General features: G+C 45.7%; 1 protein-coding gene across 1 annotated transcript; it reads left to right on the forward strand.

The window, feature by feature from the left end:
* The first annotated feature begins 2,003 nt into the window (after positions 1 to 2,003).
* Positions 2,004 to 34,669, forward strand: slco4a1 (solute carrier organic anion transporter family, member 4A1). Its single transcript, XM_062542079.1, has 12 exons — positions 2,004 to 2,435; positions 5,928 to 6,303; positions 10,036 to 10,126; positions 11,057 to 11,178; positions 11,881 to 11,992; positions 15,456 to 15,610; positions 17,917 to 18,181; positions 19,993 to 20,152; positions 22,121 to 22,296; positions 24,286 to 24,350; positions 24,514 to 24,662; positions 34,475 to 34,669. Exons 1-12 carry the CDS (start codon positions 2,004 to 2,006, stop codon positions 34,667 to 34,669), a joined length of 2,298 nt encoding a protein of 765 aa, XP_062398063.1.
* Positions 34,670 to 72,089: the final 37,420 nt, after the last annotated feature.

Raw genomic sequence — 72,089 nt, forward strand, 5'->3', positions numbered from 1 at the left:
TCTATGGCAGCAGTGGGATTGATTGCTACTGTGGCACTTGCAGTGGGGTTCTTGAAGAAGCTTGCCAACGACTTTTCAGCCTTTTTGGTGGGTGGGGGTGAAACTGCTTCCACTCTGATGCACTCTACAGAATGTTAGAAAATAGTAAAATTTAAGAAGAAGAAGAAGAAGAAACAGAATTAGTTGATATTATAATACAGTATCATCTATCAATCTATTAATGCAAGGAACGTCTGTCTGTGTGTCACTCTGTGTGCCATGCATAACTCTCGAACCGCTCATCCGACTGACCTAAAATTTGACACATGTTTTGCTAATGGCATGCGTGAGTGCAGTGCTGAGTTTGGTCATTTATGGACAAAAAATTACAAAGATGTCGTTAAATTAAGCAAAATACAATTCTACCGCAATCCCACAATTCCCCCGCTCGCCACACTCTAGCCACTCACAAATTCTCACTCTGGCTTAGTCTACTGCAGCATAGGGGAAAACAAGCCCATTTCGCTGACAAACTCACATGTTGCCATTCATGGAAATTACGATGTCTCACGTAAACAATGGACCGTTTCAGGATTGTTCATGTTGGATAAACATGCTGAGTCCGACACAAATGCACCCATGTTGGTAAGCAGGCTGTTAAAGTCACGTAACGTTGCATAGGCTACTCATCAACAACCGCGGTTGCCTAGCGCTTCTGTTGCCTGATCAGGTTGCTGAACTACAATGCCGACACACGTCGGTAGCATTCTGTTAGAATTTGCATTTAAAACAGACTCTATCTGACATGGCCATAACATTCATTCAAACATCACTTCCGAGTCCATAGCACTGGCATATGGCCATGGTCATGCGGTTAACTTAAGGCTATTATTTCCCAAGAACAGCAAAAACGCACGGGTGTCTAATATTGCCATTAGCTGCAACTCAAACGCCTTTCCCCTTTGCCAAGACAGTCAAAAGCTCTACTAACTGCACGGGTCTGATTCTACACCAGTCTGATGTTGGGGACGTCGTTAAGCTCTTGTAATAATATTATTTACCAATATTTAATATTATTTACCTATATTAAATTATATTGACCAATATTTAATATTATTTAGAAAACGTTTGTCTAGGAGCGCTTCGTGGACTCAGAAAAAGTTAGTTTGCTCTTTGGAAGGGAAAAAATTCAATTGGAAAAACCAGAGGAACTCCAAGGCACTCTCATGTAACAAAAGTTAAGAAGCCTTTATTGTAGCGGCTCCGTCACATTAAACCTTTAAAAAACTCCAACGCGTTTCGGCCAAGTAGCCTTCATCAGGGAGTCCCCCCCCCCCCCCGAAAACTCTGTACTCATACCACAAACTGATGTTGCTATTCTCCTCTCTTTCTGTACAGAATGAAGATTTCCAGCACTTTAAGAAAGTCCCTTCCTCTCCATGTCTCAGTATAAAGTGGATGATGTAAACTGGATAACAAACTGGCAAAACAAGTCCAAAAGGACCCCATGGTGTAAACGAGTCCAAAAGGACCCCATGGTGTAAACGAGAGCAATTGAGTCCAAAAGGACCCCATGGTGTAAACGAGTCCAAAAGGACCCCATGGTGTAAACGAGAGCAATTGAGTCCAAAAGGACCCCATGGTGTTAACGAGAGTCCAAAAGGACCCCATGGTGTAAACCAGAGTCCAAAAGGACCCCATGGTGTAAACGAGAGCAATTGAGTCCAAAAGGACCCCATGGTGTTAACGAGAGTCCAAAAGGACCCCATGGTGTTAACGAGAGTCCAAAAGGACCCCATGGTGTAAACGAGAGTCCAAAAGGACCCCATGGTGTAAACCAGAGCAATTGATTTGCAGCTCTCGGACTTCCCCATTGTGCTGGTGGCACGGAGAAACATAAAGACCCAAGCGCCCAACAAGAGCAGCCCAACGAGACGACTGCAGCAGCCCAACGAGACGACGCCAGCAGCCCAACGAGACGACGGCAGCAGCCTCAGCCCTCCTGCGCGGCCCTGCTGAGGGCCATGCCCAACCTGCTCAACGCTGACGCATCCTTCAGCTCCAAACAGGAGCTTCTGGACTTCCACAATGGCCCCCTCGGCCCGGCGCTGGACACGCCCAGCCCGGTGGAGTCTCAGGCGGACGACAGTCCCTCGGCCTCCAGCCCCTCGGCCTCCAGCCTGGGCAGCCCGGCGGGAGACGACCTCCAGGGGGGGGGTGGCGGGGACGCGCTAGGGGACGGGGGGGCGCAGGGGTTAAAGTTCGTCCCCTCGGACGCGGAGAACCTGTGCGGCTGGGGGGCGCTGACGCCGCGCTCCATCCAGACATTCAACACGCCGCGCTGGGTGCTCTTCTTCCTGTGCGTGGCCTCCTTCCTGCAGGGCATGATCGTCAACGGCTTCATCAACACCGTCATCACCTCCATCGAGCGCCGCTTCGACCTGCGCAGCTACCAGGTACAGGAGTCGTCTCGATAGGAACACAGGAGGAGTAGACGTCTGATAGGATTAGGAACACAGGAGGAGTAGACGTCTGATAGGAACACAGGAGGAGTAGACGTCTGATAGGAACACAGGAGGAGTAGACGTCTGATAGGAACACAGGAGGAGTAGACGTCTGATAGGATTAGGAACACAGGAGGAGTAGACGTCTGATAGGAACACAGGAGGAGTAGACGTCTGATAGGAACACAGGAGGAGTAGACGTCTGATAGGAACACAGGAGGAGTCATCTTGATAGGAACACAGGAGGAGTAGACGTCTGATAGGAACACAGGAGGAGTAGACGTCTGATAGGAACACAGGAGGAGTCATCTTGATAGGAACACAGGAGGAGTAGACGTCTGATAGGAACACAGGAGGAGTAGACGTCTGATAGGATTAGGAACACAGGAGGAGTAGACGTCTGATAGGAACACAGGAGGTGTAGACGTCTGATAGGAACACAGGAGGAGTAGACGTCTGATAGGAACACAGGAGGAGTAGACGTCTGATAGGAACACAGGAGGAGTAGACGTCTGATAGGAACACAGGAGGAGTAGACGTCTGATAGGATTAGGATCACAGGAGGAGTAGACGTCTGATAGGATTAGGATCACAGGAGGAGTCATCTTGATAGGAACACAGGAGGAGTAGACGTCTGATAGGAACACAGGAGGAGTAGACGTCTGATAGGAACACAGGAGGAGTAGACGTCTGATTGGATTAGGAACACAGGAGGAGTAGACGTCTGATAGGAACACAGGAGGAGTAGATGTCTGATTGGATTAGGAACACAGGAGGAGTAGACGTCTGATAGGAACACAGGAGGAGTAGACGTCTGATAGGAACACAGGAGGAGTAGACGTCTGATTGGATTAAGAACACAGGAGGAGTAGACGTCTGATAGGAACACAGGAGGAGTAGACGTCTGATAGGAACACAGGAGGAGTAGACGTCTGATAGGAACACAGGAGGAGTAGACGTCTGATTGGATCACAGGAGGAGTAGACGTCTGATAGGATTAGGAACACAGGAGGAGTAGATGTCTGATAGGAACACAGGAGGAGTAGACGTCTGATAGGAACACAGGAGGAGTAGACGTCTGATAGGAACACAGGAGGAGTAGATATGATAGGAACACAGGAGGAGTAGACGTCTGATAGGATCACAGGAGGAGTAGACGTCTGATAGGAACACAGGAGGTGTAGACGTCTGATAGGAACACAGGAGGAGTAGACGTCTGATAGGAACACAGGAGGAGTAGATATGATAGGAACACAGGAGGAGTAGACGTCTGATAGGATCACAGGAGGAGTCATCTTGATAGGAACACAGGAGGAGTAGACGTCTGATAGGAACACAGGAGGAGTAGACGTCTGATAGGAACACAGGAGGAGTCGTCTTGATAGAAACACTGGAGGAGTAGACGTCTGATAGGAACACAGGAGGAGTAGACGTCTGATAGGATCACAGGAGGAGTAGACGTCTGATAGGATCACAGGAGGAGTAGACGTCTGATAGGATTAGGAACACAGGAGGAGTAGACGTCTGATAGGAACACAGGAGGAGTAGACGTCTGATAGGAACACAGGAGGAGTAGACGTCTGATAGGATCACAGGAGGAGTAGACGTCTGATAGGATCACAGGAGGAGTAGATATGATAGGAACACAGGAGGAGTAGACGTCTGATAGGAACACAGGAGGAGTAGATATGATAGGAACACAGGAGGAGTAGACGTCTGATAGGAACACAGGAGGAGTAGATATGATAGGAACACAGGAGGAGTAGACGTCTGATAGGATTAGGAACACAGGAGGAGTAGATGTCTGATAGGAACACAGGAGGAGTAGACGTCTGATAGGAACACAGGAGGAGTAGACGTCTGATAGGAACACAGGAGGAGTAGATATGATAGGAACACAGGAGGAGTAGACGTCTGATAGGATCACAGGAGGAGTAGACGTCTGATAGGAACACAGGAGGTGTAGACGTCTGATAGGAACACAGGAGGAGTAGACGTCTGATAGGAACACAGGAGGAGTAGACGTCTGATAGGAACACAGGAGGAGTAGACGTCTGATAGGATCACAGGAGGAGTAGACGTCTGATAGGATTAAGATCACAGGAGGAGTAGACGTCTGATAGGAACACAGGAGGAGTCGTCTTGATAGAAACACAGGAGGAGTAGACGTCTGATAGGATCACAGGAGGAGTAGACGTCTGATAGGATCACAGGAGGAGTAGACGTCTGATAGGAACACAGGAGGAGTAGACGTCTGATAGGATCACAGGAGGAGTAGACGTCTGATAGGATCACAGGAGGAGTAGACGTCTGATAGGAACACAGGAGGAGTAGACGTCTGATAGGATTAGGATCACAGGAGGAGTCATCTTGATAGGAACACAGGAGGAGTAGACGTCTGATAGGAACACAGGAGTCGTCTTGATAGGATCACAGGAGGAGTAGACGTCTGATAGGATCACAGGAGGAGTAGACGTCTAATAGGAACACAGGAGGAGTATGATATACAGTTTAGTGTTCTAAACGTATATACTGTTTAGTGTTCTGTAGACATACACAGCTTAGTGTTCTAAACGTATGTACACAGTTTAACGTTCTGTAGACGTATACACAGTTTAGCGTTCTGTAGACGTATACACAGTTTAGCGTTCTGAAGACATCCCTCTATTACTACTACTCATGACAAACATGGATGTAAATGGGGTTGCCCATGCAAATGTGTGTCCTCCTTTCTCAGACTGGTCTCATTGCCAGCTACTATGACATTGCCTATACTCACAACATGTGTGTGTAGCAAACCATGTAGCGTAGTCAGTGTGGTAATGCCAACATAGTAAACCATGTAGCGTAGTCAGTGTGGTAATGCTAACGTGTAATAAACCATGTGGCGTCGTCTGTGTGGTAATGCTAACGTGTAGTAAACCATGTGGCGTAGTCTGTGTGGTAATGCTAACGTGTAGTAAACCATGTAGCGTGTAATAAACCATGTGGCGTAGTCTGTGTGGTAATGCTAACGTGTAGTAAACCATGTGGCGTAGTCTGTGTGGTAATGCTAACGTGTAGTAAACCATGTAGCGTGTAATAAACCATGTGGCGTAGTCTGTGTGGTAATGCTAACGTGTAGTAAACCATGTGGCGTAGTCTGTGTGGTAATGCTAACGTAGTAAACCATGTAGCGTAGTCAGTGTGGTAATGCTAACGTGTAGTAAACCATGTGGCGTAGTCTGTGTGGTAATGCTAACGTAGTAAACCATGTAGCGTAGTCAGTGTGGTAATGCTAACGTGTCGTAAACCATATAGCGTAGTCTGTGTGGTAATGCTAACGTGTAGTAAACCATGTAGCGTGTAGTAAACCATGTGGCGTAGTCTGTGTGGTAATGCTAACGTAGTAAACCATGTAGCGTAGTCAGTGTGGTAATGCTAACGTGTCTCCTTCCCTCTCAGGCGGGCCTCATCGCCAGCTCCTACGACATCGCGGCCTGCGTGTGCCTCGCCTTCGTCAGCTACTTCGGGGGCACGGGGCACAAGCCGCGCTGGCTGGGTTGGGGCGTGCTGGTGATGGCGCTGGGCTCTCTGGTGTTCGCGCTGCCGCACTTCACCACGCCGCCGTACCAGGTGAGCGTACCGGAGCGCACGGGCCTCTGCTCCAGCAACGCCACGGACGCCTGCCGGGACAGCTCGGGCAGCGGCCTCTCCGGCTACCGCTACGTCTTCATGCTCGGACAGTTCCTGCACGGCGTGGGCGCCACGCCGCTCTACACGCTGGGGGTCACCTACCTGGACGAGAACGTCAAGTCCAGCTACGCACCTGTCTACATAGGTGAGCACTGTTGCTAAGCTACGCACCTGAATGTCTAACACTCTGTAAAGCACCATGAGACATGTGTAATGTATTGGCGCTCTATAAGCGACATTAAATTGAATTGAATTGACTGTAGACATTAAGGGTGTCACAAAATTACATATCAGTCTCGAACTTTGAACTCAAAGGTAGAATCGACGATGTAGCCACACTCATAGTGTCACATCCAGCACGAATGCCAAGACGTAAAACACAAACACATACACACACACACACACACACACGTGTTGAACTGTTGTGTCAAGAGACCTCAACTTAGCAAGTGACAAGATTACCTAGTTACAGTCCAAAATGATACATATTCCATGAACACTAACCTTGGGTCTCTTCGGAGTGTGCACAACCAATCAAATGATCATTCTGTGTTGTTTCATTTAACTTTTTTACATGTATGTTTAATGTTTGTTCTGTTTACATTTTCGCGGTTGGAATTTACTTTTTCAAAATAAAAAGAGCTTTCAAAATAAAAGCCTCCCGAAACAGAATAGGAAAAGGCCAAAAAAAAGCATTAACTGACATTACATAAGAAATGCCTTAATACTAATATTAAAAATAAAAGATCGAAAATCTCATCGAATCGTGACTTTAAAATTGTAAATTAAATCGAATCGAGGATTTTGAGAATCTTGACAGCTCTAGTCTACATAGGTGAGCAGTATCACATAGAATACATCCACATGCGTACACCACGTGGAACATGTTGCATGTCTATCAGGTATGAAGATCAATCATTACCAGGCTGCATTGGTGCCTTCAACAGCAGAAGAAGCCTAGACAGCACGTGCATGCCTAGAATGAACCCCCTTACACTGAGCTAGAAAACCGCCCCCATCTCAGCCCTAATACTGACACTGGGTGGTGGAGGAAGGCACCACTCATCTCAGCCCTAATAGTGACACTGGGTGGTGGAGGAAGGCACCACCCATCTCAGCCCTAATAGTGACACTGGGTGGTGGAGGAAGGCACCACTCATCTCAGCCCTAATAGTGACACTGGGTGGTGGAGGAAGGCACCACTCATCTCAGCCCTAATAGTGACACTGGGTGGTGGAGGAAGGCACCACTCATCTCAGCCCTAATAGTGACACTGGGTGGTGGAGGAAGGCACCACTCATCTCAGCCCTAATAGTGACTCTGGGTGGTGGAGGAAGGCACCACTCATCTCAGCCCTAATAGTGACACTGGGTGGTGGAGGAAGGCACCACTCATCTCAGCCCTAATAGTGACTCTGGGTGGTGGAGGAAGGCACCACTCATCTCAGCCCTAATAGTGACTCTGGGTGGTGGAGGAAGGCACCACTCATCTCAGCCCTAATACTGACTCTGGGTGGTGGAGGAAGGCACCACTCATCTCAGCCCTAATAGTGACACTGGGTGGTGGAGGAAGGCACCACTCATCTCAGCCCTAATACTGACTCTGGGTGGTGGAGGAAGGCACCACTCATCTCAGCCCTAATAGTGACACTGGGTGGTGGAGGAAGGCACCACTCATCTCAGCCCTAATAGTGACACTGGGTGGTGGAGGAAGGCACCACTCATCTCAGCCCTAATAGTGACTCTGGGTGGTGGAGGAAGGCACCACTCATCTCAGCCCTAATAGTGACACTGGGTGGTGGAGGAAGGCACCACTCATCTCAGCCCTAATAGTGACACTGGGTGGTGGAGGAAGGCACCACTCATCTCAGCCCTAATAGTGACACTGGGTGGTGGAGGAAGGCACCACTCATCTCAGCCCTAATAGTGACACTGGGTGGTGGAGGAAGGCACCACTCATCTCAGCCCTAATAGTGACTCTGGGTGGTGGAGGAAGGCACCACTCATCTCAGCCCTAATAGTGACACTGGGTGGTGGAGGAAGGCACCACTCATCTCAGCCCTAATAGGGACACTGGGTGGTGGAGGAAGGCACCACTCATCTCAGCCCTAATAGTGACACTGGGTGGTGGAGGAAGGCTGGATGGTTCTGCTTGAGTCCATTACATGTGTCTTCTAGCATCACTCAGAGATTAGAGATGCCTCCTCTGATATCTCATCTCACAAACAAAGAGCTCTTAGCCCACTTTTCATCAGGTTAAAGGGCTTTTAGCCAATGTAAACACTTGTATACAGTCCTCTCATGTGATGTAGGTGACTTCAGGAAATGCCCCGTAGAAGCAAACAGATGAGAGGGCCTGTGATGAGTGACAGCTCTTTACTCATCCTGCTGCACCAAGTGCTTGCCCAAGAGTTGTGTGTGACTGCACTATTAGGAGTATCTGTGTGCGTGTGTGTGTGGGTTTTGTGATGAGTCACGGTTTGACCACACAGTTTACAGTTTCCTCTTAATGTGTTGAGGTTATACTTAGCCTGTCAGCTAGCTGTGTAATTATGGCCTTAAAAAAACAGAACTGATTCAGCGGAAAGAATGATGTGTGTGTGAGTTGGAGGAGAGATTTCATCATTTTACTTTTGTTACGACTGTGTGTGTTCCCTGTTTTTGTTCTCAGTGCTTCTTGTCCATGTTGCCGTTCTCTCTCCCTCTGCTCAGGAGCACGGCATGCAACAGCCCTGATCAGCAGCAGCTGGCCTGTTCTTTAACTGTCACCAGTTTGTACTGTTCTATCGTAACGACACCAATTATCGCCCCTTTCCTTCGAAAATTCTAAAACAATGGTGTTTTTTAATGCCTCAAAATAACATTTGATAAATAAACCTTACATGTTTCAGTAGTCATAGGTGTGTAGATGTGAACAAAATCTGGTTTGGTTCTTACCGGGCCTTTTACCTCCTGAAATATCCGATTTTGTTTACCACACTAGGAGTTTAGCGCTGGCCTGGTGTTTGGCCTATTTTCGCCCTTTCACTCCGTATATCAACGGCTACTCCAAGAATTCTCGTCGCTAATCAAAATTCCACTGGAGCTCCAAGCGGTTTTGTATACGTAGCCTCTGTTTACAGCTCCTTGAGTCACGGTAAAATGTAATTTTTGTACATAGCTAATTTAGATACGCTTACAGGTGCTTACAGTGCTCCTCCTCACTATCCAGGATCTTTTCTGTCTTTTTCCAATCAATTTTCTCCTGATTTCTCCTGAAGTTGTGAGCCAGCTCATGTTTGTCCCTCTCGGGCTTCCGTAGCCCTTCGTCCTCATGTGTTTGTCCTCATGCGTGAGGACCAGCGGCCCCACCCCAGACATCAATAGAGCCCCATGAATGGCCTCCGCGGCCTGGAGATCAAAGGCGTCAGGGACAATCAGAGGCGGTCAGCCCATGGGCTGCGTGAGTCTTGTCCAATGAGCTGGAGTGTTATTGATCGCATGATAGTCTTGTCCAATGAGCTGGAGTGTTATTGATCGCATGATCAGAACAACAACGGCAACAAAGGAGTTTATCTGCTCCGGTGTGGAGCTTTTGGCCGCAGGAGTAGGATATCCCTTGTTGGCACACTAGTGGGATCTCTCCACTTTTCAACCTCTCTTCTCATCTCTCTCTCTCTCTCTTCTCATTGCTCTCTTTCTCTCTCTTCATCTCTCTCTCTACTGTACACTCTTCTCTCTCCATCTCTCCCTGTCTCTCTCTCACTCTCCTCATTACTCTCTCTCTCTTCATGTCTCTCTCATCTCTCCCTCTTAATCTTTTAATCTCTCTCTCCCTCTCTTCATCTCTCTCTCTCCCTTCCTCTCTCTTAATCTCTCTCTCTCTCTCTGGTTCCCAGGCATCTTCTACACAGCAGCCATTGTCGGGCCTGCGGCTGGTTACCTGCTGGGAGGGTTCTTCCTCAACATCTACACAGAGACGGATCAAACGTGAGTGATGTTGGGCTGCTTCCTGTTTACTCTGGGCCCACGCCAGATGTGGCCACTGGGGCCACCAGGGTCTGGACCTGTTTACAGCGTGGCCACTTATGGCTTATGGCCACCAGGGTCTGGACCTGTTTACAGCGTGGCCACTTATGGGGCCACCAGGGTCTGGACCTGTTTACAGCGTGGCCACTTATGGCCACCAGGGTCTGGACCTGTTTACAGCGTGGCCACTTATGGCCACCAGGGTCTGGACCTGTTTACAGCGTGGCCACTTATGGCTTATGGCCACCAGGGTCTGGACCTGTTTACAGCGTGGCCACTTATGGCCACCAGGGTCTGGACCTGTTTACAGCGTGGCCACTTATGGCCACCAGGGTCTGGACCTGTTTACAGCGTGGCCACTTATGGCCACCAGGGTCTGGACCTGTTTACAGCATGGCCACTTATGGTCACTAATGCTTGAAATGTTTCTCACTGTTGTTCATATTCTTTCTCCTCACATGTTTTGTTTGCTTTGGGCGGAAGTGTCTACCAAAGACAAAAAAGAAACAAAAAACAGAACTGGACAACAGTGTGGGTGCAGTGAGAGAACTGGACTACATTGTGGGTGTAGAGAGGTCATGAACTGGACGTAAATGTTGGTGTAGTGAGAGGTCATGTCTGGGTCTTTTATGTCATGACCTGTAGATGAACTCTAGGGGAAGTTCTTGAAAAGATGCTCTCTTCCTGTGGAAGGACAGAAGGTCCATCACCTCCCTCTAGTGGTCATCCATGAGAGATCTCTCCGCTGATATCAGGAATACAGCCTCCTCTAGTGGTCATCCATGAGAGATCTCTCCGCTGATATCAGGAATGCAGCCATAATTCTACTGTCACACACAGGATGCCTCCTCTCTCTCTCTGATCTTCCGGTTCTCCTGCTCTGTCCCCTAGAACCGAGCTGACTCCGGAGAACCCCCTGTGGGTGGGGGCGTGGTGGATCGGCTTCCTGGCGGGGGGGGCAGCTGCTCTGGTCATTGCCCTGCCCATCCTCGGCTACCCCCGACAACTCCCAGGTACCGCCCTCTGACATCACATCCTGTTGCTGTCTGGTCCAGTCTTTTGTGTGTTAGTGTGGTGTGTCTGTAATGACCTGTGTGTGTGTGTGGAGTGTGTTAGTGTGGCGTGTCTGTAATGACCTGTGTGGAGTGTAGAGTGTGTGTGTGGAGTGTGTTAGTGTGGCACGTCTGTAATGACCTGTGTGGAGTGTGTGTGTGTGTGTGGAGTGTGTTAGTGTGGCACGTCTGTGTGTGTGATTATCTTTCTCTGTCTCAGCACTACACGGCCATGTGTGTGTGTGTGTGTGTGTGTGTGTGTGTGTGTGTGTGTGATTATCTTCCTCCGTTGTGCAGGCTCTCAGCGCTACACGGCCATGTGTGTGTGTGTGTGTGTGTGTGTGTGTGTGATTCTCTTTCTCTGCTGTGCAGGCTCTCAGCGCTACACGGCCATGTGTGTGTGTGTGTGTGTGTGTGTGTGTGTGTGTGTGATTCTCTTTCTCTGCTGTGCAGGCTCTCAGCGCTACGTGGCCATGTGTGTGTGTGTGTGTGTGTGTGTGTGTGTGTGTGTGTGTGTGTGTGTGTGTGTGTGTGTGTGATTCTCTTCCTCTGCTGTGCAGGCTCTCAGCGCTACGTGGCCATGTGTGTGTGTGTGTGTGTGTGTGTGTGTGTGTGTGTGTGTGTGTGTGTGTGTGTGTGTGATTCTCTTTCTCTGCTGTGCAGGCTCTCAGCGCTACGTGGCCATGCGGGTATCTGAAGCACACCAGCTGAAAGATGGCAGCCAGGCGAGAGCAGCTGACCCTCAGTTTGGGAAGACAGTGAAGGACATGCCCAGGTACCCTCCACTGGCGCCACACACACTTCACACACACACTTCACACACACACACACTTCACACACACACACTCCACACACACACACTTCACACACACACACTTCACACACACACTCCACACACACACTCCACACACACACACACTCCACACACACACTTCACACACACACACTCCACACACACACTTCACACACACACTCCACACACACACTTCACACACACACTCCACACACACACACTTCATACACACACACACTGCACACACACACACACACACACACACACACACACACACACACACACACACACACACACACACACACACACACACTTCACACACACTCCACACACACACACTTCACACACACACTCCACACACACACACCACACACACTTCACACACACACTCCACACACACACACACACACACACTCCACACCTGCCCAGGTGCCCCCCACACACCCTCCCTCAGCACCCCTCTGCCCTGGGCAGCGCTCCTCATTTGGAGGCAACAGGTGCCAGTGCTTCATTTGCACATCTGACTGCATTAGTGTTGAAGAGAGATTTGCACATCTGACTGCATTAGTGTTGAAGAGAGATTTGCACATCTGACTGCAGTGCTTCATTTGCACATCTGACTGCATTAGTGTTGAAGAGAGATTTGCACATCTGACTGCATTAGTGTTGAAGAGAGATTTGCACATCTGACTGCAGTGCTTCATTTGCACATCTGACTGCAGTAGTGTTGAAGAGAGATTTGCACATCTGACTGCATTAGTGTTGAAGACATTAGTAGAGACGTTAGTGTTCAGCTTTCAGTAGGAGACATAAGTAGAGACACAAGTGTTCAGCCCTCAGTAGGAGACATTAGTAGATACACTAGTGTTCAGCCCTCAGTAGGAGACATTAGTAGAGACGTCAGTGTTCAGCTCTCAGTAGGAGACATTAGTAGAGACGTTAGTGTTCAGCTCTCAGTAGGAGACATTAGTAGAGACGTCAGTGTTCAGCTCTCAGTAGGAGACATTAGTAGAGACGCAAGTGTTCATCTCTCAGTAGGAGACATTAGTAGAGACGCAAGTGTTCAGCTCTCAGTAGGAGACATTAGTAGAGACGCTAGTGTTCATCTCTCAGTAGGAGACATTAGTAGAGACGTCAGTGTTCAGCCCTCAGTAGGAGACATTAGTAGAGACACAAGTGTTCAGCTCTCAGTAGGAGACATTAGTAGAGACGCAAGTGTTCAGCTCTCAGTAGGAGACATTAGTAGAGACGCAAGTGTTCAGCTCTCAGTAGGAGACATTAGTAGAGACGCAAGTATTCAGCCCTCAGTAGGAGACATTAGTAGAGACGTTAGTGTTCAGCCCTCAGTAAGAGACATTAGTGGAGACACAAGTGTTCAGCTCTCAGTAGGAGACATTAGTAGAGACGCTAGTGTTCAGCCCTCAGTAGGAGACATTAGGAGCACACAGGAGGACAATGATAGATTTTTACATGACAGTGAAACCATTATAAGATCCTTGCTAAATCTGTGCAACCTAAAACATATAAAACATTGTAACCTGTAAGTAGGGTTGAGTATCGTTTGGGTTTTATCCAATACCGGTGCCAAATCGATACTTTTAAAACTGTGCCGGTGCCAAAACGGTGCCTGAACCGGTACTTTTTTTTTTTTACAATGAAATGGACTAGCATGAATACTTAGGCTATATGCACGGAAGGCTGTTCAAGTACCTCTTTTGTTTCCGGCATTAGCTGTGTTGTATCTGCATCTTATAGACTATTTAGCTCCTTATATGTTCACTCCAATAACATATGTTACCCCAATAATATCAATTTCATCACACACAAAATATGAATTTGAACTGTTATACTCAATTTACTATCAATATCTCATTGCTTCTATGCATAATATATTTAAATGTTAAAACAGCTTGCCATGGGTGCACAAACAATGGTAAGCTCTGCTTTCATGTTGGCTTGCTATAAGGTAGGCTATGTTAAAATGGCTTGCCATAGAACTGCCAGGTCAAATGCATTTCTAAGTAATCTAATGTAACGTTGAGGGACTCTGCTTTCAAGTTCGTTCAGAGTGTTCCCAAATGCTTCAAGAAATATTTCTTCCCTCATAACACGGAATAGTTTTAAACATGTTACATATGCTGATGCTGAAGTGTTTTGATTCCCAGCGCAGGCATTTTTAAAAAAGCAACTAGTAGCCAATGCGCTAACATAGGCTACCCCTGTATGAGCAGCTTGATTAGCGATACCTACGCCGGAGATGGTTAGCCTATTTGACAGCTCAGGGATATCAACGCATAGGTATGTTTGTAACCTGCATATTTATGGTTTAGCAAGCTAACATTTAGCGTGATCTTCATATTCATTGTGATACTATATTGGCCTCATGCATATGAAAAAATAAATGTAATGTAACTATGTTGTAAGTAAGGAACACTCGTGAAACAACGTTTTCACATTACAATTCGCTGATGACATTTAAAATAGATCCCAGTTAGCGCATTAGCAAGGTTATTGAGTAAAGTAGGCTATACTGTTGATGTTGTTTCATAGCCTTTTGTGTACTGCAAGATTTTGACAAGAGCTACTTGACATGGGCTCACGTGAGCTCTAATCTACAGTAGGCTATGTGTTGCATCCCTCTGCTTTAAGCATCTAGTGTTTATGTTGGCTAGCTGTATCTGGATGTGTTGCTATCAGAGCAAGAAGTTAGATGTGGCGCATGATGTGCAGTGATGCATCGTATTTAAAAAAAAAAAAAAAAAAGAAAAAACGCCATTTAAATGAAGCACCGAAATGAGGCACCGAAATTCACGTTGTTATTCGGTATGGTTACTATCGTTTGCGTTGGCACCGGTTCCTTACTAGAACCGTGTTTCGGTGCCCAACCCTACCTGTAAGGACTATATATGACGTTGTATGAGGAAAACGAGAAAGGGGACGCTTTCAAGAGTAAATCATACTAGTTTTATATATAAAACACATTGCTGGCATATACTGTGAGTTTTTTCTATATCTTTTCCATATGGGCGGTTATGGCAGCATTAGTAGGCTACCTAGTGTAATACTGAACACGGATATGAATGCCATGGCAACATTAGCAGGCTAGCTACTCAAATACTGAACACGGATATGAATGCCAAGGCAACATTAGCAGGCTACTGTAGATAGTTTAATACTGAACACGGTTTGCTGTTTTTGTGGAGCTTCAGTAAAACTCTAAGGAAAGATACTGGGCGTCATTGTGATGAGATATGATGAGAAAGTACAATGTATGTGTGTCTGTCTGTGTGTGTGTGTGTGTGTGTGTGTGTGTGCACGCTAGCACGCGTGTGCCCACTAGTGTGTGTCCAAACCCTCTGTTGTTGTCATGTATTCTATTACTCTTCTATTCAAACTCTTCTCTTCACGTTCTCTTCTCTTCCCTTCTCTTCTCATGTTCTCTCAGGTCTGTTCTTCTTCTCCTGAAGAACTCTACCTTCATCTTTCTGTGTCTGGCGGGGGCTACTGAGGCCACTCTCATAGCCGGCATGTCCACCTTTGGGCCCAAGTTCCTGGAGTCCCAGTTCAACTTGAGTGCATCAGAGGCAGCCACCTGGTTTGGTGAGCACAAGCACAAACACAAACACACACAAACACACACACAAGCACAAGCACAAGCACAAGCACAAGCACAAACACAAACACAAACACAAACACAAACAAACACACACAAACACAAACACAACCACACACAAACACAAACACACACAAACACAAACACAAGCACAAACACAACCACACACAAACACAAACAAACACAAACACAAGCACAAACACAAACACAAACACACACAAACACAAACACACACACGAGCACAAACACAACCACAAACACACAAACACAAACACACACAAACACAAAAACAAACACAAACACAAACACAAGCACAAACACAAACACACACAAACACAAACACAAACAAACACAAACACAAACAAACACAAACAAACACACACACAAGCACAAGCACAAACACAAACATACACACAAATACAAACAAACACAAACACAAGCACAAGCACACAAACACACACAAACAAACACAAGCACAAACACACACAAGCACAAACACACACGAGCACAAGCACAAGCACAAACACAAACACAAACACACAAAAACAAACACACAAGCACAAATACAAACACAAGCACAAACAAACACAAGCACAAAGACAAACACACACAAACACAAACACACACAAGCACAAACACAAGCACAAACACACACAAACACAAACACACACACACAAACACACACACAAATACAAACACACACAAACACAAGCACACACGCTCGTATCTGAGATGGTCATGACAGGAGCACACACACACACACACACACACACACACACTCGTATCTGAGATGCACAAACACACACACAAATACAAACACAAACACACACATACAAACAAATACAAACACAAGCACAAACACAAACACACAAGCACAAACACTCGTATCTGAGATGGTCTTGACGGGAGCACACACACACACACGCTCGTATCTGAGATGGTCGTGAGACGAACACACACACACACACACACTTGTATCTGAGATGGTCATGGCCTGTTGCTCTCACAGCACCAGCTCAATGCGATCACCTCAGGTTCACATAAGATAAGATAAGATAAGATAAGATAGAGTCTTTATTGTCCTAGAACATCACCTTCCTCAAATAATGGCACACAGCATCACCTTCCTCAAATGATGACATAAGTCTTTTGTCTCTCAAGTTTTTCAGAAAACACAAAAAAGTTAACCAAAAATTGAATGATGATGGTTTAGGCAAAAAAAAAAAAACTTCTTTATCAAAAAATGAGCTATGGCATGACTTTAGGAAGGTGCGAATGATATTCTTCATATAAACATCCGTAGATGTTGTAAATACCAAAGCTGCTCCACCAGAGAGCACAGCGCTGACTGCTAAAGTATCGCAAGCTTTACAACCCTACATGATGATACCAATCATTTTTATTGAGCATCATGTGGGCATACTTGGAGTAGCAGCCCAGATGATAAAAGTGTTCTGCAATACATTTACAATTCAAATATGAAGCCATGCCCCCAAGACTGCTCCATGTGTTCTGTCCTGTTCTAAGACTGTTCCGTGTGTTTCCTGTGTGTTCTGTCCTGTTCTAAGACTGCTCCGTGTGTTTCCTGTGTGTTCTGTCCTGTTCTAAGATTGTTCCATGTGTTTCCTGTTCTAAGACTTCTCTGTGTGTTCTGCCTGGTTCTAAGACTGCTCCGTGTGTTCTGTCCGGTTCTAAGACTGCTCCGTGTGTTTCCTGTTCTAAGACTGCTCCGTGTGTTCTGTCCGGTTCTAAGACTGCTCCGTGTGTTTCCTGTTCTAAGACTGCTCCGTGTGTTCTGTCCGGTTCTAAGACTGCTCCGTGTGTTCTGTCCGGTTCTAAGACTGCTCCGTGTGTTTCCTGTTCTAAGACTGCTCAGTGTGTTTCCTGTTCTAAGACTGCTCTGTGTGTTTCCTGTTTTAAGACTGCTCCGTGTGTTCTGTCCGGTTCTAAGACTGCTCCGTGTGTTTCCTGTTCTAAGACTGCTCCGTGTGTTTCCTGTTCTAAGACTGCTTTATGTGTTTCCTGTTCTAAGACTGCTCCGTGTGTTTCCTGTTCTAAGACTGCTCCGTGTGTTCTGTCCGGTTCTAAGACTGCTCCGTGTGTTTCCTGTCCTAAGACTGCTCTGTGTGTTGTGTCCTGTAGGGTTCTAAGACTGCTCTGTGTGTTGTGTCCTGTAGGGTACATGGTGGTGTTTCCTGTTCTAAGACTGCTCCGTGTGTTTCCGGTTCTAAGACTGCTCTGTGTGTTGAGTCCTGTAGGGTTCTAAGACTGCTCTGTGTGTTGTGTCCTGTAGGGTACATGGTGGTACCAGCAGGGGGCGGCGGTACCTTCCTGGGCGGCTACATCGTGAAGAAGCTGAACCTGCGCTGCCGGGGCATCGTGCGCTTCTGCATGGTGTGTGCGGTGGTCAGCCTCACGGCCATCTTCATCTTCCTCATCCACTGCCCCAACATGCCCATGGCAGGCGTCACTGCCCCCTACAGGCCCAGCCAGCCACTACACCAACACCACAACGTGGACCTGGACCCGTATGAGAGTGAGAGCATGTACAGCAACAGGTATGACCATACACCACGTGACCTCCCATATAGCACCATCTGCACTATAGAGCGTGTATAGCAACAGGTATGACCATACACCACGTGACCTCCCATATAGCACCATCTGCACTATAGAGCGTGTATAGCAACAGGTATGACCATACACCACGTGACCTCCCATATAGCACCATCTGCACTATAGAGCATGTACAGCAACAGGTATGACCATACACCACGTGACCTCCCATATAGCACCATCTGCACTATAGAGCGTGTACAGCAACAGGTATGACCATACACCACGTGACCTCCCATATAGCACCATCTGCACTATAGAGCGTGTATAGCAACAGGTATGACCATACACCACGTGACCTCCCATATAGCACCATCTGCACTATAGAGCGTGTATAGCAACAGGTATGACCATACACCACGTGACCTCCCATATAGCACCATCTGCACTATAGCGCATGTACAGCAACAGGTATAACCGTACACCACGTGACCTCCCATATAGCACCAACTCATCAAGAGATCAATCACTCAGGCTATACTAAAGAGATCAATCACCCAGACTATACTAAAGAGATCAATCACCCAGGCACCCAAAAAAACTAGAAACTTTACAGAGAAATAGGTAAGTGTGTATGACAAAATTACAGTAGTTTTTTATGCTGCACAATACAGACATTGTATATTGTATGTAGCTATATAAACATTAAATATAATGATAATTGAAGTGCCAAATTGTAAAATTAACAAAACAAACATCGTAAAGCAGATTAGCCAGAATTGAGATTGAGATGACTGGGAAGGGACAGGCAATGCTACTGATGACCACTGGGGGCATGCAATACTACTAATGACCACTGGGGGCAGGCAGGACTACTGAGGACCAGAGGCCTGGTACTGTGCCTTCATTAGTGGTTTAGACAGACCTTTAAACCACATGAAGAAAGATCCTCCATTGATTACAGAGAGGATACTTAGTCCTGTATCACACTGATGAATTAGCAACGACATTATTACTAGTAGCCTGAGAGCTGTCAGTGTAGAAGTTGAAGGTTTGAAGGCGCTTCTCTCTGAAGTTGAAGGTTTGAAGGCGCCTTCTCTCTGAGGGCTGGAGTACCCTCAGCGCCTGCCAAGTCAAGTGTGGCTAGATGACAAGTGCGGCTGTCAGGCTCACCTGTCTGTTTGGTTGCACAACAGTCTCACCAGATGAACCCCATCATCCCGGCCAGGCTGTGTGAGTGGCCAGCCTCAGGTGTCCAGCAGGACACACTCTCACACACCATGAAGCTCAGGTGGGGTGCTCTGCTCTGTCCAATCAGGCTCCTGCCAGGCCTCAACGCAGGCGGCTACCGTCCTCTCACAGGAAGAGAGGAGAAGGTGAGAGGCAGGAGACCTGCTGCAGGCAGCTGGAAACAAAACAGCACAAGTATTGAGTACAGGATTAGATGTGCAACTCACACAAGTATTGAGTACAGGATTAGATGTGCAGCTCACACAAGTATTGCGTACAGGATTAGATGTGCAGCCTCGGTGCAGATTCATCTCTTTAAATGTTTCTTTGCTCTTTTGCACGGTTATTCTCTTCTTTCTTTCATTCTCTCTGTCCCTCTCTCCATCTGTCCATTTCTCTCTGTCCCTCTCTCCGTGTCTCTGACCTGCCTCCTCTCCACCCCAGAGGTTCTAACGTTGGTTCTCTAACGTTGGTTCTCTGTGTGCAGTTCTCTGGAGGGGAACCTGGGGTTCTAACGTTGGTTCTCTGTGTGCAGTTCTCTGGAGGGGAACCTGGGGTTCTAACGCTGGTTCTCTGTGTGCAGTTCTCTGGAGGGGAACCTGACGGTGAGCTGTAACGCGGGCTGCCACTGTGTGACGGAGCTCTACAACCCCGTGTGTGGAGCGGACGGAGTCATGTACTACTCGCCCTGCCACGCCGGCTGCACCGCCATCAACCACACACACACACACAACGCCAGACAGGTAAGGTATTATTGCCCACACACACACACACACACACACACACAACGCCAGACAGGTAGGTTATTATTGCCCAGACACACACACACACACACACACACAACGCGAGACAGGTAGGGTATTATTGCCCACACATACACACACACACAACGCCAGACAGGTAGGGTATTATTGCCCACACACACACACACACACACACACACACACACACACACACACACACACACACACACACACACACAACGCCAGACAGGTAGGTTATTATTGCCCACACATACACACACACACAACGCCAGACAGGTAGGGTATTATTGCCCACACACACACACACACACACACACACACACAACGCGAGACAGGTAGGTTATTATTGCCCCCCCACACACACACACACAACGGGAGACAGGTAGGTTATTATTGCCCACCCCCCCCCCCACACACACACACACACACACAACGGGAGACAGGTAGGTTATTATTGCCCACACACACACACACACACACACACACACACACAACGGAAGACAGGTAGGTTATTATTGCCCACACATACACACACACACAACGGCAGACAGGTAGGTTATTACAGCCAGACCACACACACACACACACATACACACCCACAACAGCGGACAGGTGTTGACAGCCCAGCTACAGACTACTGCTATTCTAGACTTGTACGTCATGACTAGAAGTGTAAATATCTGTCAAGTGTGTTACTTGGGACTCATGTGTACTGGGGGTGTACTTGCTTTTGGACCAAGTGTTGGTGTACTATTGTGTCCACACCTGGCTGTGTTGTCAAGGAAACCTGGCTAAGAGCAGTGCGCATGTTACCTGAGAACGCCACTAGAGGGCAGGCAATAGTCTTCAGACCCTGAGTGTGAATTAAAACTGCTCTAAGAGTGTCTGTCCCACTATTGGTGTGTGCAGGTGTATTCAGGTGTACTCTATTGGTGTGTGCAGGAGTATTCAGGTGTATTCTATTGGTGTGTGCAGGTGTATTCAGGTGTACTCTATTGGTGTGTGCAGGTGTATTCAGGTGTACTCTATTGGTGTGTGCAGGTGTGTGCAGGTGAACCCTATTGGTGTGTGCAGGTGTGTGCAGGTGTACCCTATTGGTGTGTGCAGGTGTATTCAGGTGTATTCTATTGGTGTGTGCAGGTGTATTCAGGTGAACTCTATTGGTGTGTGCAGGTGAACTCTATTGGTGTGTGCAGGTGTGTGCAGGTGTACCCTATTGGTGTGTGCAGGTGTATTCTATTGGTGTATTCAGGTGTACTCTATTGGTGTGTGCAGGTGTATTCAGGTGTATTCTATTGGTGTGTGCAGGTGTATTCAGGTGTATTTTATTGGTGTATTCAGGTGTACTCTATTGGTGTGTGCAGGTGTATTCAGGTGTATTCTATTGGTGTGTGCAGGTGTATTCAGGTGTATTCTATTGGTGTGTGCAGGTGTATTCAGGTGAACTCTATTGGTGTGTGCAGGTGTACTCTATTGGTGTGTGCAGGTGAACTCTATTGGTGTATTCAGGTGAACTCTATTGGTATGTGCAGGTGTGTGCAGCTGAACTCTATTGGTGTCTGCAGGTGTATTCAGGTGTACTCTATTGGTGTGTGCAGGTGTATTCTATTGGTGTGTGCAGGTGTGTGCAGGTGAACTCTATTGGTATGTGCAGGTGTGTGCAGGTGAACTCTATTGGTGTGTGCAGGTGAACTCTATTGGTGTGTGCAGGTGTATTCTATTGGTGTATTCAGGTGAACTCTATTGGTGTGTGCAGGTGAACTCTATTGGTGTGTGCAGGTGTGTGCAGGTGAACTCTATTGGTGTGTGCAGGTGTGTGCAGGTGAACTCTATTGGTGTATTCAGGTGTATTCTATTGGTGTTTTCAGGTGAACTCTATTGGTGTGTGCAGGTGAACTCTATTGGTCTGTGCAGGTGTATTCAGGTGTACTCTTTTTGTGTGTGCAGGTGTTCTCCGGGTGTGGCTGTGTGGTGGGCAACGTGACGTGGGGTGAGGAAGGGCTGGCGGTGGCCGGGAAATGCTCTTCCTCCTGCCACCACATGGCCACATTCCTCACCTTCCTCTTCATCGTCATCCTCTTCACCTTCCTCTGCAGCATCCCTGCTCTGACCGCCACCCTCAGGTATGTCCCTCACCTGCTCACTTGCACCATCATTTACACCATCAGCACACCTGCTGCCCTGCACATGCTCACTTACACCATCAGCACACCTGCTCACTTACACCATCAGCACACCTGCTCACTTACACCATCAGCACACCTGCTGCACCTGCTCACTTACACCATCAGCACACCTGCTGTACCTGCTCACTTACACCATCAGCACACCTGCTCACTTACACCATCATCACACCTGCTGCACCTGCTCACTTACACCATAATCACACCTGCTGCACCTGCTCACTTACACCATCAGCACACCTGCTCACTTACACCATCAGCACACCTGCTGCACCTGCTCACTTACACCATCAGCACACGACATCAGCACACCTGCTCACTTACACCATCATCACACCTGCTCACTTACACCATCATCACACCTGCTCACTTACACCATCAGCACACCTGCTGCACCTGCTCACTTACACCATCATCACACCTGCTCACTTACACCATCAGCACACCTGCTGCACCTGCTCACTTACACCATCATCACACCTGCTCACTTACACCATCATCACACCTGCTCACTTACACCATCATCACACCTGCTGCACCCGCTCACTTACACCATCAGCACACCTGCTGCACCCGCTCATTACACCATCAGCACACCTGCTCACTTAACCATCATCACACCTGCTGCACCTGCTCACTTACACCATCAGCACACCTGCTGCACCTGCTCACTTACACCATCACTTACACCATCAGCACACCTGCTCACTTACACCATCAGCACACCTGCTGCACCTGCTCACTTACACCATCACTTACACCATCAGCACACCTGCTCACTTACACCATCAGCACACCTGCTGCACCTGCTCACTTACACCATCAGCACATGACATCAGCACACCTGCTCACTTACACCATCAGCACACCTGCTGCACCTGCTCACTTACACCATCAGCACACCTGCAGCACCTGCTCACTTACACCATCAGCACACGACATCAGCACACCTGCTCACTTACACCATCAGCACACCTGCTGCACCTGCTCACTTATACCATCAGCACACCTGCTGCACCTGCTCACTTACACCATCAGCACACGACATCAGCACACCTGCTCACTTACACCATCAGCACACCTGCAGCACCTCTTCTGGTCATAGAATGCTCATTGAGCTCAACGCAAATCCAACAGGCTAATAGGCCTACTGGAAAACGCACCATGTCAATCTCTAGCTATGTTGAAGGGTATGTGATGATGTGGGGCTATTTTGATTCCAAAGGCCAAGAGAACTTTATCAGGATGCAAAGTATCCTGGATCCATGGAATAGGCCTTTAAAAATAAAAACATATAAACAATTCTGCTGCTCCTGTGGGAATTGAACATACGGGTCAAATACTTACTATGCCCCCTGTATTTAAGGAAGAACATTTACTTATTTGCGATACACTCTTCAATCACAAAGAAAATTGGTGTCCTTTGCGGTTGGATTTGCGGTTAGACATTAGTATTAACTCAGGTAATCCACACCTATAAAACAATCCAAACATTGAAGTCTAATACTCTTTTACTGGTTGCCCCAGAAGGGTTTGGAGAAAAGGAAATACATTGTGAGAATGTAAAAGTATGTCCTCTCCTGTAGGTGTGTTGTAACGAGCCCGATGTCCTATTTGACATGTCCTCTCCTGTAGGTGTGTTGTAACGAGCCCCATGTCCTATTTGACATGTCCTCTCCTGTAGGTGTGTTGTAACGAGCCCGATGTCCTATTCGACATGTCCTCTCCTGTAGGCGTGTTGTAACGAGCCCGATGTCCTATTTGACATGTCCTCTCGTGTAGGCGTGTTGTAACGAGCCCGATGTCCTATTTGACATGTCCTCTCGTGTAGGTGTGTTGTAACGAGCCCTATGTCCTATTTGACATGTCCTCTCCTGTAGGTGTGTTGTAACGAGCCCGATGTCCTATTTGACATGTCCTCTCCTTTAGGTGTGTTCCAGACAGCCAGCGGTCTTTTGGCCTCGGGATCCAGTGGATCGTGGTGCGGACTCTTGGTAGGTTGCTGTTCATGCTAGGAGAGAGAGTTTCTTCTACCTTGTTACTGCGATAAAATCCATGTGGACTTGTTACACTGTAAATATGTGTCCAGATATCTCAAAGAGATTAACCCCTCTGGCTGGTGAAAGATGACACGGTTCTTTCTCCTCACGTCCACAGGTGGCATCCCGGGTCCCATTGCATTTGGTTCTGTGATCGACATCTCGTGCCTGCTGTGGCAGGACCAGTGTGGGGAGCAGGGCTCCTGCTATCTGTACCAGAACTCGGCCATGAGTCGCTACACGCTCATCGCTGGGATCATATACAAGGTCAGAACCTAAGTCTCAAGGTCACAACCAGCAGGCTATCGCTGGGATCATACACAACGTCACAATCAGCAGGCGTCTATTTAATGGTGTTTATAGATAGTGTCCTATATCTCAGGGTCTATAGATAGTGTCCTCTATTTAAGGGTCTATAGATAGTGTCCTCTATTTAAGGGTCTATAGATAGTGGCTGAATCCCAATGTCCGGACTCACGGACTCACAGACTTTGGTGCGCGTTCTTGCGAAATTCATAAGGGCTTAGGGCTGTCCCAATGTCGAATTACAACGGGCGTGAGGGTTTGAGTACACACTTATCGAGCCCTTTCCGTGAGTCTGCATCGGTGCAGACTTAACCTAAGGGAATTACCCACAGTTCAAAGTGTTGTGACGTTTACCGCGGAGATTCTAGAAAAATCCGGAAATAAAGGTAAACAACAGCACGCACAACACACACGTGCATGGTGCAAATGTTAGCAACGTCTTTGTTAGTAAACATCGCCAAGGTACATGGGATCTAGTGAAGTGCTGTCCCAATCCCAAAATACCTCTCTGAGCACATGTGGCCTCACACACTCACTCACTTAGCACCTGAGATCAATTAAGTCTGTGAGTCCTTAGTCCTAGTCTTTAGGGCTGACATTGGGATTGGGCCAGTGTCCTCTATGTAAGGGTCTATAGATAGTGTCCTCTATTTAAGGGTCTATAGATAGTGTCCTCTATTTAAGGGTCTGTATATAGTGTCCTCTATTTAAGGGTCTATAGATAGTGTCCTCTATTTAAGGGTCTATAGATAGTGTCCTATATTTAAGGGTCTATAGATAGTGTCCTCTATGTAAGGGTCTATATAGATAGTGTCCTTTATCTAAGGGTCTATAGATAGTGTCCTCTAGTTAGTGGTGTTTATAGATAGTGTCCTCTATTTAAGGGTCTATAGATAGTGTCCTCTATTTAAGGGTCTATAGATAGTGTCCTCTATTTAAGGGTCTATAGATAGTGTCCTCTATTTAAGGGTCTATAGATAGTGTCCTCTATGTAAGGGTCTATAGACAGTGTCCTCTATTTAAGGGTCTATATAGATAGTGTCCTCTATCTCAGGGTCTATAGATAGTGTCCTCTATTTAAGGGTCTATAGATAGTGTTCTCTATTTAGGGGTCTATAGATAGTGTCCTCTATTTAACACTAGAAGCGCCGCGCCGTTCTGACCCACTTATACCTAGAAGCGCCGCGCCCCGGTCATTTGACCGCTTTGACGACCTACTAGAAGCGCCGTGCTGTTGTGAACTACTTAAAGCGCGGCGAGGCGGTCAAATGACCGCTGAGTCCTTAGACTGGGAGGCTTTTACTTACACATAATGATTGCTAGATGGCGCTTCGTGCACGAATGAAATCGTTTGGTCATAAATTCAGTTTGCACTAAGCCATGTGTCATTCGTGTCAGACCGTGTTGTTGATAATCTGTGGTTGTTTGTTTCATTATGACATACAGCACGTTTGAGTTATCTGTTCATGTATTTGTGTTGATTTGTGTTGTTTGAGGTAAAAACTTTGGAAGAGTTCTTGAACAAACCTTAAGCAAACTTGACTTTCAACTAAAATGCTCTAAAAGTGAATGTGGCTAGTTCTAATTCACTCCCCAAATTCACTTCTATTCATTTAATAGGTAGCCTATATGTTCGCGCCGCCGAAAATGATCGGACCTAGTCACCTGGAACAAAGAGCAGTCTGGTTTCAATTACACAGTAGCCAGGATTTCATGCCGCATTTTACAGGCTACCGTGGCTACTTTCTAAAACAACTTTCATTCATTTAGGGAGAAGCATCTTATAGGGTCTAGCTACCTCGGCCGAGAGGAGGGAGGGAGATAGAGAGAGCTATGCTGAGCAGGCATAGGCGTGAGAAGTAGCATAGGCCTACTTTAAAATAATGAGTGAATGATATTCTCCGTTTAGCGAATGTGTAGGCTATGTTTGCGATGTCTGCTGAAAAAAAGCTATAGGCCTATTGTTTCTACAATTTAAGCTAACTTCTATGTGAATTCGAGATTCCTGAGACACACATTTTCACATCACTGCCAAGCAGAGTTGTAGCTCACTGGTTAGAGCTTCGGCTTGAACACCCAAAGGTTGCTGGTTCGATTCCTAACATATTCCTGACGGAGGGTTTTTTGGACAAGGCATCAGTAAAGTAGGCTATATTCTATTCTTTTCTATTCACATAAACACGCACGCTGGCGAATTCGAACATTCTGAAACGCGCATATGCGATGAAACATGATTGTGCATTCTGTCTATGATTCTTCCACGAGTTGCCTAAACAGCCAGCTTACAGCCTAGTCTATGCAGGGGACAGATAGATGGGGTGGGGGTGGGGAGGCAGTTCCTCAATGCCTCGGTGATGTCTGTAGCCTAGCCTAGACGAGTGTATGGGGGAGGGGGGATGATCGGTTTCAAATAGGCTGCAATGGATAGTGTTATGTATAGACCCCGAAGCCATTTGCTTTGAGAACGGCTGGCTGATGAAGTTGTTGGCTGGCCAGCTGGCTCAGCCAAAACCTTAATGCAGCCGCCACAGTTTTCATGACTGATAATGGCTTTAGTTGCCACTTCATGTCTACAGATGTGTATATTGTATTAGATATCAACACACAATGTTATTGTATTGTTTTGGACAACGTTCTGCACGTTTCACTTCAATGTAGACTGCATGCGTTCATTGCGTTGTGAACGCGCAGCAATCTCTGGAAAGGAAACGGTGGAAGTCGCAGCAGTAGCCTAATAGCCTATCACGTTCAATGCTGTAAATCCATCTGTTCCAGAATATTTGGTTCATGTCATCAATCTTTGGTTTTGGTGTTTGTGCAACCGGGCCCTGACGATTTAACAAAAGTCTGAGTAACGTAGGAATTAGGAAAGTATGTAGGCCTAGGTGAGATCAAAATCTAGGCTACTTTGTTTCCTTCTTTTCCCCATGTCATTTTCATTGGTCGTCAACTCACTGTGAGTCCTGTGTATCGTAGCAACGAGCACAATACTGATGTGGTGTGTCCAGTGGGAAAATCTCATGCAGGCCTAGTTTCTAAGCTATCGTTTATTTTTTCGCGTGTCACTATGATATAATTATTTTTAGATGCAAAATGTCTAACTGGCTTAGTCAAAGTTTGTCAGGTGGCGGCAGAAAATGATTGGCTGGCGAAATTATTTTTCGTTAATGGTAGGCCTAAACATATTGTGATTCATCCGTTTATTTCAGATAGGTTGTTCTTAAAAACCATTAACAAAAAATAATTGTTCATCGACGTTGAAAAACGGTCTGTAAATTAAATCGATATAAGATTCTGTATTTCGCTCCTGCCAAGATGTGAACACGGGTCTCCGGCGTTGCAGACGGGAGTGTTAACGTTGCGCCACTTGACATTGTACGAAAATTGTGTTAGGATAGGTGTTTGACTTGACGTAACTCAGTCAGTCCAGCAAATATGTAAGAAAATGCTTATACATTTACATCTGAGCTTTAAAAGATAGACTACAAATAGAAGATATACAACTATGAATGTACGTAGGCATACGCGCCCTACGTACATAAATAGGCTACTACGACGAAAATATGTTTTACATGTAGGCTAGGCCTGTCGCAACGTTTTCAAAACAAACTCGCATTTTACCACTGTAAATCGCCTCCATAGACATGCCATGCCATGATATGCCATGTAATATGAAAAATAGTTATTAAAATAAAGCACATATATAATACATATTGCACATATATAAACATTATGTTTTATGGTAAAATATTATTCTCATGCCCGACTGACAGGAAATCCTTGCGACATCTGCTGTGAGAAAAGAGAATAGCAGCCTGGACAAAAATGGCCGAACGCGAGACAACATAGTGTTGTCTCATAAGTGAGCGCAAAATAGCTCTAAACTAGCTTGTACCGGTGTGCTTTTGATCATGTAAAAATTCTGGGTGACAAAACACGCGTATTTAGGAAAAGTCGTGAACGTAGGGTCCTGGAATTTAATCGAGTGAAAAGATTTTTTTTTTTTTTGTAATCGCTGCGGTCAAATGACCGCAGCCCGGCAGTTCTAGGTATATCTAGGTCAAACCCACACGGCGCTCCTAGGAATACGCGTCAGCGGTCAAATGACCGGCGCTTGGCGCTTCTAGTGTTAAGGGTCTATAGATGGTGTCCTCTATTTAAGGGTCTATATAGATAGTGTCCTCTATTTATGGGTCTATAGATAGTGTCCTCTATCTAAGGGTCTATAGATAGTGTCCTCTATCTCAGGGTCTAAAGATAGTGTCCTCTATTTAAGGGTCTATAGATAGTGCCCTCTATTTAAGGGTCTATAGATAGTGTCCTCTATTTAAGGGTCTATATAGATAGTGTCCTCTATTTAAGGGTCTATAGATAGTGTCCTCTATCTAAGGGTCTATAGATAGTGTCCTCTATCTAAGGGTCTATATAGATAGTGTTCTCTATGTAAGGGTCTATAGATAGTGTCCTCTATTTAAGGGTCTATAGATAGTGTCCTCTATTTAAGGGTCTATAGATAGTGTCCTCTATCTCAGGGTCTATATATATAGTGTCCTCTATCTCAGGGTCTATATATAGTGTCCTCTATTTAAGGGTCTATAGATAGTGTCCTCTATTTAAGGGTCTATAGATAGTGTACTCTATCTCAGGGTCTATAGATAGTGTCCTCTATTTAAGGGTCTATACAGTGGGTACGGGTTGAGAATGCACCTTCTCCCGCGGGACTCCCGAAGAGATCCCGCAGGCCGTCAAGCCGATTTTTTTCGAGGCTAAGGCAATGTACCCAAACAACCACCAGGTGGCAGAAAGTTTCATCCCGCATTTCAAAATGATGAAGACCGCATATCCGTCAATAGTCGACTCCTTAATCTCATTTAATCATTACAATGAAGGTGATGACTGGCGAAATTATTCAAACGACGTTTCAATGAACCATTGTTGAAATGAATGAAAATGGTTATAGAAAATCGCCTACAGCCTAACGCCGACACAGCTGATTCTTTGATTGATTCTAAGCTGTTTTGATGTAGGGGATGGGTAAACTGGCGCGCTACAAACATGCTACCAATCAAATGTAATATTAGTAGGACTAGCCTACTTAGACACTTTAGTCATAGCCAACGTTGCCATGTTAATTTGGGCTAGAAGTGCTTGCTTGTGGTGGCGCTCCTGTCCGCTGCTTCTCCGGAATTGTGTGGCAAATTTGTCAGCAATCAGCTTAAATGTCAAATCATATTTATTTCTCTTTGTCGCCATGGTATTGGGGGAAACGCGGAGAAACGAGATGGTCAGTCCTCGTATTTTTTCTTCGCGTTTCGTTATAAGAAATAGCCTATATAAGTAATGTAATGGTCAATTTGCTGCGCAATTGACCAAGCAACCGCGGACCGACAGAAAAAGAAAGCAAACGTTGCTGCGGAAATTCTTGCTAATTTGATGTGTTTAAACGTAGAGCCATACAATTAGGTGTGTCTGTTATTATGATAATTTTTGAGCATAACTGGTTGTCCATAGCTCAGTGACAGGTGTTAATAGCCTTGCCATAAGCACTGCTGGAGGTGCTTCTTTTATTATGCGGTTAGAGCATAAGCGCTTACTCATATAGACTATAACTCAGGGACAGGTGCAAAACCACCAACTGGGATGGATCGAAGGGCAAGCAAGCACTGCCACACAACGTGAAGGCCTTTGTGTTGTCAACACTAAGCAGAAAGTTTCCTACGATGGGGAGAAGTGGCCGCAAGGACTGCATCGATAAGATCAACGAATAGCCTACAGTAATGTTTTACAACCCAGCTGGTATCCGCTGTTCATTCCGACATATCCCCACTCGGCGGTAGGCCTAGGCCTATTTAACTTTTTTTTTTTCAAACAACGTGCCATTCCGACATGAGGTCATTAATAGGCTATTAATGTCATAACTATTAGTCTATCATTAGGCTTACTATGCATGGCTGTAGGCAGCTATGAGGACACTGAGATCTGGACCTCATCGGTTTTGAGAGCTGGAAATACTTGTGTTTGCTAAATATCGGTTGTTGTGCATGTTGCGTTCGCGACTCGGGGAAGTGAAAGCAGTTCTGTAAAGACATTGCAAGTTTTCATGGCGATCATCTGCGCCGCGCCGCGCAGCTGTATCTGATTGTGAAAGCCGATTGGAAATACATAAGTTTAGAGCGAACGTTTCAACTATGTTTGCCATGGTAGACAAAAACACTCAAATAAAACAATAGCCTAACAAATAACTGCATGCGTAATGGACACGGCTCTATATCCTAAATAATTGTCGAGGTTCGCCATTTGGTAATATGACCTATCCTTACTGACAATATTTGGATTGGACAATTTAGATTGAGCACAACTAAAGTTGCACGAAGGCAAAATACAGTCCTAAAAGCCTATTCTATATAGCCTGGCCAATATTGTAGATGTGCAATAGCAGCATTTGCGTGCGTGCTTGCCGGTGAGGTGTAGCCTACAAAAATGAGCATAACATCTGATTATTGAAGTACGGCTATAGGATATAGGCTAGAGAAGAGTTGGTTTAAAATTCAAGTGTAGTAAAAAAGTTTGTCCACATCCCCGGTCAAGGTGCAGAACAAGAGTAGGCTAAATCATAAAAAATGGAAAAAGGTTCGCACACTTGAAATCCTTCTTTTTTGATTTGATTTTATTTTCTTTATCACAAAGGAATGACGTTTCGACCGTGTGGTCTTCTTCAGATTAAAATTCAAGTACGTGCGCTATTTAACCCCTCGAGACCGACTGCAGTCTGCTGACACAGCCAGACGACTCTCCCAACCCATTCATTCGTTTTGGCCGATATAACCCATTCATTCGTTTTGTGCGTATATAGATTCCTGCATGCTGCATTACCGTGACCCTTAGCCTACCTTGTGGATGATTTTTTCTCATTGGAATACAGCAGGACAGAATGCCTTTTATCTAACAAACGCAAAAGCTGAGATTGTTGGAAGGACTAGGCTACTCAACAAACTTGTTTTTCGTTTCTGGGAGATCTCGTTATCGTTTTGGATTGTCGGATTTTTATACTTATTGTTTGGACTTATGGACAATGAACTTTGAGGGGTGGTTGTTAGTGCTTTGCAAAGCTTTGTGTTAATAAGTGTCGGTCCTCCTATCCTTCTGCTCACTGCGCGATGCAGTTGCGCATAGTGGCCACGAAGTCATTAACTGTTTACGACACAATACATGATATTTGTGTTTTTCGTTTCTTAGATTTAATGCATGTTTGACATGTAAACAGGCCTTCAGTCCGTTAACTTAAGGCCTTCTTTTGCATGGGGTAATAACCTAGGCTATTATGTGCGTAGTGGCTGCATACTCTTGATTATAATAAGAGGCAAATTGTTACAGGACAATTTAAACTGACTTCCCCAATGCTTCCCCGCAGCACATTACATTTTAATATAGGCTAATATAGGATGAACAAAGTCTATGGACTTGCTATATTAAATCCAGTAGCCTAATAATTCTATGTGCCACGTCTTTTCACGATTTCGCAAGTGATGTAGTAGGCTACGTTTAAACATCGACAAACGTCTGTGAGACTACCCATTTCATGAAGAGCAATTGTCTTGTGCGATCATTCCCCCTCCCCCACACTTGTCTAACCAGTTCACTAGACATTATAGCCTACCTATATGTGGCATTGAGGACGATTGCCTCCCTTCCCCCTCTCTCTCGACAGACACTTCCTGACACTAGGGCTCGGGATCAAGACATCAAAACTTCGCGGGCACAGCCACATTGGCAGCTTCACTCCTTAGTTTACTATGGATTACTATGGATTTACTCCCGCCTTTTAGTGTGTTCCTGTTACTTAGTTTTTGCCTTCTTGGTAGTATGTTGCTGTGTAGTGGGGTGTAACAGTGCAACCCACGATCGCAAGAGGAAAAGAATAAATCGCTACTATATTTCTGCTTCTTGTCTTGTGCATCTGAATGAATGGATATTACGTTCAGTGCGCTACCAAATGGCGGCGATATTCCTAGAATGCAAGGCGTGTGCCCGAGCCCTATTATGTAAATGTAAAAAATGTGTGTGTGTGTGTGTGTGTGTGTGTGTGTGCGCGCTGAACCACGAATTCACATATTAACTTTTCTTTTCAGCAGACATCGCAATCATAAAAAAATCGCAAAACTTTTTAATAAAATAATGCCTCTTGTCTTAATGGGTTTCGGAGGTTCGTAGAGTAAGTTTTGAACCCCGGTCGCTGACGTATGATTAAGATGCCGCAACCAGTTACGCCACAGTTCGAGTGTCAATCTCTTCGCACTTAGCCAAGAAATATAAAGGATTCAGTCAGTCGAGTTCATTTATTCGCGGCATGCACTTGAAACGCCGATCAAAAGTTCTGACATGTTAAACTGACGTTAGTCATTAATTCACCACATGATAAAATGCTGTTATATTGACGCACAGTAGCCCACGGTAGTCTATGTCTATCTCTGAATCAACATGAACATGCATAACGAGATCCATATATTCTAAGTTGCTAAAAACTTCTTTTGCGGAGCTAGGCCTACTAGTCGATGGTTACAATGAATCACCCTCACTGCCCTATCGCATATCTGACCATTCATTGTTCCAATGTTACAAAATGCGCGATCTTCTCCATGCATGTAGCCTACGGTTATAAGTAAAGTGACATGATAGGCATGTAGCCTAGGCCTATTAAAGATATTTCTGTTAAATACATTTTATTTTCAGTTGTCAAAAGTGGTGGGGACAAAATCTGTGATAAAGTGCTGGGTAAGCTACCCAGCATCGCCGGTTAAAATGAACATGCCTCCGTTTTAAAATAGCCTATAGGCCTACACATTTCTAAGTATTCCTAGCATAAATGTAGCCTAAATGTCCATCTTGTCCATCTCTTTCGTCTTCGCCTTGACAATAATAGCCTATTCACGGAAATGCGGTCTTGTAACCGTAATGAATTAATGAATTAATCTAAGGTTGCCTATCGAGTCTTTCAGGTTGAATTGAAGGCTTCTAAAACCATTTTCATTAATTTCAACAATGGTTTATTGAAACGTCGTTTGATTATAATTTCGCCAGTCATCACCTTCATTTTAATGATTAAATGAGACGGATTAAATGAGACGGATATGCGGAGCATTTCTCTCCCTCTCCATTGACCAAAACGTTGCTCTGGCATCTCTGCTGGACTGACTGAGTTATAGGCTACGTCGAGTGAGAGAGCCAGCTGTGAGGTAGGCTGTAAAACATTCGAAAACTCTGAAACTGCAATCTGACATGCCGAGCGTGATGTCTCTTTTCTCCGCTTGTCTCCAGCGCGGTGTCTTCGGGTTTTTCCGTGTTTTCCGGTATGAGCCGAACCTTCATTTTATTAGGGCGGTCTTATGTTGCCCCCTTGCGGTTGCACTTTTAATTAAAGTCCCGATGCTTCGGGAGTCCCGATGTGCGGGAAAGAAAGGAGCATTCTCAACCCGTACCATCTGTAGATAGTGTCCTCTATGTAAGGGTCACACTGGTTCTTTAGGTCAGTGTATTGTCTCTGTTCTGATGTCCAGGTTGTCCTCTATTTAAGGGTCACACTGGTTCTTTAGGTCAGTGTATTATTTCTGTTCTGATGGGTCACACTGGTTCTTTAGGTCAGTGTGTTATTTCTGTTCTGATGTCCAGGTGTCTATAGATAGTGTCCTCTATTTAAGGGTCTATAGATAGTGTCCTCTATCTAAGGGTCACACTGGTTCTTTAGGTCAGTGTGTTATTTCTGTTCTGATGTCCAGGTGCTGGGGACGCTGTTCTTCCTGCTGGCTAGCGTGCTGTACCAGCCCCCGCCGGAGTCTCCGCAGAGCAGCTGTGAGAGCACTGACCACGGCGCTGACCACGGCACTGACCACCACGCCGCCGGGGACCTGGGGGACCTGACCATCAAGGAGCTGCCGCACGAGGTCATCGCCAACGTCCACGCCAGGCTATGATGACGGCAGACTCACAACCGACACCTCACTGTGTGGGTGTGTGTGTGTGTGTGTATATGTGTGTGTGTGTGTGTGTGTGCGTATATGTATGTGTGTCAACAGCCCTCACCAAACCAACGTCCACGCCAGGCTATGATGACGGCAGACTCACAACCGACACCTCACTGTGTGGGTGTGTGTGTGTGTGTGTATATGTGTGTGTGTGTGTGTGTGTGCGTATATGTATGTGTGTCAACAGCCCTCACCAAACCAACGTCCACGCCAGGCTATGATGACGGCAGACTCACAACCGACACCTCACTGTGTGTGTGTGTGTGTGTGTGTGTATATGTGTGTGTGTGTGTGTGTGTGCGTATATGTGTGTGTGTCAACAGCCCTCACCAAACCAACGTCCACGCCAGGCTATGATGACAGCAGACTCACAACCGACACCTCACTGTGTGTGTGTGTGTGTGTATATGTGTGTGTGTGTGTATATGTGTGTGTGTGTGTGTGTCCACAGCCCTCACCAAACCAAAACACTGCGTCCTCTCCTCGTGAAGCACACACTGGATGGTCAGTCCACTGCATATGACGTCCTGTTGGAACTCGTGTGGACTCGTCTGGACACACACTCCCTCCGCTGCTGTCCTCCGTCCACGCTAGCTCTTCGATATCAACCCTTTACTTTACTCCAGCCTGCAGTTTCCTCATCAACTGGGTGTGTGTGTGTGTGTGTGTGTGTGTGTGTGTGTGTGTGTGTGTGTGTGCGCGCGCGAGTGAGAGAGAGAGAGAGAGAGAGAGAGAGAGAGAGAGAGAGAGAAAGAGATAGATTGTGTGTGCAAGCTTGTGTGTGTGTGTGTGTGTGTGTGTGTGTGTAAGGGTTCACACAAGGACAAGACACATGTTGACCAGAGAGGAATACAACTGTCAACTGAAGGTTCTCACTTGTTGCCATATTTGAGATATTTTGGGATTCCCACCTGCCGCTAACATGATACCATTCAGAATTGCTAAGCTATCCCTCATGATGCAGTGTGTTTATCGGTTTCCATTTTCACGTCGTTATTTAGCGCTTTACTCAGACGGGATTAAGCTACGTCAGATATAGCAGATGTTCTGTAACAAAAGACTGCATATTTTACTTCATATTCTATTCCAACCCAAACATAGACATCTATTTATCAGTTATGATACTAAACATACAGCTTTATCATCTACTCTACGTATAGTCTTTCATATATGAACCACCATAATACTGACATGAGATCATATTTATTGCCATATTCCAGAAGCACTTAAATGCATTTAGAAGAAAATGTTCTGTATATTTTATCTGAAGCACATAACTATATATCAGAGAGAATTGTTGACCCAATTGAGAGAGAGAGAGAGAGAGAGAGAGAGAGAGAGAGGGAGATAGAGAGAGAAAAAGAAAAGAGTGTTGACCCAATAGAGAGTGAGAGAGATACAGAGAGAGAGTGAGAGATACAGAGAGGGAGAGAGAGAGAGAGTGAGATGACAGGAAGGTGGAGGTGGAGACCTGTGTGCAGGTGATGCTGTTCCTCCAGTAGGACAGGACAAGAGGACAAGAGGAGAGGAGGAGAGGAGGAGAGGAGGTGTCCTGTCCTGTCCTGTCCACACACTCCACACTGCTGCTTCTGTCCACATCTGTCCTGCACGTCATCCCCCCTGCCCCCTGCCCAGTAAATACCCCCCTTGCTCTCTGCCCTGCTCAGTAAACACCCCCCTGCCCCCTGCCCAGTAAACACCCCCCCTGCTCTCTGACCTGCCCCCTGCCCAGTAAATACCCCCCCTGCCCCCTGCCCAGTAAACACCCCCCCTGCCCCCTGCCCAATAAATACCCCCCCTGCTCTCTGCCCTGCCCAGTAAACACCCCCTGCCCCCTGCCCAGTAAACACCCCCCCTGCCCCCTGCTCAGTAAATACCCCCCCTGCTCTCTGCCCTGCTCAGTAAACACCCCCCTGCCCCCTGCCCAGTAAACACCCCCCCCCTGCTCTCTGCCCTGCTCAGTAAACACCCCCCTGCCCCCTTCCCAGTAACCCCCCCTGCCCCCTGCCCAGTAAATACCCCCTGCTCTCTGCCCTGCCCAGTAAATACCCCCCCTGCCCAGTAAACAGCCCCCCTGCTCTCTGGCCAGTAAACAGCCCCCCCTGCCCTGCCCAGGAAACAGTGCACTTTAAAACAGTCACCAAGGACCTTGCAATCCCTCTACAACAACACTGTGGTCACAGCAGTCCATGAGAATGCCCATTCCCTACGGTCATTTACCCACAATGCACCTGTAATCGCCATAGCGCATAGCTATCCGTAAGGGCAACAACGCGCAAGAGATTTCTAGGGTGCTGTTTTTATGTGTGTTCCATTTTTTGTTATCTTTTACATTATTTTTTTTTTTACTTTTTCTGGACCAATTGTGCCAAAGCACTGTAAGTCATTAATGTGAGGATTAGGTTGTATTTCCACGTGTGTTTGTATGTGTGATAAGTTTTGTTTTCTGTTCTGTAGAAGTGTGATGCAACCCTGTGGCCCTGTGTGTAACCGAGTGGCTTGAGTGAGAGTTGTTCTCAATGTTGTGATGAAACGTCTCCAGAGCCACTTGACTGATGACTGCCATTCTGCTGTGGAAGAACTGTAGCCTAGTCATTGAGAGAGTGAGACACACATTTGAGGCTCATGCCGGATCAGATTATTTCCTGTTTTGAACACGTTACGTGAACAATTGAACGTACAGTAACTAAATCCACAATCAAAATAATTTTTTGTTTGCCATTGTCCTGATAAGAATTTATTTATTTTTACTTTATTTATTGATGAATATCAGTGGTTGTTTTTATTTTTCTTACAGTTAATGTCTGTAAAGATTATTTATGTCTGTCCTCTAGAGAGTGAAGATCCTTCAACCGGATTAAAGGTCTTCAAGCTCCATCCCAATCAATTTATGCAACAAGACAAACATGACCAATGTAATTGGCACAAGACATAATGATGGTGTTCAGTGTCTTTCCAAATGACTACTGTTGTGAAGACTGTGTGTGTGTGTTTGATTGATTTGTTTTGAATCATCCCATATGAATGAAGCCATTTGATTTTGAGCCCTTCTTGTCCAGTTAGTTTGACTGAGCTGTGAGTGTCGTGGAGATTTGTGTTTCATGGCATTTGTTTTTGAGTTGCACTATTGCGTAACTGCATCTCCAGCCATTTCCAATTTCACTGGGGTCTTCTGGGGTTTTGTTTAGGTACTTTTTTAAGTAAACCGATGATTTTGAATTTTAATCCAGCAGTTTCCAGTGTTTTTTTTACGAATGTGTATGCATGCAGGTGTGTATGTGTGTGTGTATGTTTATGTGTGTGCGACTGTGTGTTTATGTGTGTGCGTGTGTGTGTGTAAGCACAATGTTTGTATCTGTTGGTCAAACAAGCTGGTTAACAAGCTGGTCAACCAACAAACCACCTTAAGCTGGTCAGGCTGTTTTTTTTCAGCAGGTATCACAGACACGGACACACAGAAACACAGTAGCCTCTCTTGAGCGTAGCATTAGCATCACGTCTCTTGAGCGTAGCATTAGCATCACGTCTCTTGAGCATAGCATTAGCATCACGTCTCTTGAGCGTAGCATTAGCATCACGTCTCTTGAGCATAGCAGTAGCATCACATCTCTGTTGAGAGTAGCAGTAGCATCACATCTCTGTTGAGAGTAGCATTAGCATCACATCTCTCTTGAGCGTAGCATTAGCATCACATCTCTCTTGAGCGTAGCATTAGCATCACATCTCTCTTGAGCGTAGCATTAGCATCATATCTCAGGAGGAAGGCATGAGCGGGAGAAATGGAGGCACTCGCAGAGATAAAAGAGGAGAGAGGGGAGAGAGAGAACATATGCACAGAGAGAAGGGGAGAGAGAATGCATGCATAGACAGGGAGGGAGAGAGAAGAGGGAATACATGCACAGAGAGAGAAAGGGAGAGAATACATAGAGGGACAGGGAGAGAGAGAACGTGCAGGAGAGGAAGAGAGTGCACAGAGAGAGGAAGAGAGAGAATACATAGAGGGACAGGGAGAGAGAGAACGTGCAGGAGAGGAAGAGACAGAACGCGCAGGAGAGGGAGAGAGAGGAAGAGAGAACGTGCAGGAGAGGGAGAGAGAGGAAGAGAGAATGCACAGAGAGGGAGAGAGAGAGGACGTGCAGGAGAGGGAGAGGAAGAGAGAATACACAGAGAGGGAGAGAGAGAGGACGTGCAGGAGAGGGAGAGAGAGGAAGAGAGAACATGCAGGAGAGGGAGAGAGAGGAAGAGAGAACGTGCAGGAGAGGGAGAGAGAGGAAGAGAGAATGCACAGAGAGGGAGAGAGGAAGAGAGAGAACATGCAGGAGAGGGAGAGAGAGAGAACGTGCAGGAGAGGGAGACAAATGAAAAGACTAACTGTGTGGAACGAGATTAGAGCGAGCGGGGTGGTTGCCATGGATACCGTAGAGCTGGCGTAGAGTGTGTGGTCCCTTGTGGTGCTTGGGAGCATATGCTGAGGCTAAGGCTCGTACACACACACACACACACACACACACACACACTCACCCCAGTAAATACACACACACATACACATACTCACTCCCAGCAAATACATATGCTCACACAAACACTCATTCACCCCCCACAAATACACATGCTCAAACTCTCACGCTCACACACTCACCCCTGGTCACTGATTACACACTACATGATTGGCCCGAGCACGAGCACGAGCACGAACAGCCTGAACTCATAATGGCACAAGCAGCCTGAACTCTTAATGGCACAAGCAGCCTGAACTCATAATGGCACAAGCACAAGCAGCCTGAACTCTTAATGGCACAAGCAGCCTGAACTGTTAATGGCACAAGCAGCCTGAACTCTTAATGGCACAAGCACAAGCAGCCTGAACTCTTAATGGCACAAGCAGCCTGAACTCATAATGGCACAAGCAGCCTGAACTCATAATGGCACGAGCAGCCTGAACTCATAATGGCACGAGCAGCCTGAACTCTTAATGGCACAAGCAGCCTGAACTCATAATGGCACAAGCAGCCTGAACTCATAATGTCACAAGCAGCCTGAACTCTTAATGGCACAAGCAGCCTGAACTCATAATGACACAAGCACAAGCAGCCTGAACTCATAATGGCACAAGCACAAGCAGCCTGAACTCATAATGGCACAAGCACAAGCAGCCTGAACTCTTAATGGCACAAGCAGCCTGAACTGTTAATGGCACAAGCAGCCTGAACTCATAATGGCACAAGCAGCCTGAACTCATAATGGCACAAGCAGCCTGAACTCTTAATGGCACAAGCAGCCTGGACTCTTAACTCATTGGCTGCCAGCCATTTTCAGTGCAGAGCGCTCCATACTGCCAGACGTTTTACAGCATTTTGACTGTTTTTCCAAGATCGACCGAACGGTGAGCTTATGTCTGTAAACAACAAAGGTACCAAATGAAAGAGTAGACTCTCTTCTTTCATAAGGAAAAAAACGCTTTGTTTCTATCGTTTTCCGAAAAATAGAGAAAATGATCTTTTTCTGAAAATCAACTTTTTAACATTAGTATTTCAGTAGTATGTCAACCACGATTGTTATCTCGTCAGTCTCGTCAATCAGTCTCAGATTAGGATTTTGCAAAGACTGTGGGTCACTTTATACAAGACTGCTACTAGATTCCTTCAAATTATTTCCATCGTGCACTAGGCTACACGTCATCATCAACAGGAACTCATGATAGCCTACTCATATCAAAGTTATTTTTTTTCGCGTTTCTGCAGCATTCTTTCATGTGTGACATCCCTAACAGATATAGAGCTGTTCTGTCACATAGAATAATTAGACTAATAATTTATAAGAAATTAAATAACAAATAATCATATAAGCTACAGCTGTTGCCTATTTTGCCCCTTCCTGTTTCGTGTTAGAGCGAGGTCACTATTGGTTTTTAATGTTCACGTCACTATTTGCATGAGCCACGACTGAAAAGACTTCCGATAATATCAAACATGTTTGATATTGTCGTAACGGCAAAACTAGAAAAAGACTGACTCCGACGGACTAAAAACCGCTAAGATTGGCACCTTACACTAAACAATTTAGATGACGGGAGCGCGCCGCGATTCTAGTACAACTCCCAAGATTTTTGTCCGATTTTGGAAATTTAGTCACCGACGGTTAAAACAGGCCAAAATCGGGCAATGTAAGCCAGCCTTTACCTGATGTCCTGTCCTCTACCACCCACTCATCTTACCTGATGTCCTGTCTTATCTACCACCCACTCATCTTACCTGATGTCCTGTCCTCTACCACCCACTCATCTTACCTGATGTCCTGTCCTCTACCACCCACTCATCTTACCTGATGTCCTGTCCTGTCTACCACCCACTCATCTTACCTGATGTCCTGTCCTCTAATCTTACCTGATGTCCTGTCCTCTACCACCCACTCATCTTACCTGATGTCCTGTCCTCTACCACCCACTCATCTTACCTGATGTCCTGTCTTATCTACCATCCACTCATCTTACCTGATGTCCTGTCCTCTACCATCCACTCATCTTACCTGATGTCCTGTCCTCTACCATCCACTCATCTTACCTGATGTCCTGTCCTCTACCACCCACTCATCTTACCTGATGTCCTGTCCTCTACCATCCACTCATCTTACCTGATGTCCTGTCTTATCTACCACCCACTCATCTTACCTGATGTCCTGTCTACCACCCACTCATCTTACCTGATGTCCTGTCCTCTATCACCCACTCATCTTACCCGATGTCCTGTCCTCTAATCTTACCTGATGTCCTGTCCTCTCTTCCAACCACTCATCTTACCTGATGTCCTGTCCTCTACCACCCACGAATGTCATGTGAGTGTGGGACATCTGGTCCCATGGAGAGTACACTGCACAACACTGGTTGACTATCACCAGCAACTAAAGGGCAAACTTCAATGAATGGATATAAACGTATACATTGATAAATCAGCTAATGAAATGGATGAATATAAATGTATACATTGATACTAATAAATTAATAAAATGGAATCCAGAAGCTGGTTTTCTGTGTATGTTTATGATGATGAAATTATATCTTTCAGTGTGAAAAAAACCTTTAGGAAAATATAGTCAACTAGTTTGGAATGCACTTTGCACCACAGGATTTCCCGCAGTGCTTTCCTGCTAAGGCCACCTTAACAACACAGGGCTGCCGCCTTAACTAGCATCTTCAATATACATTTTTGATTGTATAAGCCTATTTCATGATATATTCCATTCCTCTTCTCCCACTCTCTCCCTCTCTCCCTTCCTCTCCTCTCTATCTCTTCCTCCCACTTGCATAAAGAGCCTCTTCTTGGCCTACGTGCTTGGCCTGCAGATGGAGACATAGCTCCATCACTACGCATTTGAGCTCATCCATGACTCTGCACTCATCACTCACTGCCGTCTCTTCATGAATGTTGAGAACACATTAACCCAACAGCAGCTCTCGTCAATGGAACCACATTAACCCAACAGCAGCTCTCGTCAATGGAACCACATTAACCCAACAGCAGCTCTCGTCAATGGAACCACATTAACCCAACAGCAGCTCTCGTCAATGGAACCTCCGAGAGAATGGTGTGTGCACCAGTAGTGAAGCTAAAACTCCACAGACCACAGATCTGTCTCAGTGTTATTGGTGTTGTGATCTGTCTCAGTGTTATTGGTGTTATTGGGGTTGTGTTCTGTTTGTTTGTCTGCAGGTCCTTATCTACTACAAGTGCTGTACAGTATATGTGAGTCCTTAATGAATACCTTTTGCTTCATGTGTCACACATGACAGGCTTGTGCTTCTTTATACATAGATGAACAGTTTCTACAGTTTGAAGAAAAGTTGTTTTGCACTCAGCTGTTGAAAGGGAAACCCTGTCCTGTCCTCTCAGGTCTGTGGAGGCGATGGCCTTGTGTTCCATGCATATCTCTCCACCAGGTGGCACTGAGGGACTGTCTTTACTCTCTGCTCCTCACTTGGGAACTCATGAGGTGCCTCTCATGTAAAGTTTATACGTCCTCCCTCGCTCCTCGGGCCTCGATCCTCACTGATCTACATAAAGAATGATGGGGCGGCAACAATGATAGTCTATCCCTTCGTCTATCTTACTTTATGTAGATCAGTGAGGATCGAGGCCCGAGGAGCGAGGGAGGACGTATAAACTTTACATGAGAGGCACCTATGGAGTTTTGTGTCCTTACCCTCTTCTCCTCATCCAGGAACTAACCGAGTTTTGTGTGGCTGTGGCACACCATTCCGTGACTTCCTGGCTCTCTATACTGTGCTGGGGTGAAAGAAACTGAATGTGCCCCGTGGGATGGACAGTGACTGCAGTGACATTCACTATGAGGTGAGGAGTACACACTGTTTGTGCCGGTTGTATAAGGAACATGACACCAGTTATCACACATTCATGATGCTCTCTCTTCTGTTCTGATGGACCTGTAAAGACCATCTGTGCCTGGGTACACAGGGTCACTAAAGAGAAATGGACAAACCCACGCCATCTCCGATGCCATCTCAGCACCATCTCTTCATTTGGAATATAAATGAAGGAGAAGACTGGACTAAGTGAATTAGCACATTGCTATTGCTAATGGTAAATGCTGGACTAAATGAATTAGCACATTGCTATTGGTAAAGACCGGACTAAATGAATTAGCAGTTCATGTAGTTTATCTAATGACAGAAAACAAAATGAATTGCTTCCACATATCCTTGTCATGCACTATATGCAACTTTGTTTTCACTTGCGTTAAACCTTGAGACTGAAGGCTACCCTCACGTATTTCTTAAAGCGACAGGCACTCTATTATTACACACACCACTAATGCGCACTCAATTAGACCTACACACCACTTAAAGATATGACTAAGTGTAATAGTCTTGAAATCAGTACACAAATGACTAAACATTTTTAGCTACGAGTAATTAAACAGATTGTACAATACTAAACATTATCAACAAAATATGTACACTTATAGGTCCTATATTAATTCCAAAATATATGGTAGGCTATAGAAACATGACTATAATTTTCTTGCTCTCTTTGTGTGTGTGTGTGTGTGTGTCTGTGTGTGTCTGTGTGTGGAGGGTCAAGCAGAATCTTGGATGGCCACGGGTGTGAATGAACACACAATATTCAATAGGCTACTATGATTAAGTCACCAAATACACTAAAATGGTAAAAAAAAAAAAGCATCGGAAAAGTATCTAATTTGCAATTCGACTTAGTATCGGTATCAAAACAATAATGTTGGTGTCGTAACAACACTAGGCTGAGTGCGGGACACATCTTTGGTCACTCCTGACAGAATCTCACTCCAAGTTTTTTTTAAAAGTTGGCAGCTCTGCACATTGCTATTGCTAATGGTAAAGACTGGACTAAATTAATTAGCACATTGCTAATGGTAAAGATTGGACTAGATGAATTAGCACATTGCTATTGCTATTGGTAAAGACTGGACTAAATTAATTAGCACATTGCTAATGGTAAAGACTGGACTAGATGAATTAGCACATTGCTATTGCTATTGGTAAAGACTGGACTAAATGAATTAGCACATTGCTATTGCTATTGGTAAAGACTGGACTAAATGAATTAGCACATTGCTATTGCTATTGGTAAAGACTGGACTAAATTAATTAGCACATTGCTAATGGTAAAGACTGGACTAAATTAATTAGCACATTGCTAATGGTAAAGACTGGACTAAATTAATTAGCACATTGCTATTGCTATTGGTAAAGACTGGACTAGATGAATTAGCACATTGCTAATGGTAAAGACTGGACTAAATGAATTAGCACATTGCTATTGCTATTGGCAAAGACTGGACTAAATGAATTAGCACATTGGTATTCCTAACCATCGCACCTTCTCCACTCAGTCTCTGCCCAATTTAAAGAAACAAACTTCAGTCCTTAACACAGCGTGATTTCACAGCTTAATCCTTTAATTCTCTCTCCAGCACCAGTCCTCTGTGTTGTAGTGGAGCTTAGCTGTGTGTGTGTGTGTGTGTGTGTGTGTGTGTGTGTGTGTGTGTGTGTGTGTGTGTGTGTGTGTGTGTTTTGTGTGTGAGTGTGTGTGAGGAGAAGCTGCTGGACATGGAGACACAGAACCAGAGTCCGGTACCGCCTGATGCTGTGTACTCTCACACACTCATACACACCCTGACACACACACACACACACTCACACTGAGACGCACACACACACACACACACACACTCTCTCTCTCACACACACACACACACTCACATCCCCTCATACATTCACACCATCAGAGCAGATAACTCACGCAGTCCAAAACAAGACTGTGTCATCCTGAATGGCATACAGACACGTTTGTTTTGTACAGGAAATCAAACACACAGAAGCCATGATGGCGTACAGGAAATCAAACACACAGATGCCATGATGGCGTACAGGAAATCAAACACACAGATGCCATGATGGCGTACAGGAAATCAAACACACAGACGGCTCCCACGAGCGTCGGCAGCAGGATTCAACTGCCATGATGGCGTCATGTTTGACGATGCGGCAGAATAAGGGAAATGTCATCGTGAATCAGGATCGGAAAGGGTGTATGGAACGCTCAGAATAAGCCAATTATTTGGCCAAGGTGTTGACATGCGAAAGACCTCATTAACTACTGTACGTGTGATGGTGTAGAATGCCACAGAATGGACTGAATGGACTGCAGGTGTCTGTGAGGTCACAGGATGTGACCTTTGTGAGTCTTGTTACCATGACTATGACCCAGTTTAACCAATCAGCAGGTGGCCCTGACCGGTGGAATGGGTCAGCTGCAACATGTTCTGATCTGATACTCTATCTGAAATGATCTGGGGAATGTGCAAAGTGGTGGTCGCTGAAACTTCATTTTATTTCTGATGACTGGACCATCATGGCGTGACCCTCCACTCCCTGCTAAACCTCAGCATTGCACAGACCGTCCGGCAGTTTACCTGCAGGAAATCAGGCATTTGGTTTTGGGTGTTTTATATTAATACATTTAAACAATGTTAATATTTGTAAGAGCCAAGCTGAGAAAATTATTTGTATTTGATTTGTTTCAATGTGGTGGTGTGGATGTGGTGAGGGATATTCTGATATGCAATGAACAAGTCAAGGTTTTATTCAAAAAAACAAAAAAGAGAAAGGCCTCCGGTCCTGATTCTATCTGTGGTTGTACACTCCACCACTGTGCTGAGCAACTCAGTGGTATCTTCACCCTCCGTTTCCAGTTGTGTGTTGATAGCTGTATGCTCCCTTCAATTTGGAAATCTTCTTTTATAATCCCCATCCCTAAGGTCAGTAAACCCAGGGAATTAAAGGACTTTAGACCTGTGGCGCTTACCTCTCTGGTGGCAAAACAGGGAAGCTCTCACCCTGGCTGAGGATCAAACTAACAAAGGTGTGGATGATGCTAAAATAGTTATCTTAGACAAAATTTTCAAACACTTGGAGAAACCCAAAACTCATGCTAGACTGCTATTTGCAGACTTTTCATCAGATTTTAATAAGATGCAGCAAAACATTTTAATAGAGAGGTTGGCTGCCTATTTTAACTTGCCAGATCAGCTTCTATCCTTGTTCTTAAATTTCTTAGCTAATAGGACACAGCAGGTTTTTGTAAATGGAAATGTATCTAATATCATGGTGTCTAGTACAGGGTCTCCACAAGGCTGTGTCCTTTCGCCCTTGCTCTTTATTTTATACACAGACAGCTGCAGGTCCACAAAAAAAGGACAGTTTTCTGGTAAAATTCTCTGATGACACAGCTTTATTGTCTCTTCTGCAAGATGCGGAGTCTGACCATGGTTATGTACAGTACTCACTGACTTTGCCAAGTGGTGCAATGACAGTTTCCTGGACTTAAATGTCTCTAAAACAAAGGAACTTATCATTGACTTCAGGAGAGACAGGCCAATTGTCAAAGCTAGCAGGATTCACAGTGAGAATGTAGAAGTTGTAAAATCATACAAATATCTGGGCACGATGTTTGACTCTCAGCTGAGGTTAATGTATGCAGAAGTTGGTTGATGGCTTGATGGTTGAACAGGTCTCGATGCTATAATAAATGACTAAGCGCATCACTGTTCAGAGGAGGCTGATTCTCCCAAAGAGAGTTAATCAATGCCGCTTTGGCAGATCCTTTTGGGGGGTCATGAGGACAGCGAATCCCACGTAAATCAGTCACTGCTCCGTGCCATTTGTGTGCCGGGTGATTTGTCACGTTCACAACACATCCTGATCCGTGATCCGAGCTGCTTCAGACACCCCTGCAAAGAGCCGTCTGAATTTAGAGGAGGATTCTGGGAAATGCCACAGATAGCATGCCAGCCACTAATGGATGTCCTTCTGTGTGATTCAGCTCCACGTCAGGCAGCTCCATCACTTCCACAGTCCCATCTAAAGCACTGACCACATACTCCCAGCTAAAGCACTGACCACACAGCACTGACCACACAGCCCAGCTAAAGCACTGACCACACAGCACTGACCACACAGCACTGACCACACAGCACTGACCACACAGTCCCATCTAAAGCACTGACCACACAGCACTGACCACACAGCACTGACCACACAGCACTGACCACACAGTCCCAGCTAAAGCACTGACCACACAGCACTGACCACACAGCACTGACCACACAGCACTGACCACACAGTCCCATCTAAAGCACTGACCACACAGCACTGACCACACAGCACTGACCACACAGCACTGACCACACAGTCCCAGCTAAAGCACTGACCACACAGCACTGACCACACAGCACTGACCACACAGTCCCAGCTAAAGCACTGACCACACAGTCCCATCTAAAGCACTGACCACACAGCACTGACCACACAGTCCCATCTAAAGCACTGACCACACAGCACTGACCACACAGTCCCATCTAAAGCACTGACCACACAGCACTGACCACACAGCACTGACCACACAGCACTGACCACACAGTCCCATCTAAAGCACTGACCACACAGCACTGACCACACAGCACTGACCACACAGCACTGACCACACAGCACTGACCATACAGCACTGACCACACAGTCCATCTAAAGCACTGACCACACAGGCGGTCAGAATCAGCTCCTATGAGGTGGGCCGGTGCTGTCGTTGCTGCTTCATCGGTGAATCCTTAACTACACGGTGGTGCCGCTGCTGCAGTTACAGCACCGAACCTCACGGTGGCGCTGCTGCTGCAGTTACAGCAGAGTGGCACATTCCATTGTAAGCGGGCCGATTCCATTTACATTACATTCAGATTTATTTACAACATGTGGCACAAAGCGCCATCTCCAGTGACCTTATAGGGCAAATTGACATTTACCATTGTGGCATTCTGAAGCAGAGTTGTGTGTGTGTGTGCGTGCGTGTGTGTTTTACGTGACTGGAAATTTAGAGCAACTCATATTTTGTCTTTATAACATTTTCATTACAACGATGTGCACGTTGTCCTTGTTGGATAAGCAGTGTTCAACACAGCTCTGTGTTCAGTTCAGGATGAGCAGTGTTCAACACAGCTCTGTGTTCAGGATAAGCAGTGTTCAACACAGCTCTGTGCTCAGGAGGATAAGCAGTGTTCAACACAGCTCTGTGTTCAGGATAAGCAGTGTTCAACACAGCTCTGTGCTCAGGAGGATAAGCAGTGTTCAACACAACTCTGTGTTTAGGATAAGCAGTGTTCAACACAGCTCTGTGCTCAGGAGGATAAGCAGTGTTCAACACAGCTCTGTGTTCAGTTCAGGATGAGCAGTGTTCAACACAGCTCTGTGCTCAGGAGGATAAGCAGTGTTCAACACAGCTCTGTGTTCAGGAGGATAAGCAGTGTTCAACACAGCTCTGTGTTCAGGAGGATAAGCAGTGTTCAACACAGCTCTGTGTTCAGGAGGATAAGCAGTGTTCGACACAGCTCTGTGTTCAGGAGGATGAGCAGTGTTCAACACAGCTCTGTGTTCAGGAGGATAAACAGTGTTCAACACAGCTCTGTGTTCAGGATAAGCAGTGTTCAACACAGCTCTGTGTTCAGGAGGATGAGCAGTGTTCAACACAGCTCTGTGTTCAGGAGGATAAACAGTGTTCAACACAGCTCTGTGTTCAGGAGGATAAGCAGTGTTCAACACAGCTCTGTGTTCAGGAGGATAAGCAGTGTTCAACACAGCTCTGTGTTCAGGATGAGCAGTGTTCAACACAGCTCTGTGTTCAGGAGGATGAGCAGTGTTCAACACAGCTCTGTGTTCAGGCTGCTCCAGTTCGCTCCAGCCTGATGAATATGCTTCAGGCAGATCTCAAAATCAGATCTGAAAATGCAGACGGGTTGAGCATCCATCTCAATCCACCCCTTTTAGCCTGTCATGTCACCCTGGCCCTCCTCCCTCTCTTCTCTCTCTCGCCCACTATTTCTCTCTCAATCTCTCCCCCTCTCTCTTCCTTTCTTTCCCTCTGTCTCTCGCTCTCTCACTCTCCCTTGGCTATTTGACTCCCTCTCTCGTCTGAAAGCATTACCATGTGATCAGCAGTCAAATCCCTAACGGTCATTATTTCTCTTTCCTTTCTGAACCCTTCCTCCCTTCTGCCCTCCTGGCCTGCGTCAGCTCGGAGGAAAGGGCTCCTCGGGGCTCCCTGTTCAAACACAAGCGATTAGCTTCCCCTCCAGCCGGCCGTGTGCTGCCCAGGGAGATGACCTCACGCTTAGAGAGCCCTCTGACGTGTGCCGGCTGATTGGCTTAAGAGTGGACGCAGATGTTTTGTTGAGCTCCGCAGGCATGGAACGCTGCGCACCTCTGGGAAGCTTACAAACAGGGTTGTTAACAAATGATACAGAAGGGGTCTCCAGCGTGGCAGGAAATGGATCACCTCTTGGAGAGGAAGCAGCACTCAGGTGTGAGTGACACTTCCAAAGGAACACTAGCGGGAATAAAGTGTCCCCCCAGTGACATCACGGCTCACTCCTTTCACTAGCGCTGAAGTGGACGCCCCCCCCCCCCCAGTGACATCACGGCTCACGCCTTTCACTAGCGCTGAATAAAGTGTACGCCCCCCCCCCCCCCCCGTGACATCACGGCTCACGCCTTTCACTAGCGCTGAAGTGGACGCCGTGGCTCCCAGTGATAGCAAGCGTGAGCAAGCTGCAACAGTTTTGTTTTTGTGGCTCAGGGCTGGAGCTGTGAGGAGCTGAAACACTTTTGTTTATGTGGCTCAGGCAAAGATCCTTCAGGTAGTTGTCACTTCAAAGAAATTACACTGCTCCGTTTAAAATGTTACCTTAGCTAGGCGGCTAGCTAGCTAGCTAGCATCCAGACAGTAACCAGCAGCAGCATGGTCTAATATTAAGTTATTTTCTAAACAAATCCATATTCCAAAATACCGTCAACAAATCCAGAAAGCCATAATGACCAATTTATTGATTCCAACATTCCACAAGTCTCCCATTGACATTAATGCAGCAAGGGCTTACTCTGGTCTGCATAAAGGGGGATTCCCTCCCAACCCCCTTGCAATAATAGAACGTGGAAATGGCCGAACGTTGGGCCCTCTCGCTCCGCTTTAACCCTCTCTGGGTCAGGGCTGGAGCTGTGAGGAGCTGAAACACTTTTGTTTACACTATGTGGATCAGGGCTGGAGCTGTGAGGAGCTTCTCTTCAGGCTCAGTGGATTAGAATGCTCCTCATTATTTCCCTTCAGAGCACCTTCACCAAGAGGGAGATTAGAAAGCAAATGACTAAACACACACCATCAACTTCTCATTACTCTTGATTGATTTGCTCTTCTGCATGTCGGATGTTTGCTGCTGTGTGTTTGTGTGTGTGTGTGTGTGTGTAAGGGGAGACACACACCAAGTGTCTGTAGCTGTGTGTGTGTGTAATGGTAGACACACACCATGTGTCTACTGCTGTGAGTCTGAGTTGCACCTGAAGTCCCAGCTATTCTCCAGAGACACCTTAAGGCTGGCTTACATTGTACGATTTTGGTCTGCTTTAACAGTCAGCGACTACATTTCCAAAATCGGAAATCTTGGGAGTTGTACTAGAATCGCGGCGCGCTCCCGTCATCTAAATCGTTTAGTGTAAGGTGCCAATCTTAGCGGTTTTAAGTCCGTCGGAGTCAGTCTTTTTCTAGTTTTGCCGTTAAGACCATATCAAACATGTTTGATATTATCGGAAGCCTTTTCAGCCGTGGCTCATGCAAATAGTGACGTGAACATTAAAAACCAATAGTGACCTCGCTCCAACACGAAACAGGAAGGGGCAAAATAGGCGACAGCTGTAGGAATAAATATCAAGAAATCAATAAATAAATATTTTTCAATTAAAACACACATACAACAGTAACTGGCATATTTGTAATGATGTGTAAAGCCCTCCTTCATATGGCATTTGGTATTTCAACATAACGTTGCTGAGTGTCCTCAGGTCCAGGTTAACACACCCTCCATATGTAGCCATAGACACAAGGTTCTTTTCAGTAGTCATTATTCTATGTGCGCCAGACCCACTTTGAGTGGTTGTTGGCAAAAAGCTTCACTTCTTTTCATCAACAAACTCCCAGTAGCATTTATTTTATTTATTTATTTATTTATTTATTCATCCAGCCCTTCATATTTATAGTCAAATAACAAGAAAGACCTTTACTTGGCAGGCCTTTAAAATAATCTGTTAGTATGAAGGTCACCTCTTTCTTTAGACTTTGGGACCCCAGGATGCTACTTTCATCTGTGTCTCCCCAACAGGCATCTGTGGTGATGATCTGTGGTGATGAAGTGTCTTTCCTACCGTCCCCCACACCGTGTGGAATGCCGCACTCTCCTCTTCCCCACATCAGTCCTTTTCTAGGCAAGTGTTCTCAAGCCACAAAGTACGTGTGTTATACTCATTTCCTGATTTCTTGAGGTGGATACCTTATTTGAATGGTGTATTCTCTGGTCTTTACCCTGAGAATGACCAGTGTGTGGGCCCTCTGTGGGACTTTATATCTAGGCGATGATATGACTTGATGAAATAGAAAATCACTTACTCCTTCAATACCATTAAAGGAAATGAATATGAATGAATAAAAAACCTTCAGTTACATCTCCATATGATTTCCTAGGGGCGCCAATGATTGTAGCAAGTGTGTTTTTTATTTTAAGATATTTATTTCTTAATAAGCCCTCTCTTCTCAGAATAAATTTGCTTCCCTTCAAGGTTGTATTTCTGTCATTGTGAAACTCAAATAAGACTGCAAAGCATTATCTTTAAATATCTCTTTTTACTCCACTTTATCGGGTGCTGATAATTGTGGATGGCACATATTGGATGTCTATAGTGTGTACACTATGCCAGAAGAGAAGCAATCTATTGTTCCACAATTGTCTCCTGACAATGTTTTGAAAATAATTCAAGGCAGCTCCTAAAAGAATCAAAATGATCTATTTCTAATAATGAGCTGAAAGAACACAGGAAGCAGCAGCTTCCCTCTTCCCTGTAGGGGTCACCGAGTGGCAGATAGATATGAATCATGAACGCACTCTGGCTGTACAGCCTGATGAGAAGCGCCATCGTTGGAGGAGGAAGGTCAGTGTTGTGTCAGGTCAGTGCTGTGTCAGTGCTGTGTCAGTGCTGTGGCAGTGCTGTGGCAGGTCAGTGCTGTGTCAGGTCAGTGCTGTGTCAGGTCAGTGCTGTGTCAGTGCTGTGGCAGGTCAGTGCTGTGTCAGGTCAGTGCTATGGCAGTGCTGTGTCAGGTCAGTGCTGTGTCAGGTCAGTGCTGTGGCAGGTCAGTGTTGTGTCAGGTCAGTGCTGTGACAGGTCAGTGCTGTGTCAGTGTTGTGGCAGGTCAGTGCTGTGTCAGGTCAGTGCTGTGTCAGTGCTGTGTCAGTGCTGTGTCAGGCCAGTGCTGTGGCAGGTCAGTGCTGTGTCAGTGCTGTGTCAGGCCAGTGCTGTGGCAGGTCAGTGTTGTGTCAGTGCTGTGGCAGTGCTGTGTCAGGTCAGTGCTGTGTCAGTGCTGTGTCAGGTCAGTGCTGTGTCAGTGTTGTGTCAGTGCTGTGGCAGTGCTGTGGCAGTGCTGTGTCAGGTCAGTGCTGTGTCAGGTCAGTGCTGTGTCAGTGCTGTGTCAGGCCAGCGCTGTGTCAGTGCCGTGTCAGGTCAGTGCTGTGTCAGTGCTGTGTCAATGCTGTGTCAGGTCAGTGCTGTGTCAGTGCTGTGTCAGTGCTGTGTCAGTGCTGTGTCAGGTCAGTGCTGTGGCAGGTCAGTGCTGTGGCAGGGCAGTGCTGTGGCAGTGCTGTGGCAGGTCAGTGCTGTGTCAGTGCTGTGTCAGTGCTGTGTCAGTGCTGTGTCAGGTCAGTGCTGTGTCAGTGCTGTGTCAGTGCTGTGGCAGGTCAGTGCTGTGGCAGGTCAGTGCTGTGTCAGTGCTGTGGCAGTGCTGTGTCAGTGCTGTGGCAGGTCAGTGCTGTGGCAGTGCTGTGTCAGGTCAGTGCTGTGTCAGTGCTGTGGCAGGTCAGTGCTGTGGCTGTGCTGTGTCAGTGCTGTGGCAGGTCAGTGCTGTGGCTGTGCTGTGGCAGGTCAGTGCTGTGGCAGTGCTGTGGCAGGTCAGTGCTGTGTCAGGTCAGTGCTATGGCAGTGCTGTGTCAGGTCAGTGCTGTGTCAGGTCAGTGCTGTGGCAGGTCAGTGCTGTGTCAGGTCAGTGCTGTGACAGGTCAGTGCTGTGTCAGTGTTGTGGCAGGTCAGTGCTGTGGCAGGTCAGTGTTGTGTCAGTGCTGTGGCAGGTCAGTGCTGTGGCAGGTCAGTGCTGTGGCAGGTCAGTGCTGTGGCAGGTCAGTGCTGTGTCAGTGCTGTGTCAGTGCTGTGTCAGGTCAGTGCTGTGTCAGTGCTGTGTCAGTGCTGTGTCAGTGTTGTGTCAGTGCTGTGGCAGTGCTGTGGCAGTGCTGTGACAGGTCAGTGCTGTGTCAGTGCTGTGTCAGGTCAGTGCTGTGTCAGTGCTGTGTCAGTGCTGTGTCAGGTCAGTGCTGTGGCAGGTCAGTGCTGTGTCAGTGCTGTGTCAGGTCAGTGCTGTGTCAGTGCTGTGTCAGGTCAGTGCTGTGTCAGTGCTGTGTCAGTGCTGTGGCAGTTCAGTGCTGTGGCAGGTCAGTGCTGTGTCAGTGCTGTAGCAGGTCAGTCCTGTGTCAGTGGTGTGGCAGGCGTGTCCAAGAACAGAGGCCACCTGGGTACCGGGCACCAGGCCATCCGTAAAGTCCGAACACACCGACGTGCTGTCTGCACATCTCTAGCTTCTGAACACACGGACGTGCTGTCTGCACATCTAACGTCTGAGCACACGGACGTCTTGTCTACACATCTAACGTCTGAACACATGGACGTCTAAAGTAAAGTCTGAACACACGGCCGTGCTGTCTGCACATCTCTAGCATCTGAACACATGGACGTGCTGTCTGCACATCTAATGTCTGAACACACGGACGTGCTGTCTGCACATCTAACGTCTGAACAGCAACTTTGAACACACATATATGAAAACGTGGATTATAACTTTGACGCACACAAGTGAAGTTAATCATGATAATATATACATTTCTTTGTCAAAATCTCTAGCATCTGAACACATGGACGTGCTGTCTGCACATCTAACATCTGAACACACGGACGTGCTGTCTGCACATCTCTAGCATTTGAACACACGGACGTGCTGTCTGCACATCTAATGTCTGAACACACGGACGTGCTGTCTGCACATCTAACATCTGAACACATGGACGTGCTGTCTGCACATCTAATGTCTGAACACACGGACGTGCTGTCTGCACATCTAACATCTGAACACATGGACGTGCTGTCTGCACATCTAATGTCTGAACACACGGACGTGCTGTCTGCACATCTAACATCTGAACACATGGACGTGCTGTCTGCACACCTCTAGCATCTGAACACATGGACATGCTGTCTGCACACCTCTAGCATCTGAACACACGGACGTGCTGTCTGCACATCTAACGTCTGAACACACGGACGTGCTGTCTGCACATCTAACATCTGAACACATGGACGTGCTGTCTGCACACCTCTAGCATCTGAACACATGGACGTGCTGTCTGCACACCTCTAGCATCTGAACACACGGACGTGCTGTCTGCACACCTCTAGCATCTGAACACACGGACGTGCTGTCTGCACATCTCTAGCATCTGAACACATGGACATGCTGTCTGCACACCTCTAGCATCTGAACACACGGACGTGCTGTCTGCACATCTAATGTCTGAACACACGGACGTGCTGTCTCCACATCTCCAGCATCTGAACACACAGACGTCTAAAATAGAGTCTGAACGTACAGACGTGCCAGTGGCATACATGACAACAACAGGAAAAAGGACGATGGACAAGGGTAGTGGTGAATGAATGATTCAAACAAGAGAGTGTCTGCTAACAATCAAATATGTGATAAAAAAAAAAAAAACGGGAACATGAAGAATACAATCAGCCCCAGGGTACCTACTGCTGAGGAAATAAAACTGGAATATTCCAAATATATATTAATTAAAAAATAAAATAGATACAAAATAAATTAAATAAAATCAAGTCATGTCAAGTCAATTTTATTATCCCACAGGGGGAAATTTAGTTGTAGCCAGGCGTTAACACATAACGCCTGTTGCATGATGCAAAACACAAGCTAATAAATCACAATGAAGACAACATTACAATACAGATAGACAAGGACCAGTACATAAAATAAAACATAGTGCAAGATCACTCCACGGAGAGGCCAAGATGAGCAATAGTCCAACAGTACAGTGTGCAAAAGGAGCATAAAGTGCAATAGCGACATCATTTGTGCAAGTTCAGCATGTTAATTGCATTGCATACAAATATACGTGTGTGTGTGTGTGTGTGTGTGTGTGTGTGTGTGTGTGTGTGTGTGTGTGTGTGTGTATGTATGTGGAGTTTCTTATGTTTACAGTAAAGAGCAACACAGCAGAAGGTTCTGACTGAAGGTAGTTGGTTAGCCAGATACTGTAGCTCATGTGTTTGCCAATCCATTTGATGTGAGCCAGGTATCTGATGTGATGTGTTTCAATTCACTGTACTGTCAGCATACATTTGAAGAAGTTGTAAAACTAGATGACTGGACTACCTTGATAGACCCAGACAACACAAGTAGTCTTATATGGAATACATCATATATTGAGGATCCAGTGGAGAGATTCCTGTTCTTTTGTTGGTTGCTTCCACTACAGCCCCAACAATGTTGCAAATAAATAAGGGTATGTAAATAATGACAACAACAACAAGAGCAACAACAAGAACACTTTTGATTGGACCATTGAAGTACATCCATGGAAAGGAGGAGCTTTCAAAATGCTAAGCAGCCACAGCTCTGCTAGCGTGATAATGTGTCTCTGCTAGCGTGATAATGTGTCGGTGTAGTAATGGCCAAATGTGTGCTCTGTGCTCTGAAGCTGTGTCTGTGTCTGTCTGTGTCGTGCTGATGGAGGCTGACTGACTGCATTAAAAACAGCACTGAAGGGACCAGAGCTTTTTAGCTGTTTTCTCTCTGTGAGCCGTAGTGGCTTCAGACTTCAAAGCAGCGTCTCTCTCCCATCCAACAAACTCAGCCCCAAAGAAAACAACACAACACCCACTCTCAAAAACATCTGCAAACACACACACACACACACACACACACACACACACACAGGCTGAATGCAGAAATAAACAGATGTCCAAGCACTGCTGGGTACCAGTGTGGTGGGGAGGGGTGGGTGGCACATGGAGGGTATCAGTGTGGGAGGGAGGGGTATCAGTGTGTGTGTGTGTGTGTGTGGGGGGGGGGTACCAGTGGACAGCCTACACACCTGTACAGCTCCTACGACCTACACACCTTTACAGCTCCTGCAGCTCCTACGACCTACACACCTTTACAGCTCCTGCAGCTCCTACACACCTGTACAGCTGTACAGCTCCTACACACCTGTACAGCTCCTACGACCTACACACCTTTACAGCTCCTGCAGCTCCTACACACCTGTACAGCTGTACAGCTCCTACACACCTGTACAGCTCCTACGACCTACACACCTTTACAGCTCCTGCAGCTCCTACACACCTGTGCAGCTCCTACACACCTTTACAGCTCCTGCAGCTCCTACACACCTGTACAGCTCCTACACACCTGTACAGCTGCTACACACCTGTACAGCTCCTACAGCTCCTACACACCTGTACAGCTCCTACAGCTCCTACACACCTGTACAGCTCCTACACACCTGTACAGCTCCTGCAGCTCCTACACACCTGTACAGCTCCTACACACCTGTACAGCTGCTACACACCTGTACAGCTCCTACAGCTCCTACACACCTGTACAGCTCCTACACACCTGTACAGCTCCTGCAGCTCCTACACACCTGTGCAGCTCCTACACACCTGTACAGCTCCTACAGCTCCTACACACCTGTACAGCTCCTACACACCTGTACAGCTCCTACACACCTGTACAGCTCCTGCAGCTCCTACACACCTGTACAGCTGCTACAGCTCCTACACACCTGTACAGCTCCTGCAGCTCATACACACCTGTACAGCTCCTGCAGCTCCTACACACCTGTACAGCTCCTACACACCTGTACAGCTGCTACACACCTGTACAGCTCCTAAGACCGACACGCCTGTACAGCTCCTAAGACCGACACACCTGTACAGCTGCTGCAGCTCCTACACACCTGTACAGCTCCTACACACCTGTACAGCTCCTACACACCTGTACAGCTCCTACACACCTGTACAGCTCCTATAGCTCCTACACACCTGTACAGCTCCTGCAGCTCCTACACACCTGTACAGCTGCTACACACCTGTACAGCTCCTATAGCTCCTACACACCTGTACAGCTCCTACACACCTGTACAGCTCCTGCAGCTCCTACACACCTGTACAGCTCCTACACACCTGTACAGCTCCTACACACCTGTACAGCTCCTGCAGCTCCTACACACCTGTACAGCTCCTACACACCTGTACAGCTCCTACGACCTACACACCTTTACAGCTCCTGCAGCTCCTACACACCTGTACAGCTGTACAGCTCCTACACACCTGTACAGCTCCTACGACCTACACACCTTTACAGCTCCTGCAGCTCCTACACACCTGTACAGCTGTACAGCTCCTACACACCTGTACAGCTCCTACGACCTACACACCTTTACAGCTCCTGCAGCTCCTACACACCTGTGCAGCTCCTACACACCTTTACAGCTCCTGCAGCTCCTACACACCTGTACAGCTCCTACACACCTGTACAGCTCCTACACACCTGTACAGCTCCTGCAGCTCCTACACACCTGTACAGCTCCTACAGCTCCTACACACCTGTACAGCTCCTACACACCTGTACAGCTCCTGCAGCTCCTACACACCTGTACAGCTCCTACACACCTGTACAGCTCCTACAGCTCCTACACACCTGTACAGCTCCTACACACCTGTACAGCTCCTACACACCTGTACAGCTCCTACAGCTCCTACACACCTGTACAGCTCCTGCAGCTCATACACACCTGTACAGCTCCTGCAGCTCCTACACACCTGTACAGCTCCTACACACCTGTACAGCTGCTACACACCTGTACAGCTCCTAAGACCGACACACCTGTACAGCTCCTAAGACCGACACACCTGTACAGCTGCTGCAGCTCCTACACACCTGTACAGCTCCTACACACCTGTACAGCTCCTACACACCTGTACAGCTCCTACACACCTGTACAGCTCCTATAGCTCCTACACACCTGTACAGCTCCTGCAGCTCCTACACACCTGTACAGCTGCTACACACCTGTACAGCTCCTATAGCTCCTACACACCTGTACAGCTCCTACACACCTGTACAGCTCCTGCAGCTCCTACACACCTGTACAGCTCCTGCAGCTCCTACACACCTGTACAGCTCCTACACACCTGTACAGCTCCTACAGCTCCTACACACCTGTACAGCTCCTACACACCTGTACAGCTCCTGCAGCTCCTACACACCTGTACAGCTGCTACACACCTGTACAGCTCCTGCAGCTCCTACACACCTGTACAGCTCCTACACACCTGTACAGCTCCTGCAGCTCCTACACACCTGTACAGCTGCTACACACCTGTACAGCTCCTGCACACCTGTCTTTACACGTGTCTTTATAATCTGCACCTAGATCTTGTCTTCGTACACTAACATGTCTGAGTACAGATACAGGTGTAAACCCACAATAGAAGGGAAAAAGGTAACTTCCTACATCCCAAAGCGAGAAATGCAAAACCTAGAAAAGGAGATCAGACAAACAAACTGGGAAGGTGTAGTTAATGATAAAGGCTGTGAGCAGGCAAGCAAGGAGCTAATAAATACTCTTAGACAAATCATATCTAAATTCACCAAGGATATCACTCACAAAAACAACCAAAAACGAAATTTGCCAAGTTACGGCAGCTCATCAGGGAAAGGATGTGGCCCTAAACAAATCTCTAAAATCAGGGCTTGAATCTGATCGTTCTATCTTTAAAGTCCTTAGGAATAAAGTTGTAGATGAACTTAGAAAAGCTAAAGCAAATTATTTTCTGGATATTATTGTACAAGCTAAAAGCAACACCAACCTACTTTGGAAAAGTATGGACCAACTCTCAGGAAAAGGGCACACTAAAAGTGCCCCCTTTCAACTTAAAGGGATATTCCGCCATTTTTGGAAATATGCTCATTTTCCACCTCCTCTTGAGCAAAACAATCGATATTTACCTTGTTCCCGTTCATCCAGCCATTCTGTGAGTCTGGCGATACAACTTTTAGCTTCAGCCTAGCATAGATCATTGAATCGGATTGGACCATTAGCTTCTCGACTGCTAGCTTCATGTTTAAAAGTGACTAAGATTTCTTAAGTCTCCTCTCAAGTTAGAAAGTGCAATAAGACCAACTGAAAATGAAACCTGGCGTTTTTCTAGGCTGATTTGACATGGAACTACACTCTCATCTGGCGTAATAATCAAGGCAACTTGCAAACTACTGGCACTACTACTGCTTGTTGTCTATGGGGACTATTTTCAGATGCTGTGCACGATATCACTGCGCCTATGGTACGTTTGCAAGTTGCCTTGATTATTACGCCAGAACTCTTTTACAATGGGGCATTCCCAGAACAAGTGTAGCCTACCATAGTTTCAGGAGATCTCCCACAAAAGGTGCAATTCACATCTATATCTTTCTTGAATCTTTTTTCTATGCTTTAGTCGGGTAAACTCTATCATCTTGAAGGACACTTCTTTCACCTTGTTTGTTATTAGGTAGCGATTAGGAAGGAGCCAGACGGTGTGAATTAGAAGCATTGAACTAGGCTACATGACCATACGCATGGATTGGCTAACTCGTTCATCATCCCAAAGCTCTTCACCCTCATGGCATTGTGTTGTCTACACTAACACGTCTTCTACACTAACACGTCTTCTTGCATTCTGTCGTTACTTGCTCTCTTTTTAATATTCACTTTGTTCTTGTGTTTCTGCAATGTCTCCTCCCCAAAGGTCGTTTTCAATTACTAAATCATTTCACCTCTGATCTCTGATCTTTGTTTTTCTGTATCTCTCTTGCTTGATAACTCATGCATCACCATTTCACCAGTCCATTGCTTTCTCTCACTCTCTCTCTCACTCCCTCTCTCTCTCTCTCTCTCTCTCCCTCTCTCTCTTTCTCTCCATGTCATGAATAAACACTAACAGCCATGGGAACTGACATTTGCTATCTCCCCCAACCTTTGACTATAATTACTAATCAAGTCATTTATTTAATGTCACTTGTGTGCTGCTGCGTCCTCCATGCGTAAATATTATGCCAACAGAAGCAGCCCAGCCTGCTGCCCGCATCATAAGTCATCGTACGCAATCTCAGCAGTCCAGCTCTAGTTTTTAAACTGCTTTACAGTGTGGTGCAAGATGTAGAGGAGTAGGGTTCGATGGGTGAAGGTTAAAGGTTAAAGGTTATGTTTCTCCAGTGAGTCTCAAACAATAACTGTAGTATTGGTTGGCACTAAACAACTGGGAAATAGTGTGTACTTTTATCTTATGGTACACTCACACACGCATGCACATATGAACGCATGGACGCACGCACGCACGGACGCACGCACGCACACACACACACATGTCACTGATGTGTGATCGAGGCAAAGGGACAAAAGCCGCTTTGTTAGCCATTATGAAGACGTGCAGTACTTGTAAATCTGTGTGAAAAGGTCAAAGCTATCAGGCCTCTCTCAATGAGGTGGAGAGCCCATATGTCCCAGAGTTTGTGCAGAGAGAAGATCCTAATAAACGAGTCAATATGTCCCAGAGTAGTTGTACAGGGATTGTTTGATAGTTGATAGTTGATAGTTGTACGACCTGGAAGTCAGTAGAAATGCAGCTTGTTGCCCTGAGCCCTGAGACAAAAGGGGAAATGGAATTGGAATGATGACTCAGTGGTTGACAGTGAGTGAATATGTCGTCTGAGCATGGACATGGAGGTGGAATTGAAGTTGAGGACAAGATGGACCTGGAACATACAGTATGTCCTCTCTTTAAAGACAAGGAGACGCACGTGAGACTGTGTTTCAGTGCAGCCTGTTGTGTTGTGGAGAGGAGTGCCAGGGATAGTGGTGCTTGTTTAGGAGAGAAGGGCCGCTGATCAGGCAGCTGCTGCACTGCATTGCACTGCGCGGCAGGACAGCTGAGAGGCGGACGAGTGATTGCAGGCAGGCACAACGATCCGCGGATTTCCATGCCGAGTTATCGGATGGAGCGCACACAACGATCCGCAGATTTCCATGCTGAGTTATCGGATGGAGCGGGCGGCGGGCGGCAGGAGCTCCTCTCCAAATGGCTGACGATTAAAGCTCGTTCACAAAGAAGGCAAAAGCACACACATGAAAACACACGCCTGTGTTCCTACAGCTTTCACAGGTGCTGCTGGATTCATGAAACGAGGACATGTTTATGGTTTATAGCGTTTTTAGTGTCAGTGTTAATATGAGGGTTAGTGTTGGTGTTAGGGTGTTAGTGTTAGAGTGTTAGTGTCAGTGTTAATATGAGGGTGAGTGTTAGTGTTAGGGTTGGGGTGATAGGGGGTTAGGGTGAGGGGTGTTAGTGCCAGTGTTAATATGAGGGTTAGTGTTGGTGTTAGGGTGTTAGTGTTAGGGTTGGGGTGTTAGGGGGTTAGGGGGTTAGGGTGACAGGTAAAAGTCATCTCTGAGTAGTATGCAAGCTGAAGTCTCAATCAGCCAAAGTATTGAGTTGTGTACAATGTGAAATACCATACAGAAAAACTACTTTTGCCCAGTCAGCCTTCTCTTACCGAGCTGCACACATTTGGAATACCATACCAATACAGTTTAGGAGCTGCACAAGCATAAACCAATTCACTAAATCCATAAAACAATGGCTACTGGACAAACAAATATGCACCCACAAGTAATGTGGTTTCACCATCTTTTTGTCTGCAATTGTGAGCTGTCTAACTGCTGTGTAAGCTCTGTGTTTAATCTATTTTATGTTTTATGTCTTTTATTTTTCCTTCCCATTCTTTTATGCTGGTATGTTGCTACATCTGTCATCCTAGTCTGTTTTTTGGCTATGTCAGTATGTAGTGCTTGTATCACTTGTAATTGTATGTCTGTATGCCTATTTTATGTCTTTTTCTTCATCTGTCTCTTCTTTTAAACATCAACCTACCAGGGACTGCAGATGGAAAATAGTCTTTGACTAAATCTGGTGCATTTACATGTTCCATTAGGACATGTTGATTAATGTACATTGTCCCTCTCTTAAATAAATAAATAAATAAATAAAAGGACACACAAATACTTGAAATGACAGCAGCCACACATGTGTGCAAGACTCACACTAATGTCAATAGCCGTGTTCAAGTTCAACTCCAAATGACCTTTTGCAGCAACGAGAGCTGCCGGTGGCAGCAGGGGCGGGGATGCAAACGCTGCTATGAAGTTGTACACTCTCTACTTCCCGTAGTGTAGACTTGGCTAGACTTCACCATGTGACGAATCACGAGGCACGGACCCGCACGGACCCTTGTGGATATGAGGAGGCATCTAAACACCTGCACATACGTCAGGGATGTAAAAGCCAATTAGGGCAAAGACCTGACGTCATGAAGGCAGGGTCTAGGCTCCGCTGCTCTCCGCAGTACCTCCAGACCGGCTGCTCTTTTGCGGAGCAGCCGCCTGGCGGTATCCGCCGTTCATTCCGACATACCAGCACTCCGACATTGACGTCCAATTGTCGTAGTGGAGGCATGTCTCTTTATGGGAAAAGGTCCCACCACTCCGACATTTTTTTTTTTCATGGTCGCAGTGGCGGTATTTAACTTTTTTTTCAAACAACGTGCCATTCCGACATGAGGTCATTAATAGGCTATTAATGTCATAACTATATCCAATTGTGTAAAATAATACAGATTCACATTTAAAATGTCATTGTGAAGACTTCTTGATATATGGTTATGTGTCTGTTGCGTGCGCGACTCGGGGAAGTGAAAGCAGTTGTGTATGGCAAGTTATCATTATTCGCGGACTAAGTGGAGCTAAATTAAGTTATTATTTTGCTGTCACTTCGTCTGTTTTATGGCCTAGAAGGTTGTATTTGGTATCTGTGGATAGCTCTAGCTCTCCTCTTTTATCTGACATGCAAGCCATATATTTTTTCACGAGTAAATCAAACGAAAGTATAGCGGTAGCCGAAGCTACATGACATTCTTATTTGTTTGTCACTTCGTCTGTTTTTAATAACACAAAAGGATCGATGTGTTTGGTATCGATGGAAAGCTCTGTTTCTCCTCTTTCATTTGATATGCGTGTCATGTCTGTACGATGCCTGGTCCCGGAGTAATTCAAGCGAGAGCAGTGGCTGCATGGGTGAACGCAGAGCAACTGTAAATATGATATACTTTGAATTAAATTCATGATTATATTTTATCGTCATACTTGATCGTACAGACACGTGTCTAGTCTCGTTGGAAAGCCCCGGTTCTGCCCTTTGATGCAATATAGGTCTCATCTCGCTGTGACTAATAATCGCGGAGCAATGCAACAGAGAAGAATGGGTGTGTTTTCTGATGCACTTTGCGTCCGTCGGGCTCATAGGGTCCGTTAAATTGACTTGGAAAAAAATAGGATTTGTAAACTGTCGGAATGGGGGTACTAAAATGTGTCGGATTGGCAGCATGTCGAAATAGCAGCATGTCGAAATAGAGGCATGTCTAAATGGAAGCATGTCGTAGTGGTGGCATGTCTGAGTGGCAGCATGTAACCCCGCCTGGCCACGCCTTGCTCCCGCGATAAGTTGAGGCCATGTGATACCGACTGCCGAGTCGAAAACACACCCATCTAGACCATCGTGGACAGATTTTTAACCACGTGCATCTTGTGCTGCGCAGTTTTTGTGCTGCGCAGCCATCTTGAACTCGCCTAATATCCTGAGCACAATGGGGCATTGACTTATGGGTATTGTAGTCTACTACTAATGTCAATATCCTGAGCACAATGGGGCATTGACTTCTGGGTATTGTAGTCTACTGCTTCATTGCTGATCTTTTGTGCTGGTTTCATTGTGTCATTCATCTGTTGCTTCAACTAAGAAGTCAGATCAACTCCAGCACCCAGCCTTTCAGACCCACACACACACATGCACATGCACATATACACAAACACACACACACGCGCGCGAGCACACACACACAGACACACACATGCACACATACATACATGCACACATACATACAAACACACACACACACACACACACACACACACACGCACACACAGACACACATGCACAGACACACACATGCACACGCACACACACACACACACACACATACACATACACACACACACACACACACACACACACACACACACACACATCAAAAGTGGCTTACCCTCTTGAATGCTTCACTGATGTTGTCATAGATACAAGAATCAGCATTGTGTCCCAAGAACAATGGAATGAGAACAGAGGTGCTGACCCAATATGGAGCGCAGAGGTGCTGACCCAATATGGAGAACAGAGGTGCTGACCCAATATGGAGAACAGAGGTGCTGGGAGAACAGAAGTGCTGACCCAATATGGAGAACAGAGGTGCTGGGAGAACAGAGGTGCTGACCCAATATGGAGAACAGAGGTGCTGACCCAATATGGAGAACAGAGGTGCTGACCCAATATGGAGAACAGAGGTGCTGACCCAATACGGAGAACAGAGGTGCTGACCCAATATGGAGAACAGAGGTGCTGACCCAATATGGAGAACAGAGGTGCTGACCCAATATGGAGAACAGAGGTGCTGGGAGAACAGAGGTGCTGACCCAATACGGAGGCAGATGTAATGCAATTGCATGCGAATGAAGATAGTTGAATCCAGGGATTTGTCTGTTTACTGAACTGACTGGGCCGCGTCTCCTTCATGCACACAGAATTATTGCTTTTGTGTGTAGAATGTGTGACTCAGTGGAGAGTAGCGTCCACCTCCACCTCCCATGAGTCCCTGAACAGATGTGGCCCTTCAGCCCTTCAGTTCTGCTCCACCCTTCACCCCTTCAGTCCTGCTCCACCCTTCACCCCTTCAGTTCTGCTCCACCCTTCAACCCTTCAGTTCTGCTCCACCCTTCCCCCCTTCAGTCCTGCTCCACCCTTCTCCACCCTTCAGCCCTGCTCCACCCTTCAGTCCTGCTCCACCATTCAGTTCTGCTCCACCCTTCACCCCTTCAGTTCTGCTCCACCCTTCAGCCCTTCAGTCCTGCTCCACCCTTCACCCCTTCAGTCCTGCTCCACCCTTCAGTCCTGCTCCACCCTTCACCCCTTCAGTTCTGCTCCACCCTTCAGTCCTGCTCCACCCCTCACCCCTTCAGTCCTGCTCCACCCTTCAGTCCTGCTCCACCCTTCAGTCCTGCTCCACCAGCCTGTATATGCCGATGGGAAGATTGGTTGTGTTCTAGTGGATTTGGAACATACGGTTCTCGTATGTGAATTCGCTACAAACACTATGTACGGCGACCCTGCTGTAGCAGCCGAAACCATCCAACCATGACAACGGGCGATACACCAATATTGGCTCACTTATTGACATGTCACACGGCACAATGAAGCAGACATCATTTGAGTCATTTGTTGCGTTTTAAGAAGCATCTATGAAACATGAAGGAACTTGACTTTAAATGTAAACGTCTATGATCTTTTAGAGATTTTATGGATATGGATATGAGTAACTAAATCAGCAAAAAATTTTGTAAAGCATTTGTTCATGCATCATATTATGTGTCAGTATTAATGCCTTGCTTTGTGCAGTGTAACATAATGAGAGCTGACAGTTATGAACTCCGTAGAGAAGTGCATTATTCATTTCTAAATCACACTGCGCTAAACACAATTCTAATTTGTACGCATGCAATGCGTATTACCGCCCCCCACAAATGAATGCTAAGCTAAGCAGTAAATTATAAAAACATCTCACTATCTGAATTCAGCCCAACACCACACTGGGTCCGTGCAAATACAAGGGCATTCTCAGGGCATGAGTTCCTTTAGTCACACGATTTCCATGAAACTTTTAAAAATCACAAGATAAAGTCAGGGCAAAGTCAACCTTTGTTTTGTTCCTCTAAATATAAGAAGCAGCCCACAAAAATGAGTCATTTCTGCTTAATTGTGCTCTGCAAGGTGTCCATAGATGAGCAAATATTGACATTATCGCCTCTATTCACTGAGTGGTTTATTTTAATGTCCACTGTAGAAATATGTACCACTAATTCTTTTGGTGTAAGTCTGTGTTTTTTTCTCTCATCATAAGGCTGCTGAATGCTTCAGTCACGTCTGAAATCCCCTCTGATTAGCACGACACCTGTCTGCACGCTGGCCAAATGCAGACATAAATACATGGATGATGTGCTTATTTGACAGCTAGATGCTCATTTAGCTTCTCTCATCTGTGAGAAGCAGAAGACAAATATGGACGCCTCCGTTAGACACGCGCTCACAGGGGCATAATGCGCAGCACCCCCATCTCATCAGCGGGGTCAAACTCAAGGTGGCCGCGGAGATGGAGAACGGGTGGAGGAGATGAGAGCTGGAGCAGCTGAGAGCTGGTGCGCTAACCAGCCCTGACAGCTCCAAGCACATGCTGATCACTCAAGTCTTCTGGAGCCCGACTCATCTCATTGGCTTATTACAGGAGCCCGACTCATCTCATTGGCTTATTACAGGAGCCCTACTCATCTCATTGGCTTATTACAGCAGCGGCCAGACAATCCAGCACTAAGGTGGACAGGGGTCAAAGGTCAAAAGGGGCACTGATGAGCTGAAGCAACGGAGACGTGAGGAAATGAGGCGGAGACACACACACACACACACACACGTGAGGACGTGAGCACATTGAGGCAGGAAGTGGCATACCACAGATGATCATATATATATATACATATGGACAAGTGGCATACCACAGATGATCATATATATATACATATGGACAAGTGGCATACCACAGATGATCATATATATATATACAGTTAGGAGCACATGTATTTGATACCCTGCTAAAACAGGAATATGAAATCATCATTTGACAATTGATCTTAATTGAAATTAATCTTAAATGGGTATTTTGATTACTTTCAGTCTGGTTTTCGGGCAAATCACAGCACTGAAACAGCTCTCATTAAGGTTTTCAATGACATACGTCTCAACACAGATTCTGGTAAAACATCAGTCCTAGTGCTATTGGACCTTAGTGCAGCATTTGACACTGTTGACCACAATATTTTACTACACAGACTAGAACACTGGGTTGGATTTACAGGCATAGTTACCAACTGGCTCAAATCATATCTACAACAGAGGAGCTTCTTTGTTGCCATCGGCAACTGTACCTCAACACCAACGTCCTTGACCTGTGGTGTTCCCCAGGGGTCGATCTTGGGGCCACTATTATTCAACCTCTATATGCTCCCACTTGGACAAATCATCCAAAATAATTTGATTTCATATCATAGCTATGCAGATGACACACAAATCTACTTAGCTCTGTCTCCTAACGACTATGGTCCCCTTGATTCTCTGTGTCAGTGTATAGAACAAATCAACACTTGGATGTCTCAAAATTTTCTTCAGCTGAACAAAGAAAAAACTGAAGTCATTGTATTTGGTAAAAAGGAGGAAAGACTTAAGGTTGCCACTCTCCTTGACACAAAAGGATTGAAAGCAAAGGATACTGTTAAAAATCTTGGTGTATTAATCGACAGTGATCTAAATTTCAACAGCCACATGAAAATGATAACTAAATCAGCTTTTTACCACCTCAAAAATATTGCCAAACTGAGAGGGCTAATGTCAAAACATGATTTAGAAAAACTCATTCATGCATTTATCTCTAGCAGGGTTGATTACTGCAATGGACTGTTCACAGGCCTTCCTAAAAAGACTATCAAACAGCTTCAGGTGATTCAAAATGCAGCAGCTAGGGTTCTCACAAAAACAAAAAGAACTGAGCACATTACTCCAATTCTCAAATCTCTGCACTGGCTTCCAGTAAGTCACAGAATTGACTTTAAAGCACTACTGCTTGTTTATAAATCAGTAAATGGAGCAGGACCTAAATACCTATCAGACATGTTTCAGCAGTACACACCTTCTCGTCCTCTCAGGTCTCAGGAGAAAAACCTGTTAGTAAAACCCGCTGTTAGAACTAAACATGGTGAAGCAGCTTTTAGCTGCTATGCAGCTCAGCTTTGGAACCAACTTCCAGATGACATTAAAAAGGCCCCAACTGCAGCCAGTTTTAAATCTAGACTTAAGACAAAATTGTTCTCAGATGCTTTCTGCTAAATGTCTTAATTATTTCACCTTGAGTCTTTTATGCTTTCTTTATAAATCTTTATTTTTAAATGATGTTATGCTTTCCTTATAAGTTTTTATTTTGTTTTGGAAATTGAAACCTGATGTGTGTGATCCCTCAACATGCCGGAGAATTGCACTCATGGTGAGTAGTACTGGTTTGTTCCTTTTAAGTACTACGTTCTGCCCCTGGTTGGGCAAAGGGAGATTCAGATGAGTAGGGCCCCCGTTTGGGGATAGTTTTTGTTGGGTGGTAGTCAGCGTCAGGGACGGCTGAGCTATCGGCCCTGGACATTAAGGTCTCCCCAGTAAGAAAGGAAATATTGTGTGCGCACACAGATGGGCCTACGTCAACGAATCTCCAAAGAGTGGCAACAGCTCTGGGTGTTTGAGAAGGATCACTATCACTGGTTTGCTAAATTAGACTCTGGCAAAGTCTATCTGTTAAAAACAGACCTGTCTTCTTTTTATTCCACCTTATGTCTTTTATGTTAATTTTTATTCTTTATTGCTTTCTTTTTATTTTTTTTTATTTTATCATTATTACTATTATTATTATTATGATTCCTCTTTGCTCATCTATGCTTTTATCTGCTATTACTGTTTGGTTTTTGTTTATGTAAAGCACATTGAATGACCTCTGTGTATGAAATGCGCTATATAAATAAACTTGACTTGACTTGACTTGACTTAATGCCTTAACTCAAAAAATTAGTACAAATCAAACCGCCAAGGACACCAATTTTCTTTGTGATTGAAGAATGTATCGTAAATAGATAAATGTTTTCCTTAAATGCTAGGGGAAGGAAGTATTTGACCCCCTATGTAACCCTATGGGAATTTAACACATAGGGTTAACATAGGGGCAGGCAGATTTTTATTTTTAAAGGCCAGCTATTTCATGGATCTAGGATATTATGCATCCCGATAAATTTCCCTTGGCCTTTGAAATTAAAATAGCCCCACATCATCACATACCCTTCACCATAGCTAGAGATTGGCATGGTGCTTTTTCCAGTAGGCCTATTAGCCTGTTTGATTTGCATTGAGCTCAATGAGCATCAAACAGGCTAATAGGCCTACTGGAAAAAGCACCATGCCAATCTCTAGCTATGGTGAAAGGTATGTAATGATGTGGGGCTATCTTAATTCCAACGGCCAAGGGAACTTTATCAGGATGCATAATATCCTGAATCCATAAAATAGCTGGCCTTAAAAAATAAAAATCTGCCCGCCCCTATGTTAACCCTATGTGTTGAATTCCCATAGGGTTACATTGGGGGTCAAATACTTACTTCCCCCTAGCATTTAGGAAGAACATTTATTTATTTACGAAACATTCTTCCATCACAAAGAAAATTGGCGTACTTAGCGGTTTTATTTTTACTCAATTTTTGAATTAAGACATTAAGATCAATTGTCAAATGACGATTTTCTATTCCTCTTTTTAGGCAACTTTAGCATGGTATCAAATACATTTTCTCCTCACTGTACATATGGACAAGTGGCATACCACAGATGATCATATATATATACATATAGACAAGTGGCATACCACAGATGATCATATATATATACATATGGACAAGTGGCATACCACAGATGATCATATATATAAACATATAGACAAGTGGCATACCACAGATGATCATATATATATACATATAGACAAGTGGCATACCACAGATGATCATATATACTGTATATAAATATGGACAAGTGGCATACCACAGATGATCATATATATATGTACATATAGACAAGTGGCATACCGCAGATGATCATTTATACATATGGACAAGTGGCATACCACAGATGATCATATATACATATGGACAAGTGGCATACCACAGATGATCATATATATATGTACATATAGACAAGTGGCATACCGCAGATGATCATTTATACATATGGACAAGTGGCATACCACAGATGATCATATATACATATGGACAAGTGGCATACCACAGATGATCATATATATATATACATATAGACAAGTGGCATACCGCAGATGATCATTTATACATATGGACAAGTGGCATACCACAGATGATCATATATACATATGGACAAGTGGCATACCACAGATGATCATATATATATGTACATATAGACAAGTGGCATACCACAGATGATCATATATACATATGGACAAGTGGCATACCACAGATGATCATATATATATGTACATATAGACAAGTGGCATACCGCAGATGATCATTTATACATATGGACAAGTGGCATACCACAGATGATCATATATACATATGGACAAGTGGCATACCACAGATGATCATATATATATATACATATAGACAAGTGGCATACCACAGATGATTATATATACATATGGACAAGTGGCATACCACAGATGATCATAAACATATGGACAAGTTGCATACCACAGATTATTTTACATATACATATAGACAAGTGGCATACCACAGATGATCATAAACATATGGACAAGTGGCATACCACAGATGATTATGCATATGTGACCCAATCTGCCGAAATGAGTCGGAAGTCGGCGTTCTATTTATGTAGCTACAGGCCGATTGTGTCGAAAAACGTCAAAAATGTTTTTTTTTCTTTTTTGGTCTCATATGAAAGAAAAGTCGTTCAATATTCATCTCCTAAAGTTTCATCTTGTTAGTTATTGTGAAAATGTATTTAAATGGTTATTTATGTTGAAAAGAATGTCCAAAATAAATCCTGTTTTCGCTTTTACCCTGATCGTTTTAACCGAGGATTTCCCTGTGTTCCGGGTATCCTCTGAAACGTCATGGTCTCAGCTGTCCAAATATGGTGTTAAAACTAAATCTAAATCTATGATGTTATTAAACCTATCAAAATGCTTAAATGATGTACACGAATCCTCCTCAGTTGCCAATAGGAAGCTCTGTTTACAGCCATCTGCCCGCCTACTCTCCTGTCAGAATAGCCGCGTTCTACAGTATGTAGCCTATGCTAGCAACTTTTTTTCAATATCTCCTCAGAAAGTTAATATTTAATATTTGTGTTTTTGGTCAACATCGTTTAAGTTTTTGTAGTGTGTAGTGTGATTGAGGTGTAGTGTGATTGTTGTTTAGGATAATTTCTTTGTCAAAAGAAAGTAAAATATGCTGTTGACGTTTCCAATTTGCGCTCTGCTGCCGGTCAGCAAGACTGGATAAAGTTGGTCAGTGACTTCTTCAGATCTAGTGATGTGTCATCCTCGGAAAGTGACAGTGATGTGGACAGTGAGTGTCAGTCAAGATCTACTGAGCCCGATAAAGATTCAGACAGCGATAAAGACGACAACAGCAAAAAGGACGACGCCTCAAGTGCGCAGCCCGTCACTGACTTAGCTGAGGTAGAGCGGATCATGTCCAGCAGTGAAGCAGTGTCTGTAGGTACAGTTTATGAAAACAGAGATGAGGAGATTACAAAAATCTGTGCGTTTTCATGTAAAGGCTGCAAATT

Source organism: Sardina pilchardus, chromosome 7, assembly GCF_963854185.1.
Source record: "Sardina pilchardus chromosome 7, fSarPil1.1, whole genome shotgun sequence".
Classification (NCBI taxonomy): domain Eukaryota; kingdom Metazoa; phylum Chordata; class Actinopteri; order Clupeiformes; family Clupeidae; genus Sardina; species Sardina pilchardus.

Bases quoted from the DNA above. Each gene is read 5' to 3' on its own strand.
- slco4a1 (XM_062542079.1), top strand. From the start codon at position 2,004: ATGCCCAACCTGCTCAACGCTGACGCATCCTTCAGCTCCAAACAGGAG. The intron at 15,611-17,916 runs GTGAGCACAAGC...TGTGTCCTGTAG, and splicing joins AGAGGCAGCCACCTGGTTTG to GGTACATGGTGGTACCAGCA. The intron at 18,182-19,992 runs GTATGACCATAC...CTCTGTGTGCAG, and splicing joins GAGAGCATGTACAGCAACAG to TTCTCTGGAGGGGAACCTGA.